Source organism: Arachis hypogaea, chromosome 19 (assembly GCF_003086295.3).
Source record: "Arachis hypogaea cultivar Tifrunner chromosome 19, arahy.Tifrunner.gnm2.J5K5, whole genome shotgun sequence".
Lineage (NCBI taxonomy): Eukaryota > Viridiplantae > Streptophyta > Magnoliopsida > Fabales > Fabaceae > Arachis > Arachis hypogaea.
Window position 1 is genome coordinate 148,641,814 of NC_092054.1, and position 72,089 is coordinate 148,713,902.

At 35.0% G+C, this 72,089-nt stretch overlaps 1 protein-coding gene and 1 long non-coding RNA gene across 2 annotated transcripts; both read right to left on the reverse strand.

Moving 5' to 3' along the window:
* Positions 1–17,429: 17,429 nt before the first annotated feature.
* LOC140181824 (uncharacterized) lies at positions 17,430–18,144 on the reverse strand. The gene is made up of 4 exons (XR_011877315.1): positions 18,126–18,144; positions 17,953–18,044; positions 17,605–17,824; positions 17,430–17,497 (listed from the first exon to the last, which is right to left on the reverse strand). It is a non-coding gene; the product is annotated as an uncharacterized lncRNA (long non-coding RNA).
* Positions 18,145–48,195: 30,051 nt separating this feature from the next.
* On the reverse strand, positions 48,196–51,193 carry LOC112776546 (ubiquitin-conjugating enzyme E2-17 kDa). Its single transcript, XM_025820745.3, has 5 exons — positions 50,905–51,193; positions 49,987–50,101; positions 49,347–49,474; positions 48,652–48,756; positions 48,196–48,533 (listed from the first exon to the last, which is right to left on the reverse strand). Exons 2-5 carry the CDS (start codon positions 50,054–50,056, stop codon positions 48,390–48,392), a joined length of 447 nt encoding a protein of 148 aa, XP_025676530.1. The 5' UTR covers positions 50,057–50,101; positions 50,905–51,193; the 3' UTR covers positions 48,196–48,389.
* Positions 51,194–72,089: the final 20,896 nt, after the last annotated feature.

The following is a 72,089-nucleotide window of genomic DNA, read 5'->3' on the forward strand; positions in this document are numbered from 1 at the left end:
TCGTCTCAATTTTGTCCCGCCGTCAATTCTGTTAACGGATTCCTAATGGCAGGACAACATTGAGTCAATTTTGAAACGTTAGGGACTTAAATAGGACGATTAAAACGTTAGGGACAACTTTGGGACTTACCCCAAACGTTGGGGATAAAATCGATACTTTACTCTTTTATTAAAGAGAAGTTAATACATGCATTGGAAACATGAGAGAGAGTTAGCTTTTGATTTGATGGACATCATCAAGCTACACGCTACCTAAAGCAAGGGAAGTGGAAATTTTAATTTATTTTATCACATTCATTAATTATTGTCAAAGTTTCTCTTTCTGCTCTCTCATCTTTCTTCTTCTTCGGTCATATCACAGAATAAACCATGGAAGCTATGGCTAGCTACCGAAAAGAAGAAGAAGCACGCTACAAGACCATCACAATTATGGCAAGAAAAAGAAAATAAAAAGTATGTTGTGGCTGAGATTCTCATCACTTATGGTAAGATTTGGTGAAGAGATCTGAGCTTCTCCATACCAAAAATGGAAGAAGAAGATTTTGGTCAGTAGAGAAAGATCCTTGGAGGGATAGCTTGTCTCTGATTTTGTTCAACCACCACAGGATGTAGCTACAGTGGCTACGTGATGGAGGAGGCAGAAGTTGGAGCAGATGAAGCTGTCATCATCATGAAGCATCAAGGGCTAGGAGTCCATCTTGGAGAGCAAGGCAAGATGGAGGGTTCGGATTGATAAAGTTTGGTGACCAAGGAAGGACTAGAGGTAATTGCATGTTGGGTTTTGCATTGGTTATCTCTTCTCTCTCTCTGGCCGAACCGGTTCTGGTTTGAAGAAGAAGAAGATTAGCTTGGTTTGTTTGGTTTCAACCGTGGAGGCTTCTCCCTATAAGTAAGGGTGAACAGCCAGGGCTTGAAGCAAGGAGTGAGAGTGCAAGGCACAGAGTTCTCATAGCTACCTAAGCTAACAGAAGTTCTTCTCCTTCAATATTTTCTGTTTTGTAATTTTTCTGTTTAATTTTGTCTGTCTTGAGTCTCATGGAAAAAGGCAAACAGTGAGGTTTATAAGAAAAAGCCATAGAGCGAAAAAAGACAGAGCGTGTAAAATTAAAAGAAAAAGCCATAGATGTCCTTAGAGGTCCTTTGTACATCTTTGTTGTGTTTCATGATTCTGTAGGAATCCCCTTGCAAGTTGGGTTAGCACTTAGCAGTTGGAAAGCTTGGCAGTGACCAAGCCAAGTTCAGGATTGGGGTTTAGATTCTGGACTTGTCCCGGATAGGAAGGGTAGTCCTAGGGAGAATTGGTGTTTGTAATCAAGAATGATTATAGTGAAATTCCATCATTGTTGTGATGGAGACTTGATGCAGGCTGCCTTACACTTAGCAGCTGAACTAGGATATATCTTGGTGTAATTCTCTCTCTCTTCTACTCAATTTCTGATTCTGCTGCCCAGGAGATAAAACCGAAAAATATCTCGTGCCGGGTGACGAGATAAAAAGAAAAGTCTTGTGGTTGGGTACGAGACAAAAATAAAAAAAAGTCTCCAGAAATTGTCTCAAAGACCAGCACGTGTTTGAAGTGAAAAAAGGGGCTAAGATTCAACCTCCCTTCTCTTAGCCATTGAAAACCATCAATTGGTATCAGAGCTTGGTCTCAAGAGATCAAGCTTTGTAGCTTGGAGAAAAGATCCAGATGGCAGAAAACAGTGGCTCAACTCTGGTATCCTACAATCTGACAAAAGGACAGTCAAGCAACAGACCTCCTCTTTTCAATGGGAAAAATTACACCTATTGGAAGGAGAGGATGAAGATCTTTGTGCAAGCAGTGGATTACCGACTCTGGAAAATTATCTTGGAAGGTCCTCAGTTTCCAACCACTACAAGTGCTGAATGAGTAATCTCACTCAAACCAGAAGCAAGCTGGACCGAAGAAGACAGAAAGAAGGTGGAGCTCAATGCCAAGGCTATCAACTTGCTCAACTGTGCTATCAGCTTTGAGGAGTACCGACGGGTATCACGATGCACAACGGTAAAGGAAATCTGGGACAAACTTCAAATCACTCATGAAGGAACCACCATAGTAAAGAAGACAAGGATAGACATGTTGAACAGAGAATATGAAATGTTCTCAATGAAGGAAGGAGAATCAATAGATGAAATATTTGAAAGATTCAACATCATCATTGTTGGCTTGGATGCTATGGGAATTACGTATCCTGATTCTGTGCTTGTGAGGAGAGTTCTAAGATGTCTTACTAAAGAGTGGGAAACAAAAGCTTTAATCATATCTGAGAGTAGTGGTCTAGATTCCATGACATATGATGACTTGAGAGGAAACCTACTTGCTTTTGAAAACACTTACTTGAAAAAAGATTCAAAAAAGAAAGGAATTGCTTTTACATCTGTTACTAACCCCCTGGATGATGAATCCAGTGATAATTCCTCTGAAAATGAATTTGTGTTGTTTGCAAAAAAATTCAGGAAAATGGTGAAGTTCAAGGAGAGAAGCAAGGGAAGCAGCTCTAGGAAATAAAGGAAAGATCTCAGCAAGGTGATATGTTACAACTACAAAGAAACTGGGCATTTCAAGTCTGATTGCCCTAAGATGAAGAAAGAAGAGAAGCCAAAGAAGGGAAAGAAGAAAGGTCTGATGGCTTCTTGGGAGGACTTGAAATATGATTCTGAAGATGATGAAGAATCCGAAACCAAGTCTCAACCATGCCTTATGGCAGACCACATTGAACAGGTAGTCACTTATAACCCTGACACTGAAGCACTTCATCTTATGATAGACCACCTTTCTGAAAAAATTAGATGCTTCTTGCTGGATAATCAAGAACTTGAACAACAAATCACCATTCTTAAAGCAGAAAATGGTTTTCTTAAAGAAAAACTAAAGGAGGCCGAAACTGCTATTGATCTTGTTGAAGAAAACAAGTAGCTAAAAGCCCAACTTAGGAGCTGTGAAAGTGATCATTCTGTTGTTGCATATGTAAACTGTTTTAAGGAAAATGAAGAGTTGCTTAAAGAGGTCAAAAGGCTTAAGGAAGACTTAGCCAAGTTCACTCAAAGTTCTTAAAATTTAAATTAAATCTTGGCTAGTCAAAAACCTCTTTATGATAAAGCTGGCTTGGGGTTCTATAAATCTGTTGAGAAACCTTATTTTGAAAACATTGCCTCATCTTCTAATGATACAAGGTTTCAAAACCCAACAAGCTTTAACAAAACAGCAACTCCAAGATTTTGTAGACTATGTAACCGAAATGGACACTTTCCCATTCAATGCTTTTTTGGTGAAAGAATGATTGGTGATAAAATTTACAAAGTTGTTTTTGATTATAATGGACTAGGACATAAGAGATGGTTTAACGTGAAAGGATCCAAGAAGATTTGGATACCTAAGGTCACTTGAGCTTGTTTTGTAGGTATGCCTAGCATCCAAACGGAAGGAGAATATGTGGTACATGGACAGCGGATGCTCTAGGCACATGACCGGAAAGACAACCTTCTTCATAAAGCTTGATGAGTATGATGGAGGACTTGTCACTTTCGGTGATGATGGTAAAGGAAAGATAGTGGCCGTTGGGAAAGTTGGTAAAAGCTTTTCATCTTGTATAAATGATATTCTTCTTGTAAATAGTTTGAAACATAATTTAGTTAGTGTAAGCCAATTGTGTGATCTAGGATTTGAAGTTGTTTTTAGAAAGTTTATGTGTTTGGTTATTTGTGAAAAAATTGGGGATATTTTATTTGAGGCTAAAAGGTGCAATAATTGTATGGATTGACTCTTGAGGACTTGAAAGAACAAAATGTAACATGTTTTACTTCTCTTGAATCTGAAAAATGACTATGGCATAGAAAGTTAGGTCATGCTAGCATGTACCAAATTTAAGCTAGTCAAGAAAAATTTGGTTAGAGGAATTCCAAATATCAAATTTGATAAGGATCTTACTTGTGATGCTTACCAATTGGGCAAACAAGTAAAATCCTCTTTTAAATCAAAAGATGGAATCTCAAATAAAAGGCCATTAGAGATGTTACACATTAATCTTTTTGGTCCAACAAGAACTCAAAGTTTAGGAGGTAAACACTATGGTCTTGTGGTGGTAGATGATTACTCTAGATTTGGTTGGGTACTTTTTCTTGCTCATAAAAATGATGCTTTTCATGCTTTCTCAACCCTTTGTAAGAAAATTCAGAATGAAAAAGATTTAAAAATTGCCCATTTGAGAAGTGATCACGGAAGAGAATTTGAAAACCAAGACTTTGAAAAATTCTGTGATGACTTTGGAATTGTTCATAACTTTTCATGCCCTAGAACCCCTCAACAAAATGGGGTGGTTGAGAGAAGGAATAGAGGCCTTCAAGAGATGACTAGGGCCATGCTTTGTGAGAATGAGATTCTAAAATTTCTTTGGGCTGAAGCTGTAAATACAGCTTGTTACATTTTGAATAGGACCATTATTAGAAAAAGGTTGAAAAAAAACTCCCTATGAGCTATGGAAAGGAACCCCTCCAAATCTTAAGTATTTCCATGTTTTTGGATGTAAATGCTTTGTACTTAACAATAAAGAAAACCTTGGCAAATTTGATCCAAAATCCTATGAAAGGATGTTTGTTGGATACTCCACCACTAGCAAGGCCTATAGGATTTATCTCAAAGAACATAGGACTATAGAGGAATCCATACATGTCTCTTTTTGTGATTCTAATTCAATTTCCAGTGCTGTGATTGAAGATGATACAGATTGTGAGGATGTTGTCAATAAAGAAACCAGTGAAGAAAATCCCAAGTCTACTCAAAATAAAGAATCTGCGAGTCCAATTTTGTCTCATCAGATTGGAGGAGACATTTCCATTTTGTCTCCTGAGCCAGCAAGAGAAACTGAAACAGTGAGACCCACAGAAGCTCATCAAAGCTCAACACCACTCCGGAAGCCTAGAGAATGGAAGTCCATGAGGGGTTATCCTCATGACTTTATCATTGGTGATCCCTCTCAAGGTGTAACAACAAGATCCTCAACCAAAAGACAATCCGAACCAAGCAATTTTTCCCTCTTGTCACAAATGGAGCCCAACAATGTAAAACAAGCTCTTGAAGATCCATCATGGGTCAAAGAAATGCAAGAAGAGCTTGCTCAATTCGACAAGAATGAGGTTTGGACACTAGTACCTCATCCGGATGGTAAGAAAGTTACGGGTACTAAGTGGGTGTTCAAAAATAAATTAGGTGAGGATGGAAAAGTTATTCGTAACAAGGCTAGATTAGTGGCCCAAGGTTACGATCAAGAAGAGGGTATAGATTTTGATGAGTCTTTTGCTCTGGTAGCTAGAATGGAAGCAATTAGGTTGCTTCTTGCCTATGCTGCCCATAAGGGTTTTAAAATGTTTCAAATGGATGTGAAATGTGCTTTTCTTAATAGCTTTATCGATAGAGAAGTGTTTGTGGCACAACCCCCCGATTTTGAAGATAAAGAATTTCCAAACCATGTTTTCAAACTCTCAAAGGCTCTTTATGGCCTTAGACAAGCTCCAAGAGCTTGGTATGAAAGACTTAGTGCCTTCTTGTTGGAAAATAAATTTCAAAGGGGTACCACCGACACTACTTTATTCATTAAGGCATCTAATGATGATATCCTCCTAGTTCAAGTTTATGTGGATGACATTATGTTTGGATCGGCCAATGAGTCCTTGTGTGAAGAGTTTGGAAAACTCATGACTAGTGAGTTTGAGATGAGTTTAATGGGAGAGCTAACTTTTTTTCTTGGCCTCCAAATTAAACAAACTCCTAGTGGTACCTTTATTCACTAAGGAAAGTATGCAAAAGAACTTATCAAAAAATTTGGCTTAGAAAGTTCCAAACCAATGGGAACACCATTGCACCCAAACACAAAACTTGAAAAGGATGATGATGGCAAATATGTGGATGAAACAAGGTATAGAGGAATGACAGGTTCACTCATGTACCTTACCTCCTCTAGACCGGATATTGTTCAAAGTGTGGGTGTATGCTCAAGGTTTCAATCTCACCTAAAAGAATCCCATCTTTTAGTCGTTAAGCGCATCATTAGATACATTAAGGGAACTAGTGATTATGGCTTGTGGTATCCAAAATCTGATGATTTTTGTGCAGTAAATTTTTGTGATGCAGATTATGCGGGAGATAGGGTGGATAGACGGAGCACATCCGGCATGTGTTGCTTCCTTGGAAGCTCACTCAACATGTGATCAAGCAAAAAACAAGCCACAATGGCTCTATCCACAGCTGAAGCTGAATATATTTCTGTATCTGCATGTTGTTCACAACTAATTTGGTTAAAAACGCAGTTGGAAGATTACAAATTAAAGATCAATAGTATACTCTTATTTTGTGATAATATGATTGCTATAAACATTTCAAAAAATTCTATTCTGCACTCAAGAACCAAGCACATTGAAATTAAATATCATTTTATTAGAGAACATGTGCAAAAGGGTACTATTGATATTCAATTTGTAAAATTTGAAGACCAACTTGCTGACATTTTTACAAAACCCCTCTGTGAAGACAGATTTTACACTTTGAGAAAAAGTTTGGGAATGATAGATTTAAGCTCTATTGATAACTTGTAAAATTTTTGATTCTATTCAGTTTTATCTCATAGAAAAGCAGGAGATAAAAATCAGGATGTGTTGAAGAGGGCTATGATCAAGGGGGAGACTACGCAGACATTAATTTTTTTGGGCCCCACTGATGCGTGAGCATCTTTCCTATCTTTTCCTAGTGAATTTGTATTTAAATTGTTGAGTTTAATCAAGAATTAATTATCTTTTAGCCACTATGGATGCTACTTTGAGTCTTGTGCAATTCTATTTATTTTAGGTAGCATTCAGCTGGATTTGATGGAGTTTCTGTAGAAGAAGAGATGAAGGTGAATGATGCTGTCAACTCTGACCTCTCTGCACTCAAACCTAGATAACTCGAGCTACAAAGGTCCAATGGACGTGATTTCAGTGGCTTTGGAAAGCTAACTTTCAGAGATTTCCAACGATATATAATAGTCCATACTTCTTTTTTGAACTCGCTGCCAAGGCTGCGCCTAACTTGAGATTTCTCAAGTTAGGCGCAAGACACAACAACAATACGCGAGATTAGTCTTGCCCACTTCAAGTTAGGCGCACTAAAGCCCAAGTTAGGCGCAGCTTCACTCCAATTCATGCTGCCAAGCCCAAGTTAGGCGTAGATCCTAGTGAAGCCAAGTGGTCCCCATCCATCAATTGAAGATTTGCTGATTGCTATATTAATTCTTATTTAAATTCAAATTTTAAAAATAAGAAAAGATATTATTTTAGTTTTAAAGATAGACTTTAAATTTATTAGGATTAGTTATAAAAGGGGGAAACTTTCCTTCCCTAGGGGATTCAGATCCATCAGATTGGAACTCAGTATATTTTACCTGAATCCTTATTTTCTCTTTTCCATGAGCAACTAAACCTCCATTGTTAAGGTTAGGAGCTCTATCTATTGTATGGATTGATTTTATTGTTTCTCTATTTTAATTCATGTCTTGATTTATATTTAGAATTGTTTTCGTTCTTTATTTTATGAATTTGGGTGGAACGGAAGTATGACCCTCTTTCTATTTGAGTTCTTGTATAACTTGGAAAAGCTCTTTACTTGAACAACAGCTTGAAAACAAATTCTCCTAAAATTTAATTATCTGGATTTAACGGGATACGTGACATATAATTCTTTTATTTTTGGGTAATTAGAGTTTTTGTGGCATATAAACTGGAATTTGATCATCACCCTCTAATTGGAATTAATTGACTAAGGAATTGGCTGTTGATGAATTTTAGAGGAGACTAGGAAGGTCTAAGGAATTAGGGTCTAGTCACATGTAGTTTGCCATGAATTAAATCTTGCATGATTAAAATAGTTAATAAGAAAAGTCAATCCGGAAAATAGATAACTCTGAAGCCTTAACTATCTTCTCCATATTTTTCCTAAAGTATTTACTTGCCTTTCTTCAATATTCTTTATATTGTTTAATGTCTTTTATATTGCATCTCAATACCATTTTCTATTTGTCTAACTAAGCCTATCAAATACTATTGTTGCTTAATCCATCAATCCTCGTGGGATCGACCCTTACTCACGTAAGGTATTACTTGGTACGACCCGGTGCACTTGCCGGTTAGTTTGTAGGTTATAAATTCTGCACCACCCACCAAACTTCTTTGAATCCACTCTGACCGTTTTGTTAGTTTCTCTTTGTGTAAATCACAATCACTTTTTGTTGTCTTATCAAATCTTGTTGGAAGAGGTTATTGTCAAATCAAATATTTTCCCTCTTCTCATCCCTTGATTCTAGGAAACCACTTTTCAGTTTTCATTTCAAATAAAAGGAAACTCCACTGGTTAATAACCGCCCATTTATGAGTATTAACTCCCTCCAATTCTCTCTCCACTCCACATTTAATGCGTCCCTAACCTCCCTCTTCTCTCCACTCAATTCGGTTCTCTTCATCTTTTCCCCTTCCACTCCTCTATTTTCTTTATCATGAAAAAGAAAACCGCCCCAAGAAAAAGTGAAAAAATCCTCTTCTCCCAAAACCTTCCACATCTCAAACCCACACCCACATACACATTCATTCTACCTCTTCATCTTCTCCCTCACCACCATCCAAACACACGGACACCATGAGGAGAAAAGTAATAGCCACGAAGACGTCTTCAAGGAAAAAGAAGGAGAAGGTACCCGTGGCTGAAGAAGAAGAATCCCACACCTCACCTCTTCTATCACCGCCGCCATCACCACCAAAGAAGACCACCCCCGGACGCAGTTCCCAGAAGACAAAAAGCTTCGTGTTGCACAACACCAAGGAGCCAGCAAACTTAGAGTCATTGGATTTCAAAAACAAGTTCAACAAATCACATTCACACTTTGATTCGGCCAGGTTTAATTCATGTGCATCCTTTGAATTTCACAAGGAAGTGTAAGAGAAACACCACTTATGCGCCACATACTTAGTAAATCTCGAATCACTCACAAATAAAGGGATCAACGTTTCTCCTCTGTTTGAACTTCTACAATGGACACCATTGCTCCATATTTAGAAACCTGTCTACCACGGATTGGTACGTGAGTTTTATGCAAACATGCGGCTGATCGATGGCACCATTCACTCCTATGTCAAGAGGGTATACATGACTCTAAACTCTAAGACAATTGGGACTGCCCTAGGCTATACAGATGAGGGGCCAAGGGCTTACATGACTGAGAAGTGGGACTCCCAGGTTAGAGTCACATACAAGATTGCCCTGCAACATATTTGTGAAAATTTATCTGGCTTGGATGGCACCATTCCGACCCACAAGGCACTCGGCCCTACAAACTCCTTGCTCCACAGGATCATCACTCATATCCTCAGTCCTCACCCCTCAAAATGGTTCACATAACAGAGTAACTGTTTCTGACTCTCTCATACTTTTTACTCTTGTTACTTCTACTCCTATCTCATTTGGTTACCTTATGATACGGCACATGTGAGAATCAGTTAAGAGTACAAAAAAGGCGAATCTGCCTTATGGCATGTTTCTCACAAGTATTTTTGAATATTTTAAAATTGATCTAACCAATGAAGCTGTAGAAAATAAGGTTTCAATGATTAAAGGAGGAGGAGCTATGAAGGGAACCAAGGGGAAGAAGTCAGCAGCCTCGGAGAGTGAGTTTGAGAGTCGGCCTGAGTTTTTCAAGACAATAGAATCAATCAAAGAAATTCTCACCGAATTCACCAACATGTCGAAGCTAATGGTATAATCTTATAAGGCAGCCCGCAAGCAAGCCTTTGAACACGAGAGGGCTTGGACGAGGTGCAAGGATAGGGTGAGTCTGATGTTGCAGAGTTTTGAGGAGGAGTTGGGTGCTGCTAGTGAAGAAGAGGCAGATGAATTTGAGTTCCACTTATCTGATGATTGATCACCTTTTTTCTTTTGTTGATGTTTGGCTTGTTTCGGCTCAATCTGATACTGTAGTAGTTTGCTTTGATACTCTAGACCTATGACCTGTGATACACTCTTGATATTTTGGGTATATTTTAGATATTTTGTTTTCCATGACATCTTTTGCAGGTGCCCCTTGATGCCAAAAGAGGGAGCAATGGCTGAAAATTGAAATTGAGAGAAAACAGGGGATGAAATCCTTGTGGATTTATGATCACCCTTGTTATTAATCATTTGCTGTTTTGTTGGTATGATAAATGCTTGTGATGCATTTGTTTCATAGATATGCCTGCTGGATTTTGATCAGAAATATGCATTTGATTTATGCATTTGATTTATTTTGAGGATGCAATTGATGAATATGTTTGTTGCTTCGGATTAGGAATATACATTTGATTACAATTGGTGAATATGTTTGCTGAATACTTTATTTTTGGCAGTTCCTTTAAGCTGTGATATGAAAATTTTGATAGTTGCTATGGTTTGAAATGATCATCCTTGATTAGAAATATTTTTCTTGCTATGATTATTTTGCTCTGAGTTGTTAATTGGAAAATACTTTTAAAATAGCTTGAACAATAGCTTCTTGAAACATCAAATTTTTATTTCTTTGTGTGTTTGAGCAGAAAATTAATTTATGATAACAAATGAATTTTGCTTATCAAACCAATTCTGCTCATAAATCAAGCATTCAGCATTTCAAAAAATTAATATGTTGAATAACATTGTTGCCTTAAGCTTGATTTCAAAAGTTACAGGTACAAAGCTTCCGTTGGTAAAATAACATATATTAAGGGGGAGTCATGTCACAATTGGAAAGGAAGGAATCCAAGTATTCACAATGAGAGTACTCTAATTTTTTTATTTCTTTTCATTTCAATTTTTAATAATGTTTGTCATCAAGGGGGAGATTGATGAGTTTGGAAAAATCTATATTTAATTTGATGATGAACAAACATTATTAAAGCAATTAATTATAAAATTATTAATTTGATCTTAATTCATACTTGCTTAATTAATAATTTTGTTGGTGCAGATTTTGCAACTGGGCTAAAAAGAAAAGAAAAATTGGTGCAAGTCCATATGCATTCAGCCTTGATGTTAAATTAATGTGACTATGTTGGCTAAAACAAAGTTTTGCTAATTGGGCCGATATCTTGATCAACAAAGCCCAGTAAAATCAGCCTTGTGCAAAACTACTTTATATTAGCTAAATTACTTTGTTATTTGGGCCAGAACTCAATCATTACTAAGAGCCCAAATTATTTTGCTTGCTTGGTCTAAAACCAATTTTGAGAGAAAGCAAATGTATTGCTTCTTGCTTCCAATGGAATCCATTTCTATCATGTGGTGGAATTCAAATTTTATTAAAGTGAAGTTAATACATGCATTGGAAACATGAGAGAGAGTTAGCTTTTGATTTGATGGACATCATCAAGCTACACGCTACCTAAAGCAAGGAAAGTGGAAAATTTAATTTATTTTATCACATTCATTAATTATTGTCCAAGTTTCTCTTTCTACTCTCTCATCTTTCTTCTTCTTCGGTCATATCAGAGAAGAAACTATGGAAGCTATGGCTAGCTACCGAAAAGAAGAAGAAGCACGCTACAAGACCATCACAATGATGGCAAGAAAAAGAAAACAAAAAAGTATGTTGTGGCTGAGATTCTCATCACTTATGGTAAGATTTGGTGAATAGATCTTAGCTTCTCCATACCAAAAATGGAAGAAGAAGATTTCGATCAGTAGAGGAAGATCCTTGGAGGGATGGCTTGTCTCTGATTTTGCTCAACCACCATAGGAGGTAGCTACAATGGCTACGTGATGGAGGAGGCAGAAGTTGAAGCGGATGAAGCTGTCATCATCATGACGCATCAAGGGCCAGGAGTCCATCTTGGAGAGCAAGGCAAGATGGAGGGCTCGGATTGATGAAGTTTGGTGACCAAGGAAGGACTAGAGGTAATTGCATGTTGGGTTTTGCATTGGTTATCTCTTCTCTCTCTCTGGCCAAACCAGTTCTGGTTTGAAGAAGAAGAAGATTAGCTTGGTTTGTTTGGTTTCAACCGTGGAGGCTTCTCCCTATAAGTAAGGGTGAACAGCCAGGGCTTGAAGCAAGGAGTGAGAGTGCAAGGCATAGAGTTCTCATAGCTACCTAAGCTAACAAAAGTTCTTCTCCTTCAATATTTTCTGTTTTGTAATTTTTCTGTTTAATTTTGTCTGTCTTGAGTCTCATGGAAAAAGGCAAACAGTGAGGTTTGTAAGAAAAAGCCATAGAGCGGAAAAAGGCAGAGAGTGCAAAATTAAAAGAAAAATCCATAGATGTCCTTAGAGGTCCTTTGTACATCTTTGTTGTGTTTCATGATTCTGTGGGAATCCCCTTGCAAGTTGGGTTAGCACTTAGCAGTTGGAAAGTTTGGCAGTGACCAAGTCAAGTTCAGGATTGGGGTTTAGATTCTGGACTTGTCCCGGATAGGAAGGGCAGTTCCTAGGGAGAATTGGTGTTTGTAATCAAGAATGATTATAGTGAAATTCCATCATTGTTGTGATGGAGACTAGATGTAGGCTGCCTTGCACTTAGCAGCTGAACCAGGATATATCTTGGTATAATTCTCTCTCTCTTCTACTCCATTTCTGATTCTGCTGCCCAGGAGATAAAACCGAAAAATATCTCGTGCCGAGTGACGAGATAAAAAGAAAAGTCTCGTGGCTGGGTACGAGACAAAAATAAAAAAAGTCTCCAGAAGTTGTCTCAAAGACCAGCACGTGTTTTGAAGTGAAAAAAAGGGGCTAAGATTCAATCCCTCCTTCTTTTAACCACTGAAAACCATCACATATGAAAGAAAGAAACAAATGCAGAAATAATGTGAAAACAAGCTGAGAAAAAAATAGAAAGTATAATTTATATTAAACAATTTAAAATTATAGAGATAAGATTGGCAACAAATCATAGAAAGTAGTGATTTGTTATGAAGTTGGCTCGTGACCCTTTTTTTTTACCCTATGCATATACCAAAATGAATGAGAAAGATCCAAACTATAACAAACAAGTTTGCAACTAATAATGGCAAGTAGAAACAACTATGCTGCTAGTGCAATAGGAGAATGAAAACAAGAGACCATTTTATCAATGGATATAACTATTGATTTGCTAATTCCACAAAACACCTTCAAAATTTTTAAATATATAACAGCCTGCAGTTTCAACTAAACAGGCACTTATGAACTTAATTGAAGAGTATACACAAGCCTAGCTCAAGCAAGCCTGCATAACTAAACAAGAATGGTAGTCATGACAATCTAGGTTGCATACAGTTGTTAGAGTAGTTTTATGTTTGACTAAAGCATGATTATACATGGAATTGGAAAGTAAAATCCTAGGAAATAGCTTTCGCAGAGAATTACAATTTCATTTATAGTAAATGATATTATACCTTCCTGCTATTGTTTTTGTATATATAACTACTGTAAGTGTAACATATGAAGTTTAGTTTCTCACAAACAAGTTCTTAACCACGTTCTGTTTCTAATATTTATGCTTTGTACTAAACATTGAAAGTCATGTAGAATGAGGTTCATTGGAAGATTGTTAATGTATGTAATGAAGAGCAGAGGTAAATTTAAGCATTTAAGAATTAGCTCTTCACGAAAAGCTGTAATAGTCAAGTTGTGTAACACCCAGATTTTTAAAAATTAAATAATTAATTATTTATGAATCATTATATTTATTGAAATTTTGTTTTTAAAAAAATTATTTTACCAAAAATAATTAAATAAAATTTTATAATTATTAAAGTTTAATTTAATTATGACTTATTTTATTAGTTTGAATTATTTATTAGGAACTATTTCGATAAACAAAAATTTAAATTGATTATTATTATTATTATTATTATTATTATTATTATTATTAATAAAGTTTTAAAAAAAAAAAGAAAAAGAATACTAGGCCGAAGACATTAGGAGAACAAAAGGAAAAGAAACATTGGTAATGTATATATATACCCATGCATTAACATAACAATGAGACATATGATTAGAAGATAAGGGTCAGAATCTGATAGCAGAATTCATTTCTCTGATGAAGGAGAACCAGCTTTCTGAAATTCTGGATGCCAAAGTGCTTAAGGAAGCAAGGGAAGGTCACATTTTTGCCATTGCAAATCTTGCAATGAGATGCTTGAGACTCAGTGGGAAGAAAAGATCAACCATGAAAGAAGTTTCAGCAGAACTAGAAGCATTGAGAACAGCACAGAGTTCCGTACTTATCGACCTTGACCGCATCTCACCGGAAGATGGTGGATCACCTAACCACACCATCAGGGGACCAATTCAAGAATCTGGCGAGGAAAGCATTTTACTATCCCTACAAATGGAGTCCACGTCCTTCTAAGATGCCTGATTGACACCCCCAGATATTTGTTCATGAAAATGTTGGCTACATTATAGAGGAAACCCTTCAGTGGTATATGTATTTGGTTATGACAGAGAATTTTTTTTCAAATTTTTTAGCAAGGCTAGAGACTCGGCTTATCACATATGTTGTTAAAATATTAGAACTGCTCCTATCACATGTGGTAAATAGTTTTGGAATATTCTGATAAATTCTCTGGCTGTGAAGCTTTCCTCCCATTGATAAATTTTAAGCATTTGAAGCTTAGGAAGCCCTGAGAATTTCAATTAAAATAAGAAAAACAACATTCACTTAGCATAAGGTCCACATGATCTCCTACATTTTTACAAATTACTGATCTATAATTTGGAACATTCCTCTACAACCTTTTTCTACAGCTAAGAGCATAAATTAAATAAGGTTATCCACATCAAACACATATTTATTGGTGTTTGTTATAAGCTGGAACGGTTATCATCAGATATGGTCTCTTCAGAAGATGTGTCACTGTTTCTTAACATTGGTTTTCACCTGCAAACGAAAAGAGCCCGACATGTTATGATCACTAGGTAGGACAAAGACGTGAAGAATTAATAGAACTATACAACAAACCTTCAAAAAGAGAAAGCCATATTTGAATGAAGGCTTGTGAAAGCATAATTTTAAAGGAACCTTAAAAAAATGTAGATTTGATGTTCAACTATACCATTGTTCTTCCAGCATGCATGCTGTAAGGGACCCAGGAGAACTGGAGTTGCCCCCTATTTTCTTTCAGACCATGTCCTGGAGTTGCTATGCCCAAATTAAGTTCAAGATTAGGAATGCCACCTGTAGAAAACAAACACATTCAATTTTACAGTGACATTAGTCACTTGTACATTAAGAGGAGCAAAATAGATCATTGTTATACCTTCATTGATGGCTGGAGATTTCATCTCTCCTTCATATGTACTTGCCTCAAAGTTAGTCACTACTTCCCTTCCATTGCATTTGATAGCAGCAGCCTTGTCATAAGCCCTGAATTCCAGAAAATCAAAAGGGATACACGTGTTGGATTGGAGCCCTAGTGAGCTTGAAAATTTAGGGTAATAAATTCAGTGCAGGTAGAATGTAATTCACGTATCACTAGGACCTTGCAGCTTCTACTTCGCTGTCGAATAGCCCAAGATATATATACCTGCATCATGAAAAGCATCGCAATCTCCATAACCAAAACGCCTTTTACCAATCCACTACAAGAAAAATACCCATTCAGGTACACTTAAAAAGTGTAGCCAAAAGTAAAAAAAATGATGCCTTAGACTACGGCTACGCTTTCTGGGCTACGGCTACGCTTTTTATGGTGATTCCTATTCGGCCGTTGCCTATTCTCAAAGGCTACGCTTTTCTGCACCAAGGGCTACGCTTTTGGCATTTGGAAATAGGGTACGCTTTTTAAGTGATGCTGTCCAAGAGTGGGCTACGCTTTTCAGCTTCCATTTTTGCCAGAATAGGCTACGCTTTTCAACGCTACTGCATCACTTGTAAAGCGTAGCCACATTATATACCATGGCTACTTTTTATAAGTGTAGCCTTAGGTCCCTCATTGTTTTTTTTTTTAATTTTTCATATATATATATATATATATATATATATATATAATATTCTAATAATTTTTTGTACAATATAATATTTAATAATATGATTACATATATAATTCTGTATTTTTAATTAAATGAGTTAAATCTTATAAAATAAAAATAAATACACAATTATACTAAATTAAAAAATATTCTAGCAAAGCATAGTAAATACATTCTAAAGATTCACAAGCATTATAATGATATAGTATATTAGTACACAAAACAATAGATCCAACTATCCAATTGAACAATCATTCAACAATAGAAAAAAAAAATGAAACATGTCTAAAGTCTAAACTACTAATTTCCATGTATCAATGAATATAAAGAGGATTACAAATTAAGTCTAAAATTAAAATAAATAAAAGAAAAGAGAATAAACAAAGACTTTAGTGCCCTGAGTACTAAGTTCCTATAAGTTGTGTGTGCCTGAAAATCATTTGAACATACCCCACAAAGAAAGAGGATTTTTTTGTTGGAGCCACTTATGTTGCCTGCTAGTGCCTTTACAAAGTGCTGAATAAATTCAGAGTGCCCTTCATAAGTGGCGGCAGTAATGAGATTACCATCCACCACTGTTGCTAGTGTCTGGTTCAACCCAATGAGCACCAGAGGCAACCGGTGCTGGTTTAACAGGAGGAAAAACGGTAAATTTGTGATCTTTAGCTACACCTGCAGCCGCCAGAATCAATTGTCCGAGGCAAATGGAAGCAAGTGCTTTTCCAGAACTGAAAAGCTTGATCACCAGTGCCACAAGAGGATCATGAGCAAGATACTCTGGCGCTCTTCCACCCAGTAACATTACCCTGTCATAGTTTGCAGCATCAATTGAAGTCTGGTGGGAAGATATGCACATAGAAAAATTAGGAATAAGGTAGAAAAACTAAAGCAAAAGTGTCAATGCACATTGGTTATCTCTATAAAGCAATTAAATAAATCAATGCAGATCAATTAAATAAGTGCCATATCTGAAATAATGAACAAGCCATAAACTAAAGGTACAGTTCTGATCAAGCCCAGAAAAATATAAGTTAATAACAAGAAATTAGCCTTATTAACCAAAGCTGGAAGTTCAGAAGAAATAGAATAAAAGTCTGCATATATATCAGCAGGTAGGAATATTCATAAAGATCACAATAAAAATCTGCATATATATCAAAGCTGCAACTGAATTGAGAGATACCACTTCAAAGTGATTTCAAATTCAGAAGCAATAATATTCACAAAAGAGAAAAGTACACTCATGCCACTCAAAACAAATTGCTGTCAATCAGAAATTCAATATTCTTCCTTTAATCTTCTTTTGAATGATTTTCAATGGTTATAGCCTCCTCAACAAAAAGGATAAAAAAGATCTCTCTTCTCCACAAGTTCAGATCAAATGCAGATTGACTGAATTGTATTCAGAATAATTCTTCCATCAGACAAAGTACCTTGAAGGATAATTTTGTATTGATGAGACAGCAGAAGGGAAGTTACCAACAAATTTTACTCGATCACCTGCAAACTATTTAAGCCTCATGTTAACCTTTAGGTGCTATGCAATATGTACAATAGGAAGTAAATTTGGAGATAGTTGCTCAATTTTTAACAACAAAACAGCACACCTGTTTTAATAGTAGTGCCTTTTGATGAAGCAGTAGAAACCTCCTGCTTCAGCATAGCCTGAGAACTTATTGTGGATCCACCCACAATTTCAGCATCAACACTAGAAGCTGGTTTACTATGTTTTAAAGAAGCAGCATGTGTACTTCTCTTGGCCAACACAGATGGTCGTTCAGGCTTTGAACTTTCTTTAGTAGAATCAACTTCCTTTGATGGAGTTCCCTGAAATATCAATCACATAACAAAAACTATTATTATTCTGCTTATATTAACAGCGATTTAGGAAGAAATCATCTCAACAATACAAACAGATAATAAGAAGTAGCAAAAGAATATCTGAGAAAATGTACACCAGGTAGTGAAAGGGAATCCACAATTAGTAGCCTTGCACCAAAATGCTTTGCAAGTGCCTTGGCAAGAGTCTCCTGATATATATCCGAACCTACACAGGAATCGCTTAATGAGAGCACTTCTTGATTGCAGAAAGGGGAAAACAAAGCATTAACAAGAATGAAGGAACTACCTGCAACTAAATAGAATAAGGCTAATAAGGCTAATTTCTTGTTTGGTTACTTACTTCAACTGAGATAAAATCTGAATCTGAATTATATATCAGCAGAAAAACCACAAGAGAAGGACAGATCAGAAAAGTCTATACTTGTTAACAATAATTTAGAAACAAGTTAATCAGATTTATATTTTGTAACTCATTAACATAGATATATCTAACTGATTTGGATATCTATGTGCACAAAATTTGCCAAGAAGAATTGAGAATGATAGAACTACTGGCATCCATATTTGGAACGAATGTACAGCTAAAGAAGTGCACAAATAATATTCTAAATACACTTAACTCAGTTTCTTATATGACATATTTAATTACTAGTTATAAAATAGAAGAGAATTAAGTGCATTTGTATGCCAAACTATTAAAAAAGCATACACTTATTACTTTTTATTACTTTAGTTTAATTTTTTTATGTATGACTATTAAAAGGCAAGAAAATATATGTATAGATATAAGACCATTGAATAATTGAAACTATTAAAACATATGTCCTCATATCACTCACTCTCTAGCAAGCTCTACATAAGACCATGCACCATCCTTTAGCTTCTCATCCAATCATAATCCAAAACAAATTAAATTAATTTACACACAAATCAAATCAAAACACATGGAATTAGTTAACAGATAGAGTGAAGAGGAAGTACCTATCATAGATTTGAACATGTTACATCATAGACGCCATTCTTTGCTGATCAGCTTCTGGAAGTGATTCCAAACCAGTTAACATGCTCTTATCCATGATTCACTTCAATTCAACTCAACCTAGTGTTCTTCATTCACATTAATCAAATATATCACACACCTCAAGCAATTATAGTACATCCACTTCAATCTTGTTAATTAAAATAAAATAGTAATAAAACGACCTGTGGAGACGGAATCTCTGGACCAAGACAGAGGGAGCAAAGGCAACCGGGGAGTTTAGAGAAGAAACTCAAACCCCAGGAACAAAATTAAAACCAGTTAACTAACAATAATATAGGATGAAATAATCACAAACAGCACAATATAATCACAATTAAGTCACAAAAGCACAAAGAACAGCAGCACAGCAGCATATTTACAATTAATAATCACAAACAGCAGTAAGAGCTAATCAACAATCAATTAATCAATGAATGAAAAATTGAAAACATAAATCATTCAAGAATAATTCAAAGATCAATAACCCTTAGGAACAGAGCATGGACCTTCGAAGACGGCGAGCTGGCGACAAACACGACGAAGGACGACGGCGAAGAACTGCGAAACAGGACTGGAAAGCAAACATTGGCGGACGACGGATCGAGGGACCTTGAGAACGACGAACCTAGTGGCGATCTTGAGCGCGACGAGCGGCGACGGTGAGATTGATGGCGGCGCGATGGAGGCTAGGGTTTTCACAACCTTACAAGGAAGAGCTGCGAGATGGATGAACGGCGGCAGAGCACGACTAAGAACGATGAGCAGACGAGTGAGACGGTGACAGTGGCGCACGATGAAGGAGGGCACAATGACGGGGAGATTGAAGAAGCGGCTAGGGTTTTGTTATTTGGTGCTCTGGTAGGAAAGAAGGAATGACGAAGATAGAGTGCAGGGCTTCTTCGATGATGAGAAGACATAAAAAGAAACAAAAAAAATTCACCAAGTGTCCTATACATGTGTATTTGGCATTTTTTACATTAGGCAGCGCTTTTAAAGCGCACCCAAAACTTAACAAATATGCTACTCTTTAAAAGCGTTTTCTTTGGTATGAAAATTGTATTTATAGATATCAACATAAGGCTACGCTTTATAAGTGATTTCTATAATACCTAAGGTTACGCTTTTTAAATGATGCCGCATTTGTGTATCCTTTTCTCTTATAAAAAGGCAACACGGAGAAAAGCGTAGCCTATTCTATGAATAGGCTACGCTTTTCAAATGTAGCTTAAAAAAAGTGTGGCTGAATGGGTATTTTTCTTGTAGTGATCGTTTCTTTGAAACATGCATTTTTTTGTCGGAGCAGGACTGCTAACCTTCGACGGAGATACGACCGCAACCGGCGATACGACGGCAAGAGCAAAGACGATGGCAAGTAGTGACCCGAAGACGAACTGGTCCAAGCCACCGACAGAGAAGCCAGCGAGGATGGGGACGACGTGCCGAGCTACCTGGGTTCCGGAAAGGGGGAATAGAAAGAAGCGAAAGTGCTGAGAACCTGGGGAGGACAGCGACAAAGAACCTAGGGCTGGGGTTTTGCCGTTTTGGTTTGGGACTTTCAATGCTTTGCTTCAGAAGGGGGGCACTAATGATTAGGAGAATTGGAGAAGATAAAGAACGATTGATTTTTTATTTTTTTGATATGTTTTGCTTTGCTTAAGAGGGAGGGGACGAATGATTAGGGAAATTAGAGAAGATAAAAAACGATTGATTTTTAGTTTTTTTTTTTTTATGTTTTTGTTTTGTTGTTTAAATTATTTGAAACTATAAAATTATGATTAATTGAATTCTAAAATTTGATTAATTTAAAAGGGTATTTTTGTCTAATCAAATAAAGTAAAGAGGTTTAAGATTTTTTATAAAATTAAATAAAAAAGTATTTTTTTTTATTTTTATTTAATTAAAAGGGTATATTAATAAAAGTGGTGATATAATATATATTTAAAAAAAAATTAAATGCTGATGTGGAAAATAAATTCCACGTGCCTTATTATTACTTGTCTATATTTTAAATATATCGGTACATATAAATTTATCATTGTACCGTAACAAACACCTAAATTTTATTATTATTTTAGATGCATGCATCATCCACTAAATGAGTGTTGTAACTTGAACAATTGAAAAAAATTACATGTTTGTCCATTTTTTTTCGAATTACGGCGAGTATATATAAAAGATAGATTGTACCATCATTAGAGTATAATTTATACTAAAAAATCAGTTAAAATTATTGTTTTTGATCTGCAATTAGCTATCAATATTCAAGAATTGAATTTTCTTTTCATGTTTCAGAGCAAACAAAAATAAATAATTGCAATTCCAATGGGAATTCTAATTCTCACATTTACTCTATTTATAAATTAGATCATTTTCGGTCTAATTTTCAATTTCATTCTCATAGTTATAGTTTTAAAAATAAAAAAAATCCAAAATATTATTACAAAAGTATTCAATTCTTTTTAATAAAGATAAATTAGTAAAAATAAAATTAATAAGAATTAAATTCTATCAAAATTATGTATAATTTCAAATTATGGATTTGAATTAAAAATAGAATTGAATTTTTTTCTTAATAAAATTAGAATTCTTTTTTCTTAAAAAAACCTTTTCAAACACATTCTAATAGCTAAAAATGCTACACTAAAGAAATTACTAGACTAAAAATATGTTGTAAATTGTATTTTATATTTTAATATATTTTTTTAAAATTTTTATTTTTATATTATTAAAATTTATAATTTAAAATTTATAATTTAGTATTTATAATTTAAAATTAGTCAAATATTAATTAAAAATAATAAATTTTATTGATAATATAAAATTGTTATTTTAAGAAAACTATGGAACAATGTGATTTTTTAAATAAGTTTGAGAAAATTTTCTTTCCTTCTTTCAAGAGATGCTACAATGATACTTTCTTTACTTCTATTTATAAAATATACATTTTTTTTCCTTATCACTTAAAAAAAAATCTCCTCTTTAGGAGTTATTTGGGTGAGCTTTTAAAAAAAGATCTTTTTTTGAGTTATTTTTTTTAAAACATCTTATGAAAAAGTAAAAGTAATTTTATGTTTGGGTATTTCATGTAAAAAGATCTTTTTATTTATCAATTATGTTTGGATATAACAGTATAAAAGTATTTTTTGTTTATTTATAACATAAAAAAAATCTTTTTTTAAGGAAAAATATCTTTTAAAAAAAAAAGATGTAAATTACAGCTTCTCAAAAAAGATGTTTTTTTTTTATTTTTCTAGTACTTTTACTTTTACTACTAGAAATATGCCAAACACGCTAAAAAATAAAAAATATCTTTTTTCATAATAACGGTGGCCAAACCAGCACATAATCTATTTTAAATTTTTTGTGTTAAAACTAATGTTAATTTTATTCATTTTTCAAGAAAAAATAAATTATTTTTTACAAAAATACTCTTTAGTAAAAAAATCTTTTGTCACTAAATTTTACTTACCAAAATATCCTTTAATAAAATATTTTTTATTAATTAAATTATATTTTTATCAAAATATTTTTTAAAAAATTAATAATTAAATTATTTTTTTAAGATATCTTTCAATAATTTTTTAATTATTAAATTGTTATTTTATCAAAATTTTTATTAACAATTATTTTTATATTTTACTATTAATTTTTCGATATCAATATATATTATTTTAACATTAAATAAAAAAATATTGGTAAGTTTATTTTTCGATATCAATATATTAATTGTTATACATATTAACCGTGGTAAGATTTTTTTAAAAGATATTTTTGTAAACAAAATTTAATGACAAAAAAATAAAATTTTTGCTAAAGGATATTTTTGTAAAAAATATTTTTTTTTGAAATGGATAAAGTTAACATTAGTTAATACACAAAATTTAAAATGGATTAAAGAAAAGATTTTTTAAAAATTATAAGAAAGTCAAATGTACATTTTATAAATAGAGGAGAGCGAAGTGTCATCTTAGCATCTCTCAAGATAGGAGAATAAAATTTTCTCAATAAATTTTAATTTATTTTATTTATCAATCTATGTATTTTATAGTATATTTACTAATTTATATCGCTTTATATCTTGTTGAGTTTAAGCTTATCACTTTTATCGTGTAAATGATATAAAACACGTTTTCTAATATACGTATTATGTTTGCACAAATAATACATAAAAATTGACGCACTACACATATCTTATTTCCACACTTTGAATTCAATTTGTTTATAGTATAAATAAGATATGTAAAAATTTATTACGAACAGCATAAAGTACGACAAACTTTGAATTCAATTTGTTTATAGTATAAATAAGATATGTATAAATTTATTATGAACAGCATAAAGTACGACAAATTTCAAACATCTATAACAGAACTGAAATCATTAGTCTTCACAAATATTTGACTCCTTCTTTTCAATGATTTCCATCACAGTTGGAAAAGTTTCAAAGTAGACACACAAACACAACATGATGCATATGAATAGGGCTCTTTGTTTGAACGATGTTGCTAACCATATATCCTAAAATAAATCACCCTTCTTTTCCATATAAATAACTCATCATGGATTCAATCTTTTCTCATCCCACAATTGTCTGTGTCACCTATCTCTCTAATCTTCTTTCTCTTTCTTGCCACCTAAGAAAGCTAAGTAGGCAAGCAATGGCATCCACCAGAACTACCACACTGGTGTTGTTCATTATCTGCTTGATCTTTATACAAGAGGTGAATTAATTAAGTTCCAATTTTAATTTTAATTTCTTTAACTTTCACACTATGTTGTTCATTACATGAATTGATTTTCATCTTGTGATCAGTTGGAGATCCATGGGTTGGAGATCCATGGTGAAAATCAGGACATGGCAGCAGCTCACCAACATATAGGTAAGTAATTAAGCAAAACTTGTGTCATGAATGCATGGCTATGTATGAAAAGTGATTAAGAGTGAATTAATGATTAATTAGTAATATGATTGGTGCAGATTGTGGTGGAAAGTGCGGGTACAGATGTAGTAAGGCAGGAAGGCCAAAAATATGCATGAGGGCATGCAAGACGTGCTGCCAGAGGTGTAATTGCGTGCCACCTGGCACCGCCGGCAACCAAAACGCCTGTCCTTGTTACGCCTCTCTCACCACCCATGGAGGAAAACTGAAGTGCCCTTAATGTGAATCATCATTCATGAGTTCAATATTCTTCCATGTGCAAGTGCAAGCATGCAGCTATCAAGACAATAATATAATGCAAAGTTTACGGAGGGAAAAACAAATAAGACTAGTTAAGCACATAGCTCGTGGATTATTCTTAAGATCTGATGAAAAATTAAGTGGGTTAATCGTGTTAATCATCACAGGGCAAGTAAATGTATGAGAATATGGTGAGAAATTGAGGAGGACATTGGTCCCAAGTTACGGTTTTATTTCAGAGGAGTGCTAAGAGCAAGTAATTTTTGTTATTTGTAACAATTAAATAGTCATTAATAGTGTGAAATTTCATTCAATAGTATGAGATTATTCACTTTTTCTTTTGCTAGTTACATGCTGGCTAGAATTTAATAAAGTTGCTGCCCCTAAATTATTTTTCCTTTATTTTATGTTAATTGATCCGCATAGTGTGATTGCATTCATCATAAATACAAGAGCAATGCTAGGGAACCAAAAGGGTATTAGCCAAAAACCAACTAAATACTTTTGGGTGAAATTAAAATCTCTACGAGTTAATATATATGGATGTTTCTTCTGCTAAGTATTAGAATATTTTTTTTTCATACTAAATGAATGTTCTTTTATATATTTTTTGAATTTTTTTGTACTAGAAATGTGAATGTCTCTATTTCTTTAAGAATTTCATAATTTTTTTTTAATTTTATAGATATTTAATTATTTTTGCTAAAATATAACTGGATATTTCTTTTGTTAAGTATTAGGATATTTTTTTCATATTAAATGAATGTTTTTTTTATATTTCTGTAATTGTTCAAAGACTCTTTTTGACTAAGATCGTAGTTTGCAGTTTCTTTAATCATCAAAACGGCACCTAATATCCCAAAACGCAGAGAACAACATCGTGATCACGTGGGTAACTTCGAGAACTTGAATCTCCGCGTGACGCACCAGATTGTGGAGTCCTGGTCGAAGGAGCTAGTGGAGGTGACGAAGTTGTGTAGGGAGATGAAGAGGATGGTGCCGGAGATATTGGAGGTGGCGGTTGATCCAAAGGGAGGGCCGGGGATAGTGGAGGCCGCGATGAGAGTTTATGCGGAAGAGAAGGAGAGTGCAGTGGAGGTGTTGCAAGCGATGCAGGGGAATAGAGGCGGCGATGAAGAGATTCTTCTTTGGTTACAAGCAGGTTGTGGCGGCGATGATGGAGAGTGCGGAGGCTGGCAGACACCGAGTTGGTTCCAGCGACTCGCTGATAGAAAAGGAGTGGATCGCGGTGGGGAGGCGGAGAGGACCTGACGGTGAGAGAAAGGAGTCTGTGTGTGTGATTGTTGGAGGTGGGTAGGTTAATGTGAGAGAAAAGAGGAACGTTTTTATAGGTTTTAATTAGGTCTACTTAATCTTTTAAATTTTTTAAATTTTGAATTTAAAAAATTTAAAATTAATTAATTATTAATATAAAATAATGTGGTTTTATTTAGTTTTTGGCTGATAACCTCTTGGTTCCATATACTTTTCCTAAATAAATACAAATTTTTGGTGACTGAACATAACACAAAGAAAAAAGACCTAAGAAAAAGAGTAGTACTCCTCTCTAATAATAATGTCTAAATTATTAGGAGGCAGTAACCACTCTAGATACACCTGCTTGTTTAAATTTGGGAATGACCGCTGAGGACTCTAATTTGGATTTTGTATCTTGGATTCGTTCTAACCTCAACAAAAATGAGTTTCTCTTTGCAGCGGCCTTTTGGTGGATTTGGAGGGATAGAAACAATGACATCTTCCACCAAGATGATCCATAGAGTAAGGAGAAAATTGTTCACTTAGTTAAATATGCTGTTCGAGATTTCTCTAATGTTGTTATCAACCAAAAGCATATTATTCCTTCTTCTTTGAAATATAACTGGGAACCACCTCCAATGAATGTCTGTAAAGTGAACTGCGATGCAAGCGTTTTTGAAAATGAGCAATTAGCTGGCTTTGGATGTATTATTAGAGACAGCATGGGAATTTGGATAAAAGGTTGTTCTGCCAGTATACCTCTTTCTAGTGTTCTCTGTTGTGAGCTTCATGCTATTTGGAGAGGGCTTGTTATGGCTTGGGATTGCGAGTGCAAAGAGGTCATATGTGAAACTGATAATCTTGATGCGTTTCTTCTTGTTTCGCGAGGCACAACCAGCATGATTAGGAATGACTCTGATCTGCTTGACAAAATCAAAGAGATGCTCCAGCGCAATTGGACAGCTACTTTAGTGCTCATCCAGTGAACAGCAAACAGAGCGGCTGATTTAATGGCTAAGACTGCTGTTTTAAACAAGCAGGTGTATCTAGAGTGGTTACTGCCTCCTAATAATTTAGACATTATTATTAGAGAGGAGTACTACTCTTTTTCTTAGGTCTTTTTTCTTTGTGTTATGTTCAGTCACCAAAAAATACACCTGCTTGTTTAAAACAGCAGTCTTAGCCATTAAATCAGCCGCTCTGTTTGCTGTTCGCTGGATGAACACTAAAGTAGCTGTCCAATTGCGTTGGAGCATCTCTTTGATTTTGTCAAGCAGATCAGAGTCATTCCTAATCATGCTGGTTGTGCCTCGCGAAATAAGAAAAAACGCATCAAGATTATCAGTTTCACATATGACCTCTTTGCACTCGCAATCCCAAGCCATAACAAGCCCTCTCCAAATAGCATGAAGTTCACAACAGAGAACACTAAAAAGAAGTATACTGGCAGAACAACCTTTTATCCAAATTCCCATGTTATCTCTAATAATACATCCAAAACCAGCTAATTGCTCATTTTCAAAAATGCTTGTATCGCAGTTCACTTTACAGACATTCATTGGACCATTCCATTCCATAGACTTGTGACTTTTATCTTATTTTTAATTACTCTTGTACACTTATTAAATGCTCAATCCCAAAATAATGGGACCATTCCATTCTTTTCTGTTTCTTTCCATTACTCATCACTCTTTTTCATCAAAACGGGAGAATTAGCCAAGAATGCTAAAACAAACCTTTTCTAACAACTGAGAACAATAAGTGCTAGCTTCTTCTCTTTTCTTTTCGGTCCTTAATGGTACTTTCTATTGTCTTTATTTATCTTTAGTGTATGTTCTGTTAATTTTCAAATACTATGTGCCCCTTCATCTGGGTTTTTTATTAATATAAATATAAAAAATATTTTAATTCTTTAAATACGCATCATATAAAAGTATTACTAAAATATACAGAGACAATTCACAGGAAACCCTTCTAAAATAAATTTTATTATCATTTTAGATGCATGCGTCATCCACGAAATGAGAAGTCTTAAGTCGAGCTTGTAACTTATATGTATGTCCATCTTTTTTGGATTACAACAAGTATAAAAGATAGACTATACAATCATCATACTATAATTTATAATAAAAAAATATTAGGAAAGACCAACAGAAATTATTGTTTTTGATTCGCAATTAGTTAACAATGTTCAAGAATAGAGTTTTTTTCATGTTTCGGAACAAACAAAAATTAATAATTACAATTCTAATGAGAATTCTCACATTTATTCTATTTATCAATTAGATCACTTTTGGTCTCATTTTTAATTCCATTCTCATAGTTATAGTTAGGGATGGCAAAGCGGGTCGGCTCTCTCCCGCTCCGCTCCGCTTAGGCCTGTTCCGCCAACTAAAATAGGTTTAAAATACTAGTCTGTCCCGCTTTATGGCGGATTGGCGGGTTGGCGGGTTAGCCCGCTTGACTCTTTTTTTTTTTTAAATAAAATTCGTTAAAATTAACCAAAAAATAATAATTAAAAAATTAAATACAAATAAAAAATAGTCAAATTATAATATAATTTTTTTACTATTTTTTTAAAAAATTTTTAACTTCAATAAAATTGTTCAAAATAATATTTGTCAATAGAATCATCTTTATTTTAAAAAATAAGTCACATAATTTGAGCATATATACGAAATTGTAAAATAAAATAAATAAAGTTAATAACTAAAAGAAGAATAAAAACAAAAAATGAAAAAAAAATGTTTAAAAATTCTATAATTATTAATTTTATAATAGTAATCACTCTTTTATTTAATAAAAAAAAAGAAAAATAAAAATCTTCAACCCGGTGGACCGTCCCGCCCCGCCCCGCCAATTTGGCGGTGCGGATTTGGCGGATTTTTTTAATTTGGCGGGCTCCAAATCCTAGCCCGACCTGCCTTTTTTAGCGGATTTAGCGAATCGGCCCGACGGGCTCGACCCGTTTTGCCACCCCTAGTTATAGTTTTAAAAAATCCAAAACATCTTTACAAAAGTATTCAATATTTTTAATTAAGATAAATTAGTAAAAATTAAAATTAAAATCAATAAGAATTAAATTCTATCAAAATTATGTATCCTTTCAAATTATGGATTTCAACTAAAAATAGAATTGAATTTTTTTTTAATAAAATTAGAATTCTTTTCTCTTAAAAAATTTTTTCAAACACATTCTGGTATCTAAAAATGCTAGACTAAAAAAATTATTAAACTAAAAATATGGTGTAAATTAATTTTAGAAAAAAACTTTACATTTAAGCAAAATCCTTATCCAAGTTCATCCAAATTATTGTAACAACTTTTCAAATCATGCGCTCTTTCTCCGTTTCTTTCTCTTTCTCCTCATTCTCGTATTTCTTCTTCTTCTTTTAAATTTGCGCAAGTTCTTCTTCTTTCCCTTCTTCTTTTCCTCCTTCTTCTTCTCCTTCTTCCAAATTTGCATACGGATGTTTTTCTTCTTTTCTTCTTCTTTTCTTTCTCTTTCTTCTCCTCCTCTTAGAGATTATCAATTTAATTAATTCAATTCAGAATACTTGTGTCCATTCAATTCAATTCATAATGAACCGAACATGTTATTAATGTGAAACAATTGTATAGTACTAAATGAACGAAATATTATCTATTATGTAAAATCAAATTCAAAACAATTTTCTGCATAATGAACTGAACATGTTATTAAGGTGAAACAATTGTATAATACTATACCAAATGAACGAAATATTATCCATTATATAAAATCAAATTCAAAACACCTGTATCTACAATTTAGAGATTATCAATTCAATTTAATTCAATTCAATTTAAAATACCTACTTCAATTCAATTCAATTTAATTCATAATGAACCGAACATGTTATTAATAAGGTGAAACAATTGTATAGTAATAAATGAACGAACATTATCCATTTTATAAAATCAAATTCAGAACAGCTTTTTGCATAATGAACCGAACACGTTATTAAGGTGAAACAATTGTATAGTACTAAATGAACGGAACATTATCCATTATATAAAATCAAATTCAAAACAGCTTTCTGCATAATGAACTGAACACGTTATTAGGGTGAAACAATTGTATAATACTAAATGAACGGAATATTATCCATTATATAAAATCAAATTCAAAACACTTGTGTCTACAATTTAGAGATTATCAATTCCAAGGTTGTCAAACTCGCGAATCTAAGTAAACTCGTGGCGCTGACCTAGACTCGACTTGCGAGTTAACTCGTAGATTCGTACGAGTTCACCTGTTATGAAGTTTATATATATATATATATATATATATATATATATATATATATATATATATATATATATACTCAATTCTAACCCTTCAAAATTAATAATATCAATCTTAAAGAACATAATAAATTAAAATAGTAGCATACATTATAACAAATATTTTAAAATACACATTCAAATCCTCTATAATTATTCTTACACAAATACAAACATAGAACACACAAAATTAAAAATTCTAAATCTGTAATACTAAATCTTTAATTGAACATTGAACAATATCAAATAATCAAATTAACTCTAATCAAAATAATTAATTACTAATCAGCCATGAATGGATGAACCATCTGGCCATCTAACATAAACGATAAGCAATAGGCTAAAATTAGAAGCAACAAAATTTAAAAAGCAGAAAAAAACTAAATCAAGAAGCAAAGGCTCAAAAAAAGGGCAAAATGCATACAAAAAATAGAGGATATAGAAGAAAAGAAGGGACAAAGTCCCAGCAACAGCAGATCGAAGACAAGGGTGCAGCAGGCAGCGGTGGTGAGGGTGTAGCAGCAGCACGAAACGACGACGACAAAGATTCATGGATTTCACGACGGTGACAAAGAGTCGTGGATTTCACGACGGCGCAAACTAGAGTAGAGATAGGACTGTAGGAGAAGTAGTCGAACTCGTAAACGGTGATAGCACGATGGAGTTGTAGATAGTGGAGATGTGAAGAAATATAAAGCAGAAGGCAACATAGGTAAAATTCACAAAGACAATGGCGCAAATCAGAGCAGAGGTAGCAGATGCAGGCAAACAGCGGCAGCTCGATGGGGAACAGCGACTGCGGCAGAATATGGAAAAAGTGAGACTTGAGAGAAACGACACAGATGAGTGAGTTGTGAGTGAGTTTTTTCTCATTCTTTGGGAGTGGTATCGTAACCCTAATAAAAAAAAGTATTTTTTTGGTTTCAAAATGACGCTTTTTTGAGCAAAAATAAAGAAAAACATAAACTCGCTAACTCGGTCCTAAACTCACGAGTTTGTCCGAGTTTGACCGAGTCTAGCCGAGTCTAGTCGAGTTTACTCAGGATAGAGTCTATGTTTGAGTCAACTCGATTCCATATCTAAACTCGTAAACTCGTATGAGTTTACGAGTTAACTCAAGAGTTTGACAACAATGATCAATTCAATTTAATTTAATTCAATTCAATTCGGAACACCTGCGTCCATTCAATTCAATTCAATTCAGCAATTGCATTCATTCAATTCGATTGAAAAAATAATCCATTAGCAAAATATTGGTGTTGTTGGTGATGACGATAACCAAAAAGGAAGAGGAGGAGGTATGCATCCGTGTATTTTTGAAAAAAGAAGGGGGAGGAGGAGGTATACATGAAGAAGAAGAGGACGTATGCAACACGTGTATTTGAAAAAAGAAAAAGAAGAAAAATCGCAAGTAATGACGCTCTTTTAATGAGAATGATTTTTATTGGTGTTGGACCTACTTAAATAAACTTAAATAAAAAAATATTTGAATGTGTAGCAATTTAATTAATTTTAATATGTATTTTATATTTTAATATATATTTTATTAAAATTTATGATTTAAAATTTATACTTTAATATTTAAAATTTAAAATTAGTCAAATATTAATTAAAAATAATAAATTTTATTTATAATATAAAATTATTATTTTAAGAAAACTAAAAAACAGTATAATTTTTTAAATAAGTTTTAATTATTTTATTTACCGATTTATGTGATTTGTAGTATATTTATCAATTTAAATTACATTACATATATAAAGTTTGAACATATTTAGTTTACGGTATAAATAAGATAAAACATATTTTAGGTTGCACCTATTATGTTTGCACATGTAATACATTAGAGCTGCCGCACTATACATATTTTGTTTACACGCTCGGTGTAAATGAGATATCCGTACATTTATTTTGTTATTAAATTTTAAACAGCTGTAACAGGATCTGAAAGCATTAGTTTTCACAAATATTTGACTCCTTCTTCTCAATGATTTCAATCACAGTTAAAAAAATGTCACCAAAAAAAAAATCACAGTTAAAAAAGTTTCAGAGTAGACACACAAACACAACATGATGCATATGAATAGGGCTCTTTGTTTGAACGATGTTGCTAACCATATATCCTAAAATAAATCACCCTTCTTCTCCATATAAATAACTCATCATGGATTCGATCTTTTTTCATCCCGCAATTTTGCGTGTCACCTCCCTCTAATCTTCTTTGTCTTTCTTGTCATCTAAGAAAGCTAAGTAGGCAAGCAATGGCATCCACCAGAACTACCACACTGGTGTTGTTCATTATCTGCTTGATCTTTATACAAGAGGTGAATTAATTAAGTTCCAATTTTAATTTTAATTTCTTTAACTTTCACACTATGTTGTTCATTACATGAATTGATTTTCATCGTGTGATCAGTTGGAGATCCATGGGTTGGAGATTCATGGTGAAAATCAGGACATGGCAGCAGCTCACCAACATATAGGTAAGTAATTAAGCAAAACTTGTGTCATGAATGCATGGCTATGTATGAAAAGTGATTAAGAGTGAATTATATGATTGGTGCAGATTGTGGTGGAAAATGTGGGTACAGATGCAGTAAGGCAGGAAGGCCAAAAATATGCATGAGGGCATGCAAGACGTGCTGCCAGAGGTGTAATTGCGTGCCACCTGGCACCGCTGGCAACCAAAACGCCTGTCCTTGTTACGCCTCTCTCACCACCCATGGAGGAAAACTGAAGTGCCCTTAATGTGAATCATCATTCATGAGTTCAATATTCTTCCATGTGCAAGTGCAAGCATGCAGCTATCAAGACAATAATATAATGCAGAGTTTACTCTTAAGATCTGATGAAAAATTAAGTGGGTTAATCGTCTTAATCATGACAGGGCAAGTAAATGTATGAGAATATGGTGAGAAATTGAGGAGGACATTGGTCCCAAGTTACAGTTTTATTTTATGTTGATTGATCCGCATAATGTGATTGCATTCATCATAAAAACAAATACCTTAGACTTGTGATTTTTATCATAAAATTAATGAGAGTGAGGAATGGTTACGGGGACAATTGAAGCCTGAAGGATCCATGTAATGAGATGAGAAGCCAAGCTTCTTTTTTGATAATGATAATCGTAATTATTCTCCCCCTTGTTTTGTAATTTGCTTTCTTCTTTTGTCGTTAAAACCCCACTTCTATAATAGCAGAATACCAACTTTCATCATGAGTCTTTGCTTCTTATGAATAGTAGTGACGCAGAACTATCTAATTGATCAGCACAATAACCACCACCTATTACTTTTATAATTCTTTCTGATCCATCAGAACATCACAACTCAGAGTATTCAGGTATTGTTTTTTCTTGTATTGTCGTGTTGCATTGCTTTAAACTACGACTGTAATCACATTTTCAATTACATATATAAAGTTCAATCCTGTCATTTAAAACTTAACTATATATATAGGAGAATTTAAGAACTTGGAGGTTAATTACTTGCAATTATCTGACCATTCTTGTCCATGCTTGGCTTTGTGTCAGGAACATTCTTGATCACATATTAATTTCTTGTTGCTATTTCATTTGGATTAATTTCTTGACAGCTTGCATATATGTGTTGCTTTTTGCCATAATTAACACAGATAAATATTAAAGCCATGTCTTTCAAGTTGAAAAAGTTGGTTATAAGTTGTTAGTACCCATGAAAAATTGAGTATTTCGATTTCGTATTTTCTAAATATGTGTATTTGATGTTTGGTGTCTATGGGAGAATCATAGCTCAATAAGTAGGGATGAAAATAGGTCAGGCGGTTTGTTAGAAGCTTACAATCTAGCATGTATTTGATTGGTGTCTGTTATAAGATAGGCACAAACTCATATTTTTGTAAAAGCCTTAATATATTAATAGACTAGGTTTAGCCTTACTAATTAGTTTTATTGGCCTGTTAGACCTGTCTAAACCTGTTAAAAGTTAAAACATAATTAAATATATAAATAATTTTTTTATTAACAAAATTATGAGATATTTTAATTTTATTATATTTTATTATAAATACTTTTGTATATTTTAAATATTTTAAAAATTTAAATTTTTTTATAAAAATTAAATATGACATTATATATAAATATTTTTATTAAAAAGGGTTTTTTAAATAATATTTTTAAATATTTTTTTTTCGTAAAAAAAATTGTTAGACCTTTTAACAAACTTCAAGTCAAGCCAATCTGAATAACTGGCCAATTTAATACTTAAATAAAAGCTAATTTAATACTTAAAAAAAAGTCTATAATAAGCTACAAGCCAAGCTTTTAAAAATCAAGTCAATTGATAAAGGATTCGATGGTCTCAAAACGTTTGAATCATTAAATGGTCCAATAACAAAATATATTTTTTAACTCTTTCTAATAATTGCTAAATAGTTCTTATTTTAATTTTATTTACAAATTAATCTTTCATCTATTATTTAATTTAAAATTTATTTTTTATTTTATAAATTATTATTTTATTATTCATCTATCTTATCTTTAGAATTTTATCTTAATTTTTTTCTCAATTTTATTTTAATTTAGATACTCTAATCTTATCTTTTCCAATACTAAAATTAATAATTGATGCGTAACCTATTATCAATTTGTATTTTAATTACCCAATTTTATAATTCTAATCGTCCATCAAATCTCCTTGATTATCAATTTGTTCATCGTTTTTGTTCATCGCTTTTATCCATCTCGTTGATTATCAATTTCTTTGTTATGATAATCGTAAAGTAAAATAACTAATAAGCAAAAAGAGTATAAAATTCAAATTCGATGAGTAAAATAACTAGGATGAATAAAAACAACTAAGGGGACACCAAATATAATTTCAGAAATTAAGAGAAAAAAATTTAAATAAAATAAATCAAAATATTTTTTTTAAATTTAAAGAAATAAGTTAAATGAAATTAAAGCAAAAACGCCTAATCTAAGAGATCAAACAACCAGTAGTTGTCAATCACAGTCAATCTCCGGCAACGGCGCCAAAAACTTGGTGCGGAATTTAAAGTCCACAAACTAACCGGCAAGTGCACCGGGTCGTACCAAGTAATACCTCAGGTGAGTGAGGGTTGATCCCACGAGAATTGATGGATCAAGCAACAATTGTCAAGTGATTTTCTTAGTCAGACAAACAGAAAATGGTGTTTGAAGGTTCAAAAGCATTAACAGTAAACTTAGAATATCAGAAAAGCAAGCAGTAAACAAGTTGTGAAATCTATATGGAGAAATAGTTAAGGCTTCAGAGATATATATTTTTCGGATTAACTTTTCTTACTAACTATTTCAATCATGCAAGATTTAATTCATGGCAAACTATATGTGACTAAACCCTAATTCCTTAGACCATTTTAGTCTCCTCTAACATTCATCAACCGCCAATTCCTTGGTCACTTAATTCCAATTAGAGGGTGAAGTTCAATTCTAGTTTATATGCCACAAAAACCCTAATTAATTACCCAAATATAAGAGGATTATATGTCACGTATCCCGTTAAGTCCAGATAATTAGTGATTTAGGAGAATATATTTTCAAACTGTTGTTCAAGTAAAGAGCTTTTCCAAGTTATACAAGAACTCAATTAGAACAAGGGTCATACTTTCGTTCCACCCAAATTCATAAGATAAAGAACAAAAACAATTCTTGGAATATAAATCAGTACATGAATTAAAATAGAAGTATCAATCCATACAATAGACGGAGCTCCTAACCTTAACAGTAGAGGTTTAGTTGCTCATGGTTCAGAGAGAAAAACTAGGATTCAAGTAAACTGTCACTACAAGGTTTTTGTTTATTTGTGCCAGTTTTTTCTCTTATTTGTGGAGGTTTACAACCCCCCCCCAACCAAATGGTTTGTGGGGGTTTCTAAAACCCCTAAAATTTGAGGTGCCACGAGGTCTTTTGTGGAGGTTTTGTGTGTGTTTAATGGGGGTTTTATATTAGACTTTAGGGGCAGTTCTTGGTCAATGTTTGTGATGGTTTGAAACCCCCACAAAAAGACTTTTTTTCATTTTAAAAAAATAGCTATTCTGTGGAGGTTTCAAACCTGTCAACAGAATTTTTAAAAATTAATATACATTATTATTACACTACTAATCATTTATTATTAAAAAGAAATATTTAAGCAAGACATTAAAAATTAGAAGAAAATTAAAATAAAAAAATACTTTAAAACAAAATATAGTATACTACCATCATTTTTCAATCACATTAATTACAACTACAAAATATTAAAAATAACATGATAAAATACAGACTTATAAATAGATCCTGAATAATTACTTCTTGTCATTCAGAAGTAATGACAAACTAACAATGCAGTTAACAAGTCCTAATGATTACACTAACTGTTGTAATAGCTGTTAAAGCTAAAACAAGAGTATTTAAAATTTTCTATTACAATGAGGAGCCTTTCTTTTAATCTCTATAGCCATTACTCCAAACAACAATACCTGTTCATGTTCAATGCAATCATATCAAATCTCATGCTTACCTCACTTTTCAAATTCCAAAATTTAAAAGGACTGAAATTTGAAAAAGAAGAAAAACCAACCAATCATTCAGATGACAAATTCAAAATACCTTTCCAAGATGAGGTGCCATTCCAGGAGTTGAGAAGCACTTGTCAACTTTAAATTTATTATTACCACCTGTAGTAATTGATACAAATACAAATTCTATTAGATATGAATAACATAAGCACAAAAAAAACTATGAAAATCTGAATCTTAAGGGAAAAAACGAAAAAAGCTATAATACCAATTCATATGATGAACATTACACACACACACACAAAAGAGAGAGAGAGAGGGAGAGAGATCAGTTTATTACTAGCAATCTCCTCAATAAGTTTTTTGCAACCAACTATATTAGCTCTAGCATTTCTAGCTTCTTCTGCTTTGGCCCCTTCTGCAAAAATAGCCATATTGACGGCCTAAAAGATGTAAATAATTAGATTACAAACCAAGCATATTTTTCAATGTATTGACTACGAAAACAGCATTCCAATGATTCATATTTGTTAATGTATTGACTAATTGACATGGTCACAGAGAACTTGTGCGGGTATGGGTTAATCCCTTCAGCCTTCTGATCCGCAAGGTACTTGAGCCTGTTTTTCATCTTCACATGGCGACTCCCCCTCTCTTCCTTTCCCTTTTTTCCTAGAAAATAAGATTATTGACCGTTTGTGATAAATTTATATACCTTGTATTTCCTAATAAAATATTGTCTATCAAACAGGTGGAAGCAAGTAAAAATCTGACATGAAATGAGCACTTACTGCAGTTTTTTAAGTGATTTGTAAGTTGGTGTTCCTGTACCCAGCACTGAATCTACCTCTACTTGAGCCTTCCTCATTTTATCCGGGTTCTGCAGTGAGTTCAATAATTAGTAAGATGGTATTGGCCAAAGAGAAGAATCTGAAGAGAAGCTACGATAACCAGAGATCTAGAATAGTCTTTCAAGAACAAGCAATTATATCAACTTTGAGATTAACACTCTTGAGATAGAAGGAAAGTTGCCCAAGTAAAGACTGTAGCTGTTGTCTCATGACTAGCAATAAGTATTGTCATTAAATCATCCCTTAACTGTCAAAATAGAGAGAGAAGTAAAAAGTAAACAAAGCTACTATTAACCATGTAACTTTACCCTCAACTATATAATATTATATATATTGATAATTGTTAATATATGCTCTTAATTAGTTAAAAGAGCTGGCTGCTGTGTACCTTTATATATAACATCATCTCACCCAACCTCCCCTTTTACCTTAAGCTAGGGATTCCTATAAATTTACTGTCTTTGTAACTTTCCTTAATTAGTGGTCAGTAACTTGCTTGCTTTATACAATTTTATTATTATGATATAATGAATCAATAAATTAGTCAATTTTCTTTTGGCTTGAACAAATCTCTTGGTTAGAAGAGATTTTGTTGAGTGAGTGATGAAGGTGCTTTCTTTTTTCATGAATTGCATTACAGTATTAATGGCACACTAACTAAGAATCTAGATAGATACTCAAATGGCACACTAACATTTGCAGCAATGTTATCAGTATTAATTATACCAACTAGATACTAGGCGTCTAATTCTATCCCAAAAAACATGCTAGTCAATAACTTTCAAACAAGCTACAAGTACATTGACTGAGAATATACATACATGGGAAGTATAGAAGGGCCAAAGTATTAAGGTTAAACATATTACTGTTATCTCACCTTCAATTGACCAGTGGTATACAGAGGTCTGTGTCATAAGCTCCGCCTCTGCCTCTGCTATTATTATTAGTGGTGTTTGAAGGTTCAAAAGCATTAATAGTAAACTCAAAATTAAATATCAGAAAAACAAGCAGTAAACAAGTTGTAAAATCTATATGGAGAAACAGTTAAGGCTTCAGAGATATCTATTTTTCAGATTGACTTTTCTTACTAACTATTTCAATCATGCAAGATTTAATTCATGGCAAACTATATGTGACTAAACTCTAATTCCTTAAACCTTTTTAGTCTCCTCTAACATTCATCAACCGTTAATTCCTTGGTCACTTAATTCTAATTAGAGGGTGAAGTTTAATTCTAGTTTATATGCCACAAAAAACCCTGACTACCCAAATATAAGAGGATTATATGTCACGTATCCCATTAAGTCCAGATAATTAGTGATTTAGGAGAATATGTTTTCAAGCTGTTGTTCAAGTAAAGAGATTTTCCAAGTTATACAAGAACTCAATTAGAACAAGGGTTATACTTCTGTTCCACCCAAATTCATAAGATAAAGAACGAAAATAATTCTAGGAATATAAATCAGTACATGAATTAAAATAGAAAAATAATAGTATCAATCCATACAATAGACAAAGCTCCTAACCTTAATAGTGGAGGTTTAGTTTCTTATGGTTCAGAGAGAAAAACTAGGATTAAGGTAAAATGTAAAGTGCGGAATGAGGTAGAGGAGAAGAGATAAAACCCGAAGGGCTGATTCTTTTTCTTTTTATATCTAATCCTAATAAATGTAGAATATATTTCCTAAAACTAAAATAATATCTTTTCCTAATTCTAAAACTAATAAAATTTTAAATCAAAATTAATTTAATCAATTAGTGCAGCCTTTGGAATGAATTGGGGATCACTTGAGTTAGAAGAGTTGACGCCGAACTTGGAAAAATCCAAGTTTAGCGTGGATTGATGCGCGTAACTCCCCTTGCTTTCCTTGAGTTGACGCCGAACTTGAGAAAACTCAAGTTCGGCGTGAAGATGGTAGTGCGATTTTTCTTTGGAGGCCTTGAGTTGGCGCCAAACTTGAAGAACTTCAAGTTCGGCGTGGAGGAGGCAGCGTTGATTCTTGGAACTTTTTATGCCCACGCTGAACTTGGAAATTTCCAAGTGGAGGTGTCAGCGTTGATTCTTGGAACTTTTTATGCCCACGCTGAACTTGGAAATTCCAAGTTCGACGTGAAGGTGGCAGCAAGTTTTCCTTTGCCCGTCCTTGACTCCAACTCTATCAAATTAGTCCATAACGCTACCTGAAATAAACAGAATTGTACACAACTCAAAGAAGCGTCCATAGTGGCTAAAATATGTTAAATCTTGATCAAACTTTAGCAATTCAAGTGCAAATTCACTAGGAAAAAATAGAGAAGAAGCTCACGCATCATTATGCTTATCTTTCTCTAACAGAATCATCTAGAGATTCTAGTTGTTTTACCTTATTTTAAAATTAGTTTAGTAATTAGTATAAATAAGTAGCATTGTTCTCACATATGAAACAACAATAACATAATAATAAAATTTTTCCACCTTTTCTTTTCTTATTTTTTATAGTTTTATTAAATCGATTGGTTCATGAAAATCCTTTTTCATCTTACGTCGATCAGAAAATAATCAATTGTTTTGCTAAAATAATCCATTGATCAGTAAAGAATTACGTGTTTTTTTTAAAAACAATCGATTGATCAGTGGAGAAATATGTGTTTTCTTTAAATCAATTGTTTGTTTTAAGAAAACAATTGATTTCATGAGTTATTCAATTGATTGGTTGAGAAAAAAATTGATTGATTAAATTATCCCATTGATTGGTTGAAGAAAATTATTATATACACTCAAAATTTTTTTGTTATACAAACAACAACCAATTATTTAAAAAGATTTATTTAAAGCTTCGTTTTATTTTTTTTTTAGTGTTATATGATCTAGTATACTGAATAATTTTTTTATTGGACAGTTTTAAGATGTCAGATATATTTATGAATACTTATATGGATAAGTATTGAGTAGTATCAGGTGGACGATGAAATTAACCAACAAGAAGAACTAGTATGTAATCAAGATATGATAGATGGATGAACAGTATGAATCCAAACAAGATTTGGGAGATGATTTTACTAAGGAGAGTATTTTTCTAAAACTGATCCGTCAGAAAATATCTTTGAAGCTGTGTATGCCATTGATTTCGTGCAAGACCCATTACTGAGATTGCTTGGCAGTCCCATTACTGATAAGGTAAACAAGTCATGTATTAATTAACTTGTAATTGATTTTTTGGACAATCTATTACTATATTTAGATTATGTTTCAGATTCTTGAATTATTAGTGGCATTAAAGTGCATTGATGAGCAATCTAATATAAGTTTTAAGACAATATAGCAACTTCTATTAAAATTTGTGGTATGCTCTATAACACTTAACCAAATAATTTTACTCATTATAAGTTGTAAATGTAATGCTAATAAAGTACTATATTTTATTATATACTAACAGTTCTATGAATTCATTGATGTTTGTAGGCAGATATATTAGCGAAGTAGATTTAAACAAGAAGATGTAGCCGTATGTTTATAAGTTGAATCTCATTAGGGAGCCAATGAAGAATCTTGACAATATGTACAATAAATTGGTTATTTAGTCCAATAGAGATAAATAATAAATTCAAAAACTCTCATTCAATTATTTCACATCAAATTTCAAATTTAAAATTCCCTAAATTTCAAATTTTTAAAAATCCATCATCTGAAATCCTAATTTAGTAAAATATTTTAGTCCAATACTCTTTTCTTTCTCAATCGGCGGCCACCCCACCTTCATCAATAATCATCCCATTTCACTATTGCTACTTGACTTGCCACACGCCACTCTCTCTTAGTAAAAATAACCATCTATTTAAGGATAAAAATAATCATCTGCATACCTAATGAATTAAACATCTAACATATTTTAATTATATATAACTAAACCCAATCCAATCAAAATAATCATCTACATAAAAATTAAAATAACCATCCACATACATACTAAAATGACCATCCTAAATTAACCATTAAAATAGAAGAAGAAGAAGAAGAATAAACAGAAAAAATAACTATGATCATCCAACAATTTAATTTTTATTAAAAAAAAGAAAAATGCATAATTTGACACATATTCTTATGATTTGATGTAACCATAAAACTGAAAAAACAAAAAATAGAAAAAAAAGTTTGAACAGATGAGGAGACACGAGTGAGAATAAAAAATAAGCAATTGAGTGTTTGATTTGATATTATCTTCAAGCATGCGTGATGCCGTCGAAGCATGCGACGTACATTCCCCACACCGCTGGTAGGTACTCGGTGAAGCGTTTCAGGAAGGCACAGTGCCTGATTGTTGAGAGGCTCACTAACTCCCTCATGATGCATGGAAGAAACAACAGTAAGAAGCTTATGGCTGTTAGGATCATCAAACACGCCATGAAAATCATTCACTTGCTTACTGACCAAAACCCTATCCAAGTCATCGTTGATGCCATTATCAACAGGTAGTGATTGTTTGTCCGTAGATCTATGGATTTTTATTGCTATGAACAGCGGCGTCGTTGAGCTTTTGGTGGTATATGCGGGAACTCGTGGCGACATAGGCTGGAGTCTGTGACAGCGTCGATGGCACGGTTACGTGAGGGGATGGAAGGGGTTATATTCGCGGTGAGGCTCCAACAGCAGAGGAGGCGGCACAGAGCTGCTCCGGAAGGGGATGAAGCTGCTTCGGGATGGGGACGGCCATGCTGAGGTTTGGGTTACCTGGTCACCGGATGGTTGCCGCCGACTATGAGGAGAGAGGGGACTATGAGGCACAGAATGAGTGTAGGTAGCAGATGGAGGGTGACGGCTCTACTAGAGTTTGGGTGTAGGGACTATATGTAATGTGAATGAATTTAACTACTAATCCTAATTTTTTAAATTTCAAAATCTGAATTTAAATAATTAATTAAAAATCTAATTTTTAATTTTTAAAATACCTTCATTTTTAAACCCATTGTACACATTGTACACTAAAACTATTAGCTCCCCCATACTTTCTCTTATAAATTTATGCAACTTATTGCTAATTTGAAGTTTGTAAGTTTTTTTTTGTCTATTTAGGATATATAGTTTTTCCTTAGCAACATGCATAACACTCATGTCAAAATTTTATGGTTTAGATATATGTTTCCATTAAGAAGGTGACTATGGATACCTGATGGTAATTTTCATTGACGAACGCATAATCTATTACTTAGACACTCATTTTGATGATGAAAATTTTTTTCATCGTAAATATGTTATTAATACACTAATAAGACTAACAACATATTTTTTTTACCATTGCATTTGCTAATATTTTGTTTTTAATCTTTAACTATTTAATTGAAAATAGACAAAATCATTTGAGCAAATTACCAAATCAAGTTTTTATAAAGATGATAGCATTCAAGTATATAATAAACAGTTTTATGACTATAAAATCAAAAGACACAAGATATATTTTAAGAGGTAATGACCAAATTAGTACCCGAAAGATTCAAACGCTGACATTTTGGTACCTCACTATTGTTATTGACAAAATAGTCCTTAAAAGATTTTAAAATTTGACAAGCGTCCACGAGTTCACCGGAGCACATTTCCGGCAAGCACAATGCTGACATGGCCACTGTGTTTTGATGACATGGCAAATACCTCCCCCCCACCCTAATTCTTCTCCTTCTCTTTCCCCCTCCCCAACGCACTCCCCCTTTCCCCTTCCTGAATGCATTCTCCCCCCTCCCCAACCCTAATCCTTCCCTCCCCCTCTCTAACCCTAATTCTTCTCCTTCTCCTTCTCCCTCCCCAACGCACTCCCCCCTTCCCCTTCCTGAATGCATTCTCCCCCCTCCCCAACCCTAATTCTTCCCTCCCCTCTCTAACCCTAATTCCCCATCTCCAATGCACTTCCCCCCTCCTCAGTCCAAAATCCCCTTTCTAAACCCTAATCCCCTTCCCTTGCCTCTTTGAATTCTAATCCCCATCGACACTGCACTGTCGCCATCTCGTCGTCGGGTCTTCTGCATCCGCCAATGTCTCCTTCGTAGCATTGCGTTGTCTGCACGCCTTCACCGCTGTCGCCTTCACTGCTTGTATTTGCTTGCTGCTAGCCCCCAGTCGTTGCCATGCCTCCTCTGTCTGGGTTCCATCTTGGCTCTATCGTGTCCTGCCCCCTCTGTGTCTGGTGTTCTTCTTCTATTCTTGCTTTGGTGGTGTTTGTATTAAGTTTTATTTTATTTTATTTTATTTTGATTATTGTATATAAATTTGTTTCTGAGTTTTATTGTGATTAATCTTTTTGAATGATAATTTAACCTAAAAATTTGGGATAATTTATGATTTGGGACAACTCTGTTGATGTTGAGGTTGTTGTTGCTGTGAATGGTGGTGTTGAGGGAGGGAGAGGGAAGTGTGCGTTGGGGAAGGGGGAGTGGTGGAGAGAGAGTGGTGGAGGTTATTGTTGCTGTTGATGTCAAAGTTGTTGTTGTTGTGAATGGTGGTGTTGAGGGAGGAAGAGAAAGTGTACGTTGGGGAGGGGCTTGTGATGCGGCGGGGACTGTGATTTGGGAGAAGTGTGCGTTGGGGATGAGGGCTGCGACAAGGAGGGAGAGGGAAGGGGAGGGAGTGTGCGTTAGGGAGGAAACTTTGGGGGTGGTTTGCCAAGTCACCAAAACACGGTGGCCACATCAGCACTGTGCTTGCCGGAAATGTGCTTCGGTGAACTCGTGGGTACGCTTGTCAAATTTTAAAACCTTTTAAGGACCATTTTGTCAATAACAATAGTGAAGTACCAAAATGTCAGCGTTTGAATCTTTCGGGTACTGATTTGGTCATTACCTCTATATTTTAATGTAGTTCAAGTTGGAACTCTACAACTTGGATAATGAAGTGGATATATATGATGTTTGAGTTTAAACAAAAGAGTAACAATGAGGTGAGCACCTAAAATAAATCTCTAATTTTTATACTCTATTTTGTGATACTAATATATTATTCATAAATTGTAGTTTGAGGATCATGATATTCACATGATAATTGCTGTGCAATTACTCAGGAGTTGTTGCAACTAGAAAAAATCACAAATTATAGTGTCGGCCAATAAATTTTGAAATATGCACACAAATCATGAGATGTAAAAATAATATTAGTAATCTAAAATAATAAAAAACTTTAGTTATTGAGTATTTATTTGTTTGATGGGTGTACTTCTCCAATTATTTTACTTCGATTATTCATGGATGACTTTTACAATAGATGTTTTCTGCTTTTTTTGTCCTAGAATTTTTTTCTAGTTTTATGCAATATATTAGTTTAACTCATTTTTATTATGAAGTAATGTTATTTTCATTTATTATTTTAACAAATATGTCTTACAAATATTATGTATTGTCAATTATATTTTATTTATAATAATTAATTTATTTAAAAAAATTATTGTAATTTTTTTATTTGTTTACATTCTATTTATACGTTTGGAAATATAGAATCTTGATTGATGTTTTGAACATGTATAAAGTGTTCAGGACCACAAGAAAAAAAATATGTATAAAGTGTTGGTGCTAAAATTACTCCAACGTTTAGTTATATTACACCTTTATAGAAAAAAATTATTACATTGGTCGCTATGATTATAATTACTATATTGGTTATAAAATTTAAACAATATTTAAAAAATATAGTTAAATTTTTTTTAAGCGTTCTGAGAATTAGATAGACATCATAATCACAAGTATATTTTTAGGACCATAGCCAATAAATTTATATTCACTACTTGACTAATTAGAAGATCAAATATCTGTAAAGTGTTAATCTCAATTCTCAGACTTCAGCATGCTCATCATTTACATAATATTTGTCTCTGGTATTTTTTTTATGAGCAGGTAACATAGAATTGAATTATGTATCCAATAGATTATGGTTGTGTTCATCAAAGAAATAAAAAATATGCCACTCTCGAATTTCAGGTATAAATTTAACATTCACTTGAGCTTCATACTCAATTCTTGTTTTCAATCTAGGCTCCTTTAATACTTTTCCTACCTAATTTTTGCCGATGACATACAAACTTTTGTTTGTAAATCTCACCAATACTATTCATGAAAGTTTTATTATTCTTCCTTGCACTAAAACCATTAGATTTTGAGTACTTCGGATAAAAAGTAAATGCAAGTTGCAAAGTAGCAAAGTGATATCTACCAATTTCTTTCACATAAATTTCAGTGAAATTTAAAATTTTAAAATTGTAATGTCTTGCACAGAGTCAACCGCATATGCAACTTCAAGGATATTCATTGACAGATTAGTTTCAGAAAAATACTCCCCTCGATAAAATTATCTTTCAAATTTTGTTCGAATTCATACTGTTCATCCATCATATCTTGATCACTTACTAGTTCTTCTTATTGGTTAATGTCATCGTCCTCCTGGTATTAGTCATCCATCTCAGTATTCATAAATATATCTGACATCTTAAAACTATCCAATAAAAAAGACAAATAGGTTCCTGACCTTTTAAAATGCAGACATTTTTGTCCCTCAAGATTGAAAAATACATTTCGATCCCTCACCATGTAAATTCCGTGACAATTAAGTCCTTCCGTAGAATTGGTGCTCGAAACGGTAATGGAGATTGCTGAAGTGGAGGGATGGAGAGTGATGTGTCCGTTACGGTTGTTGAAGTGGATGGAGAACAAATTATTGGAGGACAAATTGGTCCTTAATGGCCAAAACGACGCTGTATGCATCCCCCAGTTTCATGCCCATCATCCCAGACCTCTTCTTCTTCTTCTTCCATGGCAGTTTCATCACGCCCTTTCTCCCTCTCTCGTCTCACACACCTCTCACTCCACAACCCTTTCTTCCATGCCACTATTGGCTTTCTCAAAGTCCACCTTTGATTTTGAGGTATAATTCCAAAGTCTCATTAATTGTCGAGTCTTAACCAATCTTTAAGGATTGTTCTCACGAATTAGATTCTTAAGCGGTTATGGAGGGTGATATTATCATGGTCATCAAGGTGAACATTTCAGTTGTGATATCTTTATGCTATTGTTATTGGATTGGTAGATCAATTTTTGCAGGAACAAGAAGACTTCTCTTTTTTAGCTCCTATCATATGTTTCTTCCTCTTCATCCCTTTCAACTTCTCAAGTGTGCACTTGAGAGGCAACACTGGATTCTTCTTTGCATGGCTTGGAACCTTCAAACTCATTCTCTTTGCCTTCAATAAAGGTTCCTTGTTCTCTGATCCATCAACTTCTTTAGGACGTTTTGTAGCTTCTGCTTCCCTTCCTATCAAGATCCAACAGAATCAACCACACATCAGATCCAAAACCTCTCAAGATGGCAAAAGCCCACCACCTCCAAATCCATCAAAATATTCCAAAAATTCACATTTTGTGACCAATCCATCTTCAGAAACACCAAAAGCCAATAACCAGAGCAAAGAAAAGACATCTCCTACCAACCCCAGCAAAAGTCACACGCCACTTTTACCATATGCAATAAAGGCTATTCTTTTGGCTTCTTTGGTGAAACTGTATGATTACAGTGATCAGATCCATCCAAAAGTCATTTTTGGCATGTACTGTTTCCATATTTACTTCATGTTAGAGCTTTTGTTAGCTACTTTTGCTGCACTGGCAAGAACCATGGGGATGAAAGGGTTGTGGAGTGAGAAGTGTGTGAGACGAGAGAGGAAGAAAGGGTGCGATGAAAGTGCCATGGAAGAAGAAGAAGAAGAGGTCTGGGATGATGGGCATGAAAGTGGGGGATGTATACGGTGTTGTTTTGGCCATTAAAGACCAATTTATTCTCCAACAATTTGTTCTCCATCCACTTCAGCAACGGTAACGGACACATCACTCTCTACCCCCTCTACCTCAGCAATCTCAGTTACCGTTTCGAGCACCAATTCCATGAAAGGACTTAATTGTCACGAAATTTACATGGTGAGGAATCAAAATGTATTTTCCAATCTTGAAGGACAAAAATATCCGCGTTTTAAAAGATTAGGAACCTATTTGTCTTTTACTCAAAAAATTATTCAATAAACTAGATCATATAACACTAAAACAAATAAAACTCATACAAAATGAAACGAAGGTTTAAATAAATCTTCTCAAATAATTGGTTGTTGTTTATATAATAAAAAATTTCTGAGGATATATAATTTTTTTTTCAACCAATCAATTGAATAACTCATGAAATCAATTATTTTCTTAAAACAATCGAGAATCGATTAGATTAAAAAATATTCGCTAATCAATCGATTTTCAAATAAAAACAATCAATTATTTTCTAACCGAACGAATCAATCGATTACCATAATAAAGAAATCGGTTAGATTTCTGCAGATTGCGATTTCTGCAATTGAAAATTTCGATAAATGATGAACAAATTGAAAATCAACAAGATGGATAATAAAGCAATGAACAAAAATGATGAACGATTACAATTATAGAATTAGATTATTGAAATACAAATTAACCATAGATTATGCACCAATTATTAATTTTAATATTGAAAAAGATAAAATTAGAATATCTAAATCAAAATAAAATTAAAAAAAATTAAGATAGAATTCTAAAAATAAGATACATGACAATAAAATAATAATTTATAAAATAAAAAATAAATTTTAAATTAAATAATAAATGAAAAATTAATTTGTAAATAAAATTAAATAAAACTATTTAATAATTATTTAAAAAAAATTAATAAACATGTTTTGTTACCGGATGAAATGGTCCAAATGTTATGAAAAATTCTTTGCTATGGTATAAATGAGAAATATAAAACGATTTAAATTAATAAATATACTACAAATTATATATATCAATAAATAAAATAATTAAATTATTTATTTAAAAAACTCCAAGAACAATGCTAAGAAAAACTTTTTATTTTTTATTCATTTACTAAGAAAATAACAAGTGAATGTCCATACGTTTTTTTATGTGAAATAGGCTTTCACCTTGCAAAATGGACACGCCTAAGTCCATTTTGCAGGCGCTGCGTCTCCATTTCGCAGGGACTTCATGTGAATTAGCCATATGTGCTTTCTGCTTTGACAATACTTTTGCATAGTACGTTTTCAAAAAATTAAAATATTTTTTATATTTATATTAATAAAAAAGCCGTTTGATCTGTGTTATTCTGAAGTTATAGAGAAGCTGGTATTTAAAGGAAAGAGGATTTGACCCCCCAAAAAAAAAAGAAAATAGAATAAATGAATAAGAAAAAAAGAAAGGAAATAAGAAACCACAATAGCAAATATAAAAACTACTGACCATCATGACAGAATCTTTACATCTAAAAGTTTCCAAGTTTGAATTATTTTAAAATCAAAGACCAACAACGACTTAGTAAATCCCACACAACATCCTTTGCACTTCATCTTACCCCCAAATTAGTATCATAACCATCATCATGTAAATAATGAGTCTCCTTAGTTCATGGCATATTTCTGAGTCCAAGAACGGGCAGTATTCTCGTATTTGGCTCTGTCGGACTTGTACATATGAGCAATCTCGGGCATTAAAGGATCATCTGGATTGGGATCAGTGAGCAGTGAGCAAATTGACAGCAACACCTGCACCAGATTTTAGTGTCAAACAAACTCTGAACCCAAAGCACAAAATTGAGGAGGTAAAAAAATATTCATAATCCAAGGCCAAAAAGTAACCAAATTAAAGCTAAAGCATTTATACCTTGGATACTGTAAGAGCAGGGCTCCACTGCTCTTTCAGAATGTCAAGACATATGCTTCCATTGTTGTTGATATTAGGGTGAAAGACCTTTGTTTTAAAAGAAACCTGCACAAAACTTTTTTAAAAGGTATAATAAAGTAAAAGAATTTAATTTTGATGCGTTGACAGTGTAAAACATTTTACACAGTTGTACAATCACATCCGTTCTTTGGAAGACCATTCTCGCGGTCAATAGAAAAGATAGTTATTTTTGCTAACATGGCATTACATAATTGAATGCACATGTAAACCTGCTTTACATTTATCACCAACAGCGCATCAAAATTAAATTCAAAATAAAATAATTTCCGAATAATAAAGAACCGGAGAAAAAGTATGTAAGGCACATTTGGGGTCAAGGACTTAGTTCTAATTTAGCAAGGAAGAAAAGGGATACAAAGAGGTTATGACTAATTATCATCTTCACAACTAAAACACAAATGATTGGACTAAGTGTCATGGCATGACAAAACAAATAAGAACTCTAAACTAGAACTGAAAAGAAATGCAGAATAAAAGAGAAATATTTTAGACCACGTTATTACAATAGAAGTTTAGAACTAATCAAGATACATAATAACTTAGCAAATATGTACTCTGTTTTTGTTGATTTAGGCCTTTGTCTTTAACAAATTTAGCATCAAATCAATAATCACCTTTGGTGGCTTAAATGGATAGTCTGGTGGGAAGTGAATGTTCACTAGGAATACACCACCAGCATAAGGGCTGTCTGCGGGACCCATAATTGTTGCTTGCCAATGAAACATGTCATCACCAACAGGGCCTGCACAGAAACACATAACATAGACCAATCATGAAATGGCAATGATAAACTCAAAAGGTACAGCCACACAAATATCCTCATATCTCATCATGTGTCAAAAGTTAAAGTCATTTCTAATCCATATATAGTAAGTAGCTTCTTCTATGATGAATCAAGGTGCTTGCCCTCTTTCAACCACATGTCCACTGCTGGTCCTTGTCACCCAACAGCCCCCTTATACTTTCCAAAACTATACTGGTATATCAAAACCATGCATGCACAAGCCAGACAAACTTAAATAATCCTCTGTTTCTCACCCATCATGACTTCAAATTCAAACAAATTTGAATTAGTTTAATAATGGCAATGCAAGTTCAATAACAGAGCATTTTAATTTCTTTTGCTAAATGCCAGAGCATAATTTTAATATCCATTATAATACATAGATACAATGTGCATTGCTACAAAAACAACAAGCATACTGCATGAGAAGAGAAAATTAAGAGAAACATGAAATCAGTGTGTAAACCAACCAGCACTGCAGGAAACAGGAGGATCCTTCTGTAGGTCCTTCAACTCCTTAGTAATGCGTTTGGAAGCCATTAAAACTATGCAAAGTTCAAGATGCCAATCCGAGGCTTATCACTCCTAAAGTTTCACATAAAAAAATGATTGTCAGAGACAAGGCACCTTTATCATGACCTGCTATTCAATTTACCAAAACAGGACATAAAACAAATAGCATGAAGAATCTATTAACAAAATTATGATTTTTCCACCAAATTACCAAATTAATTAGTAAGTAGCCTTTGTCAAGAAGAATTTGCAACAGAAGATTATCATCAAACTCAATTTCATATTAAATTATATCATTTCCACAGAATCTTCCAACTTCCAAGTGCAACGATTAGGAACTTCGAACAGGACACAGTGCACAAAACACAACAAATAGCCAGGAACCAAAATAATAATAACTATGAATTCTATAGTAACAGCTCATACAAGGTTTACGGGGGATAAAAATCTAAACCAATTATTTAATCATTCAAAGGAAAAAAAAAGGTACGAATTGCTCGTTGGTTAATAAACATAAGTGGTCTTCTGATCCGATCATAGCCAACACTTGAGTTTCGTGAACCCTTACAATTTCAGAAAATTATATAAGGGTTTAGGGTTTCCAAGAATTTCTCCAACGCAAAAACGCAAACGAATTTCCTTTTAACACACATAACGTGAAATGAAACATCACAAACAAACACAGAGTCAAGGAAAGAAAGATGATCAAGTAAAAACCAAGCAAACCCTAGAAACAAATCTAAACAAAAATAACAGGTGATGATGATGATGATACGATGAAAAGGAGTCAACTTGGGTGGCGATATGAGAAATTCAGCCGAGCAATCACGAGTTTGAGATAAAAAAAATTGAAGGAAAGTTAAAAGAGAGAGAACCTTGAAATCCCTAGGTAGCTAGGGTAGGGTTTGAAAGAATTAGAGTGAAGGAGTGATTGCGTTGCGTTGCGTTGCGTTGCGTTTGGGAAGGTTTGAGTGAGTGGGTTTGCTTAGAAGTTATAATTCGCACTTAAATAGCGTGTTTCTGGTTTCGCTGCTGCTTCTTCTCTTTTCTCAATTCGATTCTTTCTTCCTTTCCCATGCAGCCACGTGACCTTTCCCTTCCTATTCCATTCACTCGCATACAACAATTTTCTGTATCACTATTAATTTTAATTTACTTGCTTACGTGCTTTAAATCTATTTTTTCATATATAATTAAATAAATTATGTATGTAATTTAATTAAATTTTAAATACATTACTTTAAAAAATATCTAACTGCATAAATTCAATTAAATAGTTGTGTAATATATCAAAATTAAATTTATAATAAAAATAAACAAACTGATCTATAAAATTTTAAATTAATTAAGATTAAAATAATAAATATTCATTAGGATTAACTACCAATTTCAAAATTCGAAAGATTCATTCGCGGGCATAAAAGTTTCTAAAACATGTTGCTGACAAAATATTCTTTTAATGATTTAAAAATACAACAAAAGTAATCAATAAATATTATATTTTTATATTAAATTAAAAAATTCACTTGACATAAAATTATCAAATTTAAAAGATAAAAATATCTTATTTTTTTAATGATAATCGTAAAAATTTGTTTTAAAATTTTATCTCTAAAGTTTATTTTTAGAATACATATTTAATATATAGTTTTTTTTATCTCTTTTTAACTCTTTTGGAAACTTATTTGTCGTTAGCATCTTTTGAGACTTTTTTTTTTTGTTAAATCGTTTTACAAACTTTCGAGTACCATTTTGGTAGTTTACTCTATTCAATAATGTCATAGTAAAAAATAAATAATCAGGTAGAAATTCTATTATTAAAATATTTTAAGAATTTAAATTTAATGTATTGATAGTATAAAATATTTTTCACAATGTTTTAATTAGGACAAGTTACATAAATAAATCAAATTTGTTTTAAATTTACGCAATTACAACTTTTTGAAACATGTTACATCTTTGTCCTATTTTAATTCTATGTAAATCGTTACAAAGTGTATATAGCGGTTTATAATTGCATGTAATCCACTAAAGGGTAGCGCGGATTACATTGAAATCGTGCCATACAGAAACTGTCAGAGGATGTCGCGATTTCTGAAGGAATTCCACAATGCATAAACCGCTATAGGGTCCACCGGTTTATGAAGAAACAGCAGCTATCCTAATCTACTAGAAAGTACTGCGGTGTACGTGTAGCTTGGTTATAAAACCGTGATAGCCAGCAGCAGATTCTTCATTTGATAGAGAGAGAAAATATTTAGTTTGAGAGAAAAAGTTGTGACTTGAGAGAGGGAGGAGGAGGCTGGGAGACAATTTTGAGAATTTGGTGAGACTATATTCAAGTGGGACCATGGCGGATGAAAATCACTTATACTAGCTCAACATTGTTGCTCACGTTGTCGGAGGTATCAATGAAGAGATTAGTTTGTTTTCTTTTAACGATAAGAGTTGTAATTGTTTAAATATGTAAGTTGAATTAAATATTTTTTGTTATGTAACATTTTTGGAGTTTTTGTGTATTTAAGCATGCGTTTGGTTGGTGTTCCTGGACACTAAAGACATGGGCACGCACGGTGGCACATGTCCACCGTTTGTTTGTTGAGACTAGGTATGGCAATTTTCCCCAACAGGGAGGGTATCCGCGGGAATTTATCCGTCGGGGGACAGATTTGGAGAGCTTTTTTAACCCGCGGGGGGCGAGGATAGGGACCCGCGAAATAAACGAGCGGGGGCAGGGAGCAAGGTCTCCGCCCCATTGGGACCCATATAATACCCGCATATATAAATGTCAAAAATACCCTTTATATATATATATATATGTTGTTGACAAACCCTAACTCTCCTAACCCTTATTCAGTTTCTCTGCCGTCACTCCTCTTAGACTCTCTGCCTTTCCCTCTCCCTTTTCTTCTCTCCGTCACCCTCCTCTAATCTCACCACTATCTGCCAGACCGCCACCCTCGTTTCCTCTCACGGCTTCCACCTCTCACTCTCAACGTCACTTCAGAAGGTAGAGTTGACATCGCGCGCCTGACATCGACGCACCCCGAGGAGAACCATCGTCGCCAGCGTTGCGAGGAGCTTGAAGCGTCTTCGTCTTCGGGCTCACGTCGTCGTCTTCTTCTTCGAGAGCCAAAAGCGTCGTCGTCTTCGGAAGAAGTGTTCTTTGTCGTCGCCGTCTTCGTCTTTGGCAAGGCAGTCCGATCTCCATCGTGTTGCCGCCTTTGTCTTTGGTAAAGGTATTTCTATTTTTTCCCTCAAAACAGAATTTATTTTATTTTATTTTATTTTTCTTCTTTTTAAATTGATTTATTTTCTCAACAAATACAGTTCTAATTTTTTTAAACCTGCTTCTGTTTTTTATGAAGGTTTAAAGTGGGTTTGCAGAAAGATTTCATGGTTTTTGATGGTTGATGCGGTTTGTATAACTGTACAAGGCAGTGTGATATTTGGTAAACAGTTTTACTATTTAATGTTTGGTTTAATTTTCTTAGGTTAGTGATGGCTGCCTGAATGAATGTAAATTGGTGTTTGATGCATCTGGTTGATTAATTTGATATGTGGTTGTGTTTGGCAGAAGTAGATTTGAAACTGGATGAATGCATCTGAAAGTTTTTATGGTTTGGGTGTTTTATGATTTGAATTGATTTGGTTTAGGTATGGATTGTGAATTTTTGAGTTAATGTTGTTAGTGATGGAGATTATTGTAATGTTAATTGAGGATTGTTTATGTTTACAATTTTTTTTATTTTTTAAAAATTCGCGGATATCCGTGGAGACCCCGATTCCCGGCAGATATGGGGTCCCCGTTACCCGTCGCGGAGATGGAGCGGGGACGGGGACGGGTTATGGGTGACGGGGCGGGGGGCAGGGGCATGTCCCCGCCCCCATGGAGACCCGTTGCCATCCCTAGTTGAGACACAAATTTATGATAGACACGGTGTTACATAAGTATACACAAAATACATGTTTTTAGTGTCTCTCCATTAAGTTGAGATATTGAGACACAACTTATAAGACAAAATTTTACATTTTTATCCCTTCTTTTTTTTGAAATTCCAACTATGTCCCTAATTAATCTAACCCTAATTCCCCTTTTTCTCTCTTATTATCTTTTCTATTATGTGTTTCTAACCCCAAAATCCTCCCAACCTCCACGTCCCTTCCTCCATCCTCCCTCTTCCATGGCTGTGTCCCTCCTTCACACCACCGCCATAGCCATTGCCTCTCCTCTCTTTCTCATCTCCTTCTCTCTTTCTCTCTTCGCATCGCCACACCCATCACTCTGCTTTTTCTTTCATGGTTGTGCCCCTCTATACTGCTGCCACGGGCCGCCACCATTAACGCCCTTCTTTTTTCTTCCTCCTCATCTCTCTTTCTCTCTTCACATAGTCGCACATATCATCATCTTTGGTAAGATTTATTCGTCTACATTCATTAGGTGTTGCTCAGATCTGTTCCTCTCCACTATTACTTGAATCAATTTCATTAAGAAAGGCGAAAAAAAATCAAGAGAGCCTAAAATAGTAGTCGACCATTCTTGAGATCTGTCTTCTCATTTTCGTTCTTTTTTTTTTATTTATTTATTTCAACATGTTTCAATTTTTTTTTTAATGAGAAAATTGAATTGCTGAACTGATGAATAAATGAAAGTTGAAGATAGTATTTTGCGATGAAGTTAAAAAATTGCAGATAGCAGGGGTGGTGCTAGAAAGCTATGGTGGCGGCAGCCTTTATGTTGGTGGAAGATGATAGTAGAGAACTAATAAGGATAAAATGGACATTTGAATTAAATTATTATGTCTTGTATACTAATGTCAAACACGTTAAAAAAATTTATGTCTATCTGTGTCTATGTCTTTTGGTATAGTTGTGTCTGAGTCTATATGTTCTGAAGACAATAACCAAACGAAGCCTAAAAGATTGGACAGATAACACACATTCATGTATGTGAACTTTGATTAGAATTTTTTATTAGTAATTTATTGATTAGGATTTAATATATTAAAATTTTTATGTTTTTTTATTCTCACTTCTAAAAGATTAGTTAGATAATAGCTATGTAATTTTTGCACTGGATTAGGATATTTTTAATAATAATTTATGGTTTAGCCTTGTATATATTAGAATTTAATTAGGGTGTGGTTATTTTTATCACATGATGCAGCCAAGTAGGTGTATTTATAGCGTTCGGAGGCAACAAAATATACCTTTGCATGAGAAAATCATATCTTATTCGGAAAAAGTTGGTTTGTATCACTTGGCTAGACTGAACACTCATTGGTTTTGGTTGGATGCCTATGGTGAGCGCATTTATTGAGAGGTGGCGTACTGAGATGTACACGTTTCACATGTCGTTTGGAGAGTGCACCATCACACTGCAAAATGTGGCATATCAGTTGGGGTTGTCCGTTGATGGAAAGACTGTTAGTAGGTGTCTCATTGACTTCAAACACTTTATGGAGGATGGCAGACCAGCTTGGAAGTGGTTGCAGGAGTTATTCAGCGAGCTACCTCCGCCGACTAAGGTCAAGCAGATGACAGTCCAATTCATATGGTTTCATACTTCCATGCGAGGTTTAGGGTGCTACCCGCCAATGCAAATGATGATATTGTTCACATATACGTACTGCGTACATCATGATGCTGCTATCCACCCAACTGGAGGTTCAACCAACGGACTAGAAGGTGCAACCACAGACATCGAGGTAGAAGCACCCCCAACACGATCGACTGAGGATTCAGAGTTAATGCCCCAGAACTGTTGACACTATCTTTCAACTTGGCATACAACTTGTGTATTCTCACTTCTAGAAAATTTCGCCGACAATGAAACAAAACCTACATATCTTCATTGGACTCTATCACAAATGTATCACACTTCACACCAGTTGACACAATAGCAATAAGGATCTTATAAAACAACTTCTTCGCCCATTTGATCCCACAACCCCAAACATTTGTAATATACTGATTTTTATCTTTGACAAGGTATTCAATGATCGAATAAAGACACTCAGTGATTCTCTATCAGTAAACTTAACATCATGCTTTTTGCTTTTTTAAATTTTTTCAGACTAATACACTAAAACTATGAAACTCTCCTCATTATCCATTGTGAAAATGACACTTGTAAAAATGATATTTTACTTTTTCATAATTGCCTTCCACTTGTATATATAGAGAATTCACGTATACATAATCCTTTACAAAAAGTTGCAATTGTGTAATTTGAGTCCAATTTAATTTATTTATGTAACTTGTCCCTTTAATTATATTCGTTCTTTTAAATGACTATTCACATAATTAATAAAAATATAAATATTTTATAAAATTATTTACATTAACAATACATCAAAATTAAATTTATATTTTAATATCAATAATTTAACAATTAAGGCAATATCTACTCCCCTTATCAAGGTTTAAATTTTTATTTCAAATAATAAGTATCTTTAAAAATAGGTTAACAAAGAAACAAGAATCAAATTTTAAATGGAGAGAAAACCTAATAGTAAATAAACTCATATTAGTTAAGTAACACTCTTGTTTAAACTTAACATTTAAAGAGTAGAGTATATTTTCTGTTTTTGAAATTTGTCAAAAATTTTAAAAATATCTCTAAGTTTTTTGTTTCAATTTTGTCCCAAATTTTTTTTATTTGCATAAAATATACCCTTAACAATTAAATTTTCAAAATATTTAGAATTAATCCAGCAATAATGTATGATAACTATCTTTGATTTATTTGTATTGATGATTATTTTTGTAAAACTGTTTTTAAATTGGTCCTAACTTTTTTAAGAAATAATTAACTGTCAAGAGTATAGTTGATGTAAATAAAAAAATTTTGAGATAAAATTAAAATAAAATAAAATTTAAGAATATTTTTAAAATTTTTAACAATTTTTAAAGACAAAAATTAAACTTTATCCAAATTTAAAACTACCCAACTCTCTAAAAAACTAGAATTGCTTGATTATTAAGAAAATAGATATGTGCTGTTTGCTAACATGTGTATATAAATAGAAGAAGGTCAACAAAAGATTCTCTCACATAGCTAATTTCTTGATCTTTTTATTCTTTTACAAAATTCTGTGTGCAAGCAGACAATAGACAACAACATCCAGAGACTTTCAAAGAAAGAATAAATAGGATAATAGAAGGCAACACTTTTAAGTAGGAGTTCTATATGTGCTCCATTTTATAAATGTGTCTCTTAACTTCTCATATTGTCATGTTTTAGAACTCCATATATAGTTATGGAGGAAAATCGAGAGACTCTCCTATTCTTTTGATAAGAGAATATGACCTACAAACTTTTGGTATTGAGCTCAAACTGAAGAGAATAAATTTAACGAAAATTTTATTTTTATACTGAGAGCTTTTATTCCAAAAGTTTGTAAGTCACATTTTTTTTTTACCGAAAAATTCGATTATTTTGTTTTTGAAGTCATTTTATTTTATTAAAGAATCATTCACTGAATTTTTTCATGTACATAGAATTCTAAAACATGAGAATATGAGAAATCAAAAAAGACACATTTATAAAACAAGATATAAAAAAATCCTTATTTTGAAGTGTTGTTTCTTACGATTTATTTTTGAAGTTAGAATCCTTTCTCTTAAAATCTTTCTATCTATATTCAAGTACGACATTGCTATCTCTTTATGTAAAAGAATAAAAAGATTAAGAAATATAATTATTTAATAGAATAAGTTCACTCTTAGTTGATTTCCTCCTATTTATATATACATCAACAAATATAAGGATTTTCTTCAATAACCGAATAATTTTGCTTTTTTGTGATTAAATAGTTTTAAATTAAAAAATACTACTTGTACAATAAAACTCAGCCTTTAGTAACAATATTTAATTATTTTTTAATTAAAACATATTCCTATTTTTTAGATATACATTGATAATTAAGATTAATTTAAATTTTAAATCTCTAACTTTCTACCCACTTCAGAATTAATTCATTCTTTTACGTTCCTATTATCACCAACAATTAGATATTCATCATGCTACCCTTAGCCAATCTAGTTAGCCTAAAACTCGTAGTCCACTTCTCGAGCTCTTCTCCTCCTCAAGCTTCTCTAGCATAAGAAAGATGAGGTCGATGCGATGAAAGTCTCTTCAAGTCAATTCAAAGACAAAGGTGCTCACTACAGCAGAGGCGGAGCCTAGCGGCGGAGAAACAGCTGCCCTAGCCAAAAACGCCGCTAGTTGAGAAGATCCCGGCAGAGGTCAGCGGCGGTCTGGCAGGTACCGCTAAACGCCCCTGGATAGCGGCCGTGCAGTCCGAACCGCTGCGAATTTGGTGTATATATCTTCAACCCTCCTGATTTTACCTAACCTCTTGGCGCGAACGAAAGCACGAGCAGAGGCACGAAGAGCACCCAACCTAAATCTGGCGCAACCTACCCGCGAGTACACCCAGAAACGCCGCTAGGTGAGTTTCAATTCCTTAATTCATTTCCCCCTTTTACCTTACTGCCATTAATTGAAACCCCCCCTCCCCCCAATTTTGCAGAAACCCGTCACTTGATTTTGGTAGCGCGCCAAACACGAGCGGGAGCAGAGCCGCGTACCATCTGCTCCACCCGGCGCTTCCATCTTGGCTGTCGAATCGCGCAGCGGCCAACCGTGGTTCTATCACCAGCGACGAAGTTGAGCATCTCATCGGTAGTGCGTGAAACCGCGACACCGTCCTCCACCGTGCGTGAATCCTAGCTATCGCTGCCTCCCCCTTTCACTGGTTTGTTCTTCCACATTGAGCTTTTCTTCTGGTTTTCATTATTGGTTCAGAGTTCTGAACATGTATTTGTCTATATGTTCTATAAATTGTGGTTAATTGAAGCTGTTTTGAGTTAGGGATTTCATTCAGTACGATTAATTAGCAGATTGCAAGTTTATCTTCCAAAAGATCACAAAAATTAGAGTATAATACATCTGTCCATGATCATCAAGGATGAATTGCTCTGTTAATTTTATATTCAGTATTGAGACTTGATTGGTTCACGTTAATATCGTCTATCTCTCACCCTTGAGTGAATCTCTTATTGTGTAGACAGATAGAGTACTTTTAGCTTTGTGTGATGAGTGTGGAGCTGAGAAACAAGGTTGAGTGGTTTGAGTGAACAAAAAAGCATGTTGATACCATTGGATTGATTTAATTTTACAGATTCTTTGATGCTCAATCGATTGTTCATTGTTACTTTTTTCCTCCCCTTTTTCTTATGATGGATCATCAAATTTATATTGCCTTCTTAAACCTGCTATAGTTAGTTGAACTTGAAGGGTAATCGTGTGAGTTGGATTGAATCAAGCAATATTTTGGATCAGAGAAAAGAAAATCCCATTAGCCTTTGAACCATCACTGAACCCCCTCCCTGTGTATGTTGCTTTTAAAGTGTGAAATTAAAATAGACTAATTTAGTTACAAGGTTCTGGACTAATCCTGATATATAGATGCAAAGTGGTTGTCATCATTCCTTTTAGGTGTGTGTACAGAACTATGCGACATACAAACGCTACAGTTTTCATAATGATCTCCATTATGCTCTTTGCATTCTATCCTGCATCTATGGTCTGCCTCTAAGCTTGGAAATTTGAATCCACAATGATAAATTTGATTTATTAATATTGCATCCATTTATCTTTTCATTTTTTGGACTTGGAACCAGCACTTCTTTCTACCAGTATTCTTTTAAGAAAGCACAGAATTTTAAACATGAGTAAGCCTCCTTCCCAATACCTTTCATGTTCTTCATGTTATCTAGGATGCACTTAACTTTGTTTCTGTTTCTATTTTGAGTTATTGTGTTGCTCCCTACATGGTTTTGCTTGTAATATATTGTCGAGTTTATTACGTATGGTACTCTTCCATATCATAATTGTGATAGACTGTTATTGGTTCACCTGACACACACCCCATTTTTTATTTGGTTTTTTTAGTTCTATGTATTTTTTTAGTAATTATCTATTTGTATGTGCTATTTCATTTACTTAGACATTGATAAGAGCTGAATTACAAAGCCACGAGGTAGTGTAGAATATAGGAATGGACTGAATATATTCCTAGACTTCGCATTTGCCAATGCATCATCCGATGGGATGATACATTGTACATGCCCTATGTGTGGGTTCCGGTTTTTCCAGACTAGAGAAGATGCATACGATCATCTTCTGATGAAACCATTTCCCCCTAACTATACCTTTTGGTTACATCATGGTGAGAGGATCGTAGACGAGAGGCCCAGCAGTAGGGAAGAACTAGATCCCACTATAAATTCAGGAGATCAAATGCGTGACATGATCCATGACGCATTCAATTTGCTGGGACTGCAGAGTGAGGATGAAGGTCCCATGGATGGGCATGCTGGAGACGTTGCGGATGGGTTGCCGTACTTATCTGATGAACCTAGTCACGAGGCTCGTGCCTTTTGAGACTTGCTTAAGGATGGCGAGCAGGAATTATATCTGGGATGTTCAAGATTCTCAAAGCTGTCTTTCCTGGTGAGGCTGTACCATATAAAGTGCATGTGCGGAGTGAGCAACAAGGCTTTTGGATTGATTCTAGAGCTATTGGGGGATGCCTTTGAACATGCACAGATTTCGAAGACCTTGCACGATGCCAAGAAGATCATAAGGAAGCTGGGTATTGAGTACAAGAAGATAGATGCATGTCCGAATGACTGCATGCTATACCAGGGTTCTGACCACGACCTGTCTAGATGCAAACGATGTGGAGCATCCAGGTGGAAGCAGAAGACCAGGAAGAATTCTGTAGTAAGGATCAACGCCGTTGTCAAGAAGAATGGTAAACCTCAGGCAGCGAAAGTTCTTCTTTATTTTCCTTTGATTCCACGGTTGCAGCGGTTATTCATGTCCAGCAAGACAGCTGTGGACATGTTGTGGCACAAGAGAGGCACCAACTCTGATGGTTTCTTGAGGCATCCCAGAGATGGCGAGGGTTGGAAAGCATTTGACATGAGATATACTGACTTTTCTGGCGATCCGCACAGTGTTCGCTTAGCCTTGGCCAGTGATGACTTCAATCCTTATGGAAACCTCAGTTCAAAGTACTCAATATGGCCAGTGATTCTTATTCCATACAACTTACCCCCATGGATTTGCATGAAACAAACCAACTTTATACTCTCTATGATCATTCCCGGTCCTAAAATGCCTGGCAATGACATAGATATATACCTACAGCCCCTGATCGATGAGTTGAAGCAGTTGTGGGCCGGTGTTGATACCTACGACGCCAGTGAGAAGAAAACATTCAAGATGCGTGCTGCGTTGATGTGGACTATCAACGATTTTCCTGGCTTGGGCAATTTATCTGGTTGGAATACGTACGGCGGGAGAGCCTGCCCCACGTGTAATTTGGACGCCGAGACTATGTGACTCACCTTCAGTCAGAAATGGTGTTATATGGGTCATCGGTGCTTCTTGAATCGCGATCACAGATATAGACAAGACCGGATTAGATTTAATGGTAAAGTAGAGGATAGATCCCTACCTACCATATTGACTGGCAGAGATGTCCTGAGACAATTGGAGGGTGTGCCCGTCTCACAGGGCAAGGTGCAAGCGGTGAGCGGTAAAAGAAGACGTGGCCAGGAGACCATGGTGCAAGACGAGTCACCTTGGAAGAAGAGGAGTGTATTCTTTGATCTGCCATACTGGAAGAACAACGAATTACGTCACAACCTTGACGTCATGCACATAGAGAAGAATGTGTGCGATAACATTGTATTCACCATGTTGAACGAGAGCGGTAAATCCAAAGACCACCTGAAAGCTCGTAAAGATCTCCAGTTGATGGGAATCACGCATGATATGTGGCCACTTGAAGGTGGAAAGTATCCCGCTGCAGTCTTTACCATGTCGAACTCACAGAAGGATGTCTTTCTTAGGACCATCAAAAATGTGGTCTTTCCAGACGGGTACTCTAGCAACATCTCTCGCTGTGTTGACTTAAAACATCACAAGTTATTTGGTTTGAAGAGTCATGACTGCCATGTTCTAATGGAACATCTATTGCCAATTGTGTCAAAACACGCATTGCCCACCCCAGTGTCCACCGTCTTGGCTGATTTATCAACATTTTTTCGACTAATATGTAGTAAATCCATAGATCCTCAACAACTTCCTCTCCTTTAGGATCGTGTGGTCCATACTCTGTGCCACATGGAGATGATATTTCCACCTTCCTTCTTCACAGTCATGGTTCATCTAACGGTGCATTTGGTCGAGGAGGTACGTCTCGGTGGTCCAGTGCACTACCGGTGGATGTACCCAATCGAGAGGTAAAGATCTACTTAAGCTTTCTCGGCCTGTTTTATTAGGATAGCTGTCACCTAGTAATTTATATGTTACATTCTCGAAGGTACCTATGTCATCTCAAGCAGTACGTGCGTAACAGGGCACAACTGGAAGGATCGATAGCAGAGGGCTACCTATCCGAGGAAATTCTCACATTCTGTTCAAGATACCTAAATAACGTCGAGACTAGGATCAACCGACCGACGTGCGTTGACAACCGGCCGAGCGATGCTCCGCCGAGCGAGATTGCCAACATGTTCCCAGAGGTTGGAAAGGCGGCTGGGGCAGCTTCATTTTTCACACTAACACCAACCAAAAAGCTTGAAGCACATCGTCATGTACTGGTCAATTGCATTGCTGTAGAGAAATTATTGGAGTACGTACAGAGCCTGAAGTCTAAAATTATACCGTGAGCCAATTTGTTATTGATAGTACTGAACATGAAGTATCTTTTTATGTGCACAGTGAGTACAGAGCCATCACAAAGAGAAAATTGCGAAGTAAAACAAGGTCCCAGTCTCACGTAGATAATGTTGTGCACAGAGAATTTTCGAACTAGCTCAAACATACGGTAATCTTAATATCCCAGGATCCTACTACCATTTGATGCTTTCTTACCTCTAATGGTTCAATGCCAGGTCACATTTGGAAGCACTAATCATTCGAACGAGTTGCAGTGGCTCGCCTGCGGTCTGATTGCTCAGGCCAAACGCTATCAAGCGTACAACGTTAACGGATTTAAATTTAGGACCATGTCGAGGGAGGAAGGAATGAAAACACAGAATAGCGGGATTTATGTCACTTCGGATACTAGAAGTTATGCAAGTAAACGAGATGCCAATGTTGCTGTTGGCGATGTCTCGTATTACGGGAGATTAGTAGACATCATCGAGCTAAATTACAGTGGTCAATTCAATGTAGTCTTGTTCAAGTGTCTTTGGGCAGATACCACGTCGGGGAGAGGCATCCGACAGGATGTTTTCGGCCACACCTGTGTCAATTTTGTCACACCAATTCACACCGGTGATCGAGAAGACGATGAGCCGTACATCTTGGCATCTGAGGCGCGTCTTGTGTTCTACGTGGAGGATGAGGTGGAGAGCGGGTGGAGTGTAGTAGTCCATGTGAAACCAAGAGATTTGTTTCACATGGGCAAAGACTATGAACATTGCGAGGTCGACCTTCATCCACAGTCCTGTATGACTAGCTTGCCTGAATTTGATGTCGAAGGCCTGCGGTTGACAAGAGACGGCGATTTAGAGGAGTCCATTACTGACAGGATTGAAGATTGTGATGAGGCAGCCGATTCCTAAAAGACTGGGTTGTATTTAGTAGATTGTATGTTAGTCATATCGTTAGACAATAGGTCAAATTGATTGAGACTTCTTAGATTTTTTAAAACTTATCCTCTCATATAAAACCTTTGTTATTTAATTAGGTCTTCACAATGCTGTAACCTCTCCTTCAAGTCATCCTATAATCACATTTTTATACTGTCCTTGGACATTCTTTCTATCTTCGTTGACTTTCAGGGAAATTAGAGAGCAGAGACTTCTTTCTCATTTCCAGAAGCCGTTGGTTCGCAGAGAAGATGATAGATGCATCTCCTTTCTCTTTGTTGAAGGTCGCAACCTCATTTGCAAGGCAGTTGTGGTTCAAAGAGTCCCGTATACAATCATGGTTGGATGCCTTCTCTAGACACGGTCACCTCTATCGAGCCATTCGTTATGCCCCAGCTTCAATGATGAGGGTTTGTTTGCTGCTGCCCAATTTAATTTTGTAAATCCTTTTCTTATTTTTGAATGAAACCCATATTCACATGGTTATGTTTAAATGCTAGGAATTGCTTCATTAGGATCGAAAGTACCGGGCCCAATTTGGGTTTGAGTTTATAACAAGTACAGAAACGTTGGAGTCACAGAAAATACTTGACGAGGTGAAGGTAAAATAGTGGTGTTTTTCCTTGCTATTTATCTAACGTATATAATAGTTCTCTATCTAGATATCTAAACCATATTATTTGCTTTCTAAGATTATAATTAAATTTGGTTCATTAAGCCGAATCACTATTGAGGCTGGGGAGTTTAATTGTAATTTATATAGAAAGGTAAACTTGATGAGATATGTGGACTAGAAGAAACTTAATAGCATATAGTATAAACCTTTTTGTCGTACTCAAGCATATAATATTGACCCTTTTGTGGTTTCAGTTTGCCATGTTACAGGAGAAGCTATGTTTAGCTAGATGGTTATGATATTACATTCTCTTAAGTCTTTCTTTTTAAGAAATTGTCAAACTGCACCCAAAAACCTTTTCTAATATATGCGGGTGTAATAAATTAAAGGAAATTCTAAAACTACCTGAAGATAAAGTCATGATGATAACTGTTATATATATATAATGGGAAATTCTCAACCCTGTTATGAAGCTAAATTCTGGGATTACTTAGGCTTATTATCCTTATCCTATTTAATAGTAATTTCTCTTATAAAGTACAAATGGTTGAGTCTTCTAGAAGGGCTCGAATGCATGCGATTAACCTTTGCTTCTTTATATATATCATTAACGGATATTGCTGAAGGTGGTATATCTTTTAATTTTACTTCGTACACTAAATTGTGTGCTTGAGGCAAATTTTTTAATTCTGACTTGAGTAGGAGCGACCCCAAAGATTCCTTATTTTGTTGCTGTTACTTATGTACTCTTTTTTTGATGCCATATCCTTTTTGCGATCTAATCTGTTTGCTATATAAAAAAATGTATAGTAATAAACTGACGAGTCACCAGTATTCTAATTTTTAGGTTCGGAATGATGTGAATAATTATATATATCATATATTGTACGGGATTACATTGTTCCAGGTTTTTACAAAAAGTGTTTCTACATTATTTGGGTGGTGTGTTGTGCAGGTACGCTATGAAAATACTCTTGTTGTTGAACTGGATATTGCAGCACGAGAGGAATTCAAACTCATAGAACATGGACTTGAACGACTATGGGAACGTAAGATTATCAACTTTTTGGTTGTTGAATTAATATAATTATGTTCATACACTAATTCCTAATATCCTACGCCTATATTTGTTTATGATGTACCTGTCAAGGTAATCTCGATCCCAGATTCAGGAGGCATCCGAAGAAACGGGGGAGGTGGTACCGGATTCAGTGGAGAAAGAGGCCGTTGTCTCCTCCGAAAGCTCTGAAGAGGTTGATTCTGCTAGACAAAAGGCCTCGATGCTGTCATATGACCTCAATAAAACGCCAGACAAGAATGAATATCCATATAGTGGAATGTCTCCTGATAAGAAGAATGCATGGCACCTAGCTATGTAGGCGACACGATACCTGAACCCTTGAAGATATTGCAATAGTTTAATTGAATAATTTGGTTTTAGATTTATAGGATGCCCAAGACTTGTGTGTTGAAGTTGTCGTGACTTTATAACTCTTCATATTGCTTTTAGGGATTGTTAATATGCTGCATTGAATGCCCTTGGTCTACTGTTTTACCTATTTTTGCAGTTTTTTATCTTGACTACTTCAAGATGCTGATTAATATAAATTTTTTGGGACAATCAGTGACCTATTTTGCTATGATTCCTGCTCTGTTCCGCATAGAATATACAAATATAGAATATTTGCATACCTTTTACAAAAATCTGTTGCTTTGAAGCATCAACAGAATTTGCGCTTAATAATAAAAATTGCAAGCCTCTAACATAAATTATCAACAGAGGAAAGGCAAGAGTCGAATTTGAATTTATTTGTTTGCCATGTTTGATGAAGTTCTTAAAGGCCCTGTTGAAATCGAAAGCAATTTTGGTTTTTTAACCCCAACAGAAATCCAAAGTATCAAGTAATCTTATATTAGGACATGTAGCTTCTCATTTGTGAGGTCAATTGCCAAACGTTGTATAATAGATTAACTATAATATGATATATATAAGATATATATGAACTTTAATATGATAATATGTTTCAGTTTTGAATGAAAAGTGTCTGATATGCTTACTGTTATTATTGTTCCTTTTACCCTATTATTATTATTATTAGAGGCGAAATTAGGAAGGGACCAGTATGGGCCATGGCCCCCATAAATTTTCAAAACTTAAAATATTATCAATATAATGTCTAGAATTTTTATACTATACTTTCTAATTCAATGGTTAAAAGAAGACATTTTATACTATAAGGTATATGTTCAAACCCCATTTCATGCATTTTAAATTTATTTGCTTTTGTTCTTTCAATTTTTTTTCTTTTTTGTAATTCTTCTATTTATTATTATAAAAAAATATTGTAGTTTTTATAATAATTTCTAAATGAATGTAAGAAAATATATACATAATATATTAGATTATGTTACGACCTGGCCCAAACATCACATGGGCCGGCCCGACCCACAAACCACCCGACCCGAACGGTCGGGTGCGAGGCGTTCAATAGTACCGACCCGGACACGCATCCTAGACAGCTCTCTATTACAGCTGTAGGGGGAAGCTTCGAGGAAGGTGTGTTCTGCCCTTGTGGGACCCGCCTCTGACACGGTATATATGGGGAGGGTCCTATCCCTCCCCCAAGGTACGCCACATACCATTCTCTCACTTTTCGCCTGCACACTTGACTGACTAGAGCGTCAGAGTGTCTTTGCAGGTGACACCCCCCTCTCCACACGAAGAGCTCGGGACGTCGGTTGCATTCCCCTCCAACCCAGCGACCCGGAACCAGGCGATTCCCCCTCTCATCAACCGAAGTACCAACCCGAACCATCCGGTACCCGACCTACCGTACATTTGGCGCGGTACCCGACCTACCGACCTACCGATACATCCACCTCGCCTGCCCCACAAGGTCGGAGCCATGGAAGTGTTCCTCCGTGCTGGAAAGCAGTTGGGAGTCTATGAAGGTCCCGGCGTCAAAGTTCCTCTCCATCACGGTGAGGGCTCCTTCAGGGCTGGAGAATGACCTCTGCCTCTTGGGGTGGGGATAACCTTCGAGTCATCATCATCGACTTGTTGAGCGGAGGTCGAATGCCCAGTACCGGCCGCCTCCTCGTGAAGGGGAGAGACGCACACCCCATCAGAATGTTTGTCCGACATCTCGGTATCACGAGGCGAAGGCACCGCCTGATCCTCCTTATTCTCAGGAGGGGCCTCCGGTTTCCCGTCAGCATTCTCCTCATCGCTTTCCTCCAGAAAGGTCTTGTATAAACTCTCAAAGCCTGTCACTTCGGCAGACATTCCCACTGCAACAAATAAATAAGCAAGTTAGTCGTGAAATTCGCATAACCAATCAAAGCAGCAATAATGCAAGAAATACAAGTCAAAGCTACTCACAAATATAAGTTTTGGCGACCTGAAGAAGGTGGAAATTCACATGGTTTCTCCCAAAAACGGCCAACAACACGTCGGCAATCTTTTTGTCCACGGCGGACATCCCCTTGTAAGTCACCTTAATAAAGGTATTGGACCCCGCCCTGAAACTCCAATACGTCAGGATGAGGCGTTCCCCTTCTAACGACAGCCAGAAGGGGTGGCGACCTTTGGCTGGACGCACCTTAAAATACTTGTCCTTATATCCATGGTAAGAGTCCTCGAACAAGCCAAAAATCCTTCGACCCTGGGCAGATCGGAAGGACATGAAACCTTTCCTCGCTTTCCCTTCCTTGGAAGGATTCGTAAGGTTGAAGAAATAAAGGAAAACATCGACGGACACCGGCAGCTCTAAATATTCACATACCATCTTGAAACAGCGGATGGAAGCCCAACTGTTCGGATGCAGCTGCGACGGCGCCACGGAGATCCGGTTAAGGAGCGCCATTTGAAAATAAGAAAAAGGAATACAAACCCCCACTTGGGTGAACATTGACTTGTACAACCAAATCCAATCGGCAACCCGGGGAGAATGGAAGTTGAGTTCGTATAGCCGTTTGTTGGGGGCGGGAATGAAAACGTCGTAGTTGGCCTCCTCGTCAGTCCCGCCGCACAAGTACTTGGCTTGGCGGAACTTGGTAAGCTCTTCCACGCCCATCTGGTTCAGGGACTCTTTCACGTCGGAGGTCACCCAAGCGTACGGGTCGTAACCCGTGTTGGAGGTGGAAGCTCGTGAGACGATGCGAGGCATACCTACAGTGGGGCACCACTCGGTTAGTCTACGAGGTCGGGAGCTCGAAAAAGGCCCAGAAACTACATTTAGCCTACTCAATAACTAAAATTAAGCATGGCTGAAGCAGATTCCAAGTAAAAGCCTAAAAAGCTAAATGCCCTGGAATGGTAACCCCCCTTACGCACTTACTAAGGTCATCTAGTGTTCAAATCGAACCAGAAAAGCAACATGCACATAGAAACACTGATAACAAAGCAAAGATGAACATGAAGCAGAGAGTGAGGAAACGAATGCTTACCTGGATCAATTGCGAAGATTTGAAAGGGAATGAAAGGAAACGAATGCACAGGGATACGGAAATAATGCTCTGGAAAACTCGAGAGAGAAGAAGATGGAGATGGAAGGAGTGAAAAAATGAGATGAAAACAAAAGGCAAAACTGGTTAAAACTGCCAGACTCAAGAAGCGCGAAAGGCCAAGGGGCAAAATAGTCTTTGCGAGCGGGATTTTGAAATAACCCATTATGAGCATTTAATGCTTAGTGCGAGGAACGAGGCGACGAACGGTTATCCCCAGCAATGAACAGACACGCGCGCAAGAGGCACGTCCTCTCCACGAGCGGCCGACCTGGCGACAACGCACGAAAGAAGAGACAACACGCCACCAACGACCCTCACGATCATTGCTGGCGCGTTGGGGGCACTGTTACGGCCTGGCCCAAACATCACATGGGCCGGCCCGACCCGAACGGTCAGGTGCGAGGCGTTTAAGTACCGACTCGGACACGCGTCCTAGACAGCTCTCTACTACAGCTGTAGGGGGAAGCTTCGAGGAAGGTGGATTCTGTCCTTGTGGGACCCGCCTCTTACACGGTATATATGGGGAGGGTCCTACCCCTCCCCCAAGGTACGTCACATACCATTCTCTCACTTTTCGCCTGCACACTTGACTGACTAGAGCATCGGAGTGTCTTTGCATGTGACACCCCCCTCCACACGAAGAGCTCGGGACGTCGGCTGCACCCCCTCCAACCCAGCGACCCGAAACCAGGCGATTCCCCCTCTCATCAACCGAAGTACCAACCTGAACCGTCCGATACCCGACCTACCGTACAGATTAAAATTTATTTTTATAATATTAAAATCAAAATATATTAAGTGAATTATTTATTAATATAAATATATCTTATATATTATATTTATTAATTTATTTTAAATACATATATTAAAAGTATTAGAGAAACAAATTTATATTATTTACGTTATATGACTTATATCTTTTATAATTTGGATAAAAATTAGAATTTTATGAAAAAAACTTTGATACAAATGATTTTTTTAAAATTAATTTTAGTTTAAAATAATATTAAAAAAAGCAATATTATTTTTTAATTTGAATTTTAATATGATACTTTCAATTTTATATTTTCGGTCCCCTCTTTATAAGATTTCATCATCATCATCATCATCATCATCATCATCATCATCATCATCATTGTTGTTGTTGTTGTTGTTGTTGTTTTTTCAAAATTAAAGAATCAGTAATAAATTTATATTCTATTCAATTTTTAATATTTCAGTTTCCTCCCACTATAATCCTTCCCGCGTCTCAATTTCTTTTTTTTCGGCAATAGTTACTCATTATAACAAATAGTGGATCTGTTTCTACCCAATTTCAAAATCTCCAGCTGCTGCGCTCTACCTCTTCTCCTTACTCCTTAAATACTTTATAACCCACACAGCCCTAGCTCACTAATCTGGCCTATCTTTGTTGTTGCCGGGGAGAACTGCTCATCTGTATCCTTGATTTTCAGCTTCCAGAACCCACCGGTCACGTCGCTCTCTCTATTATTTTGGTAGTCGTGGGTTTGGGATTGCTGTTAGGCCCGCCCTCTCTATTCTGGTAACCACCCCTATTTCTTTCAATAACATTTGTGATGTTCTAATGTGATTGCAGTAGGTGTTCTGGAGGGCATTGAATGAATTTGATTCTCATGAGTGTATTTTAAATCTTAAAGCCTTTTATATTGCTGATGTTTTCATGAGTAGTGCTAGAGTTTAGGAGTTCTTCATATCATTATTCCATCTATGTGTTGATATTGAGATGGCTTTTCCTTACTGTGTCAATATTCTCTTAGGGTATGCTTGGGAGTTTAATCTAATTGGAAAGAAAGGATGAAGGGTAGGGATTTGGGGGATTAAGAACACACAGCTATAGTTCGAAATTTTGTTATTAACCAATTATTATATACACAAAATAAAAATCAAATTCTAACATTTTTTTAGATAAATTAATGAACTAATTATTAAACTAACCAAACTTAATTTCTTATAGTAATAAAATTATCATAACTTTATAAGGAAAAATGCTAAAACAAGGTTCTTCATTATTACATAAAGAGAAACAGCACTCACGAAGCACCAACGGCTGTGATCCTTCCATGTGCATTTGATATATTCATATCATGGTATATACATAGTTACTTAGTTAGCACAGTAGGCGTGTTATGTGTTGTAACTTCCCCCAAGTGAACACGTTACGATTTGTTTATTTTGGTTTCAGTTGGTGTTATAACTTGTTTTTGGCCTTAAAGATTCATGATTTGCTTTTGTAATGATGAATCTCGCTTATAAAGAACAAGTAGAGTATTTATGCTCATAACCATGTCTTGTGCTGAGTAACTCCTCGCATTGTATACAAGTTAATTTTTTGGGTTTTAGTATATATAAACAAAATTTACCCGCATTATATGTTGTTGGAGTTAATGTGATGATTTTTTGCCTACATCATGTTATTATGAATTTAAGATGGCTAGGAAAGGCCGGTTTACAAAAAAGGCTAAATCAGGACCAGCATGCCAGCAGTCTCAAAAGGGACCGGCTCCGGCTCCATCTCCAACTTCGGCTCTCCACCAAGATGACTCTGAAATTCCCCAAGCAAGCTGTGGTAGTGTCCATACAACCGTACACCCGTTCCGTCCACCGTGCAGTGAACCAAGGCCTTCTCTACAGACGCGCACTTATAGCAGTCAGAACTCGGAGCTGGGACACGTACACTTGGACGCCAATGCTCATGAAGTGGATTCTATTGATCAAGAAGTTGACGACCGCTTTGTTGCTTCTAGAGCTCAGAGTCGCAAAGGACGGAAGACCACAAGGTATTGGACGGTTAAGACCATCGGTAACTATCTATTAGATTTACCCTCTTCAATTTACGCTAGAGTATGTGTTATTTAATTTTCTTCGTGCAAACGGTCTACAACGGAGACATATATAAAGGTTTATAATTGGCTTGTAGATTTCGATGGCACAATCAAACCGGCTAAACTGAGTGTGAGGGAGGCTATGGAACGGCCCAATGGTAGAAGGATCATGCTTAGGTTCAATAATGAAAAGCAGCCAGTTGGAGACGAAGCTGGCCTGTTGAGTGGCGTTCTTGGTATGCTTGGATCTGACTACGGAAAATTTTCTATCTGTGAGGAAAGTTGGCGTCACGTTACCACTAAAGACAAAGTTTATTTCGAATGTGTCAAGGTAAGAGTTTATATCCGATCTAAGTTACATCTGCTTATTCATGATTAGAATTGATTATTTTAGGAATAGTAATTTATTCTT

Coding starts and splice junctions, on each gene's coding strand:
- LOC112776546 (XM_025820745.3), bottom strand. CDS start 50,056: ATGGCTTCCAAACGCATTACTAAGGAGTTGAAGGACCTACAGAAGGAT. Junction 49,475..49,986: donor TCCTGTTTCCTGCAGTGCTG/GTTGGTTTACAC, acceptor GTTTCTGTGCAG/GCCCTGTTGGTGATGACATG. Junction 48,534..48,651: donor CTGCTCTTACAGTATCCAAG/GTATAAATGCTT, acceptor AATCTGGTGCAG/GTGTTGCTGTCAATTTGCTC.